This window comes from Haliotis rubra, unplaced genomic scaffold, assembly GCF_003918875.1.
Source record: "Haliotis rubra isolate DU_JTF1 unplaced genomic scaffold, ASM391887v1 Scf149, whole genome shotgun sequence".
NCBI classification, from domain to species: Eukaryota; Metazoa; Mollusca; class Gastropoda; order Lepetellida; family Haliotidae; genus Haliotis; species Haliotis rubra.
The window spans coordinates 1,703,018-1,775,106 of record NW_025765436.1 but is presented as its reverse complement, the minus strand read 5'-3'; the positions used below and the strand labels follow the sequence as shown (position 1 = coordinate 1,775,106).

At 43.7% G+C, this 72,089-nt stretch overlaps 1 protein-coding gene across 1 annotated transcript; it reads left to right on the top strand.

The window, feature by feature from the left end:
- Positions 1–37,892: 37,892 nt before the first annotated feature.
- LOC124270020 (solute carrier organic anion transporter family member 74D-like) lies at positions 37,893–55,178 on the top strand. Its single transcript, XM_046705043.1, has 11 exons — positions 37,893–39,248; positions 40,984–41,089; positions 42,303–42,863; positions 43,691–43,777; positions 46,645–46,806; positions 47,377–47,541; positions 48,633–48,822; positions 49,634–49,754; positions 50,843–50,997; positions 52,867–52,931; positions 53,159–55,178. Exons 2-11 carry the CDS (start codon positions 41,011–41,013, stop codon positions 53,422–53,424), a joined length of 1,851 nt encoding a protein of 616 aa, XP_046560999.1. The 5' UTR covers positions 37,893–39,248; positions 40,984–41,010; the 3' UTR covers positions 53,425–55,178.
- The last annotated feature ends 16,911 nt before the right edge of the window (positions 55,179–72,089 follow it).

The following is a 72,089-nucleotide window of genomic DNA, read 5'->3' as shown; positions in this document are numbered from 1 at the left end:
TGTCCTTACAGAGATATACACACTTTTAAAAACATGCTCTTGGGACATCTTGTTTTACAAATCTCCCGTAATCATTAAAGTAGTTGTTCGTACAATGACATAACATAGTGTGATTTACTTTAGATAGTGTTATTACTATGTGTAATGCACTGTCAGTGTTCCTATGGCATTGTATGCTGTAACCCGACTATCACTACCCGACTATCACTACCCGACTATCACTGCGACCTCGACTATTACTGCCACGCTGAAGACCTGGGTTCGATTCCCTACATGGGTAAAATGTGGGAAGCCCATTTCTGGTGTACCCCGCCGTGATATTGCTGGAATATTGCTAAAAGCGGCGTTATACCATACTCACTCACTCACTCACTCACTCACTACTGCCACAACCAACACCCTGCCCCACTTCTTTCAAACCACCCCCAGCCTCAACCACCGCCACCACCACCACCACCACCACCACCACTACTACTACTACTACTACTACTACCACTGCTGCTGCTGCTGCTACTACTACTACTACGACTACGTAAGAGGCGACTAACGGGGTCGGGTGGTCAGGCTCGCTGACTTGGTTGACACATGTCATCGGCTCCTACTTGCGCAGATTGATGCTCATGCTGTTGATCACTGGATTGTCTGGCCAAGACTCGATTATTTACAGCCATATAGCTGGAATATTGCTGAGTGATTTACAGACCGCCGCCATATAGCTGGAATATTGCTGAGTGCGGCGTAAAACTAACCTCACTCACTCACTCACTGTCAGCACCGCAACTACTAGCACCACAACCACCCTCACCGCCACCACCAACACAACCACTACTGCCACCACCACTACTGCCACCACCACTGCCACCGCCGCTACTGTCAGCACCGCAACTACTAGCACCACCTTCATCCCCACTACAACCACCACCACGACCACAACCACTACTCCTGCCACCACCATCTCTAATAATACCACTTACTTACACCCTATTGTTTTGGAAGATGGAAAGAAACCCCTCATCGGTTACCATAACATCGACTCTATTTGAAAATGTAGACACTGATATATTGTTTACCAAACCCAACAAAGGCCTATTCAGTGCGCTCGACGTCGACATTCCTGCCTCAGGGATTTCTGAATATTTCATGACGAGAGGGTTGAGTGACAGCTGATATCTGTGAGGGACATGAAATCTACACCACGGTCCCTGTATTGAGTGAGCGTTGTTGTCAGTGTCCATCTGCCTGTGTTGTGATAAGGATTGCAATATAACTACAACAAACATAATCAACGACCTGTTATGATTGTGATGGATGTTGTAATTGGCATCCATTCGTGACTGGCCCAGGCACACGTTTAGAAAGGCGTTATAATATCAACGAGTTATTACAAATGACACGCTTACAAAATATAATTCCAATTCGACTCTTAATTAGTAAAATGTTACATTTTAAACAATATACTTGCTTACAGTCAAGCACTGTCACTTGTCTTTATGTTGTTTTTATTGCACAGTAAACATCTCTTTCTAAATTTGAAATTATCGCAAAACATTTCATATTATCTCAAAAACGCATTTGAAACTGATCACGTGTGATTTCACAGTATCTTCGTGCTATTCGTGTTTGACACTTCAATAGCATTGATTGAATTAACCGGACATGTCGGTCAGTGTAATCTGGCGTAACCTTATTGACCACAAGGCCCCCCATCCCTGCATTAAACCCCCATGAAAATGCCTCGACAAAGTCCATATTTAACACGTCCATTGGCACCTGCCTACCGTTAGGCTCATAGACAATAATTGGCCAATTTTAAGTGAAGTCGAAAGTTCAAGCGAACAAAACTCCCTGTAATGCGATACAATCTCATTGTAAAACGTAGTTTGATTTCAGTCACACGATGTCCTATTGTCAACAGACATCCATCAGGTGGGAGATGGGTTGCCATGGTAATAGGACTTGACGCTGAGGATAAAACAGGTCAGACAATCTTGTATCTTTTCATCGCCTTCAACATTGTCAAGACACAACAAACCTGGTTTGTTTACACAGACAGGGATTCAACAGTATTCTTTCATGCATACTTTGCAACCTTTTTCTTGGCAAATTGAGCAAGTGGCTTTGGCCACCGGTAGGGCAAGACATGCTTATCCTTTTACGAGTTAGTGAGTTTAGGTTTACGCCGCTTTTAGCAATCTTCAAGCAATATTATCACGGGGGACACCAGAAATGATTTCATACATTGTACCAATGTGGGGAATCGAACCCGGGTTCTCGGCGTGACGAGCGAAAGCTTAACCCCTTGGCTACCCCGCCGCCCCTATTCCTTTACGAACACCTGTGGCCGTATGCATATGTCGGGCGTAAATTCTAGTCCGGGCGTAAGTAAAATGTGCGCCCGGACGTAACGTTAACCGGTATGCACATAGTAGACGTAGTTAAAGTTACGCCAGTCGTAGCGCTCTATATTTACGCCACCTACCCAGCAGGCGTAAGCCAGGCGTAGCCTTGTAATGGCGGCACTGGATGCCGAGTTTTTTATCAGGCGCACATTTTCAAAAGTTTTTAAAAGTGAACGTTGTGCGAGAATTGCGCTCGCGTGGTCCTGGATCTGCGTACGGCTATAAAATTACACAGAAATGTAGAATATTTAATTTCATATCCGTTGGTATAAATATAAGTGCGACTACCTCGGCGGTTTGAGAAATAGACACTGCTAAATGTTGTCTAAAATTTTGTTACGCGTTAAGAAACTGTCAATTTCTCCGCTTTTTGTCGTGCACCGATAAAAGCACTCTGCTACGATTTTTTTAATTTGGCATCTTTACAGAAAGTGTGAGCGAAGAAAATACAGCCTGATATCTGAACGACATAAGTGTATATGAATTGGGTTTATGTGCTAATGCATAACGTTAGACGCTCAACATTAAAAATGACTCGCAATAAGTGTCAAAAATGGATTTTCTTCTATGACGTCAACTGACGACAGAGAGGTCATACACGTATAAAAGATAAGGGGGCATAACTGAGTTATGCTTAACACTAGGTCAATGTTACTCAGATCACTTGGAGAAAAGTTGTTGTGGATACTTACGCTATATTTTCGTTATGTTGTGTTCACGGTGAACCAACCTATTCCATTACAAAGTTCCCCAATGTGAGCGGATACGTTTTGGTAGTTTCACAATTTATAAGAAAAGATGGCAATGTACTACTTGAGAAAGCAGAATAGCGATTTGGATGGCCCTATCCGATATGTAAGTTAGTTCTTAGATTCCCATATTCTCCTGTTTGTGTAGATGTATATTGACTAATTTTTGCATCATTATTAACGGATTACTACCCATATCTTCAAATGTACTGAAATTACTGATAATAATACAACATTTTAGTTGACGTCATGGCTTGTTATATGCATTTTGCGACGTCGGAAAAAAGACGACATTGGTTTGCTGATTAGTATATATCTTACCTAAATTCCATTAATTGTATGAAGGTCTCGGCTGCTATGTCTGAATTTAACACTCTTTAGACCAAACCTCAAATGAATGATTTTACCAATTAAATAGTGTCCTGAATATATCAACAATTAGACGGTTTGACTGCGTATCTTAATGTGAGCAACACGCGCACCTGTTTGGCATCAATTTAACGTAAATGAAAAATAATATTTCACAACACCCAAATATTTTTGCAATTATGGCTACGTGTGCCAATTTCTTATGTAAATATTATTCAAACAATCAAAATTTCAAAGAATAAAAACGCCTACCCTATATCCAGGTATAATATGGTATTGAACAAGGCTAAATGTATATACTGAAAATAGTTTGATGAAAAAATATCTGAACGATACGCAAAGTATACATCATAATACTGAAAGTGTAATCGGAAGGATAGGGCGATTGGGTTTACACTTGTTCAACCGACCTTCACCTCAAAGAAATTGTTTAACATGTACAAGAATGTTGACGTATGACATCACTACCACCGACCGATTACTTATAATTTGGCGGCCACGCTGACAAAGGTACACAGGATTTTGCGAGGACCCTTCCTTTGATTCAGGGATCGTTTGTACAGAAATATGAGAAATATTTAAGCAGAATGATTCTGACTATATGTGTATTGTTATATGTTTTATCGTTTTCATTGTAAGTAAGGGAAGAAGCCAGAAATGCTGATAAAAACCTTTGTCGTTCTGCGTCAGTCATGGCGTCACGCTGCACGGACACTTCGACAATTTCTTATGAAATATCAAATGATTGCATTGCTTCTTTTTTTAATTTCCCATTTCTTGCTACGATACTCTTTCCATGCATATTCTAAAGCTATTGAGCCATTGCAAGCAATGAATAGACGGCTGCATGTCGGAAAATTTCAGAAAATGCTACGTAGTATAAAATCGGAATTTTTCTTTCTTTACAAGCGCAGCCTTTCGAGCACAGCGTTCGTTTGGACTTTTGACACTCAATATCTTTCGTTTCATTTTATCCAGACAGTTGATATTGGTGACAAAGACCATTAGTAATTTGATTCTAAAATGTATGGGAATTCAGTGATGCATTTGTCGCAGGTAAATGTGATATACATGTCATGTAATTGGCGTCTCATTACCGTCCTCCGCGAAACTTGATTTTGTAAACACTATCAATATGACGGAAAGCGCACTTCGGCGTTCGTGTTTACAAGTGTATTTTCAGAATTATCATTAGTGATTTCATGAAAACCTGATATCAGTGATCATTAATATGCTATTTTTGAAATTCAATACATCTGAGTAGTAATTATCCGATTTGAACATTTGAAAACATACGCAAATAACGCTGTGATTTGTGATTTCGTAATGTGTCAAATATGGCGACATTTATGGTGAAGCCCATTTTGAAAGTCCATGTTATTTCTCCATCAGGATCCATCGGTAAAGTTGGGTTTTCTCGGTTTTCTTTGGCTTTCCATGATTACGGCTGCAAGGGATGTACCGCGAAGTTGTTTCGCGCCTTTTACCAGTGGTTTAAAAACGTTCGAAAATCTAAAAATAGCACACCGCGCCTTGACGTAAATCCGTTAAGCCGGGCGTAGTAACGCCTAGGCTTAACCGACGTTGTGCATGACGTGTAAGAGGAGGGCGCTGCTAAGCCCGACGTAGTGTGTTACGCCTGACGTTAGCTACGCCCAACATGTGCATACGGCCACTGGTGTTCAGGGATCCATTCACATAATTGTCACAGTTATCTTCGCTTTTCAGAAAAAGGAATTTCTTTCTGAGGATAATCAACACTGGGCATTCTTTTACACTGACGTTATATACTTATCGCGAACCGATCTATAACGCGTTATATTATTTTCGTATATGCATCACGAACCAATTCATAACGCTCCATATTCATTCCACAAAGTGAATGCTCACGCAGCCATTATATAAACCACCCTGTCAATGGGTCAGTGTGCATTTTCATTTTCATCCCATTCTCAGCTCCTAGGGAGTATCTCATCCTACCGGGTACCCCTCACTTCTGGGTCTACAGAGGTATTGTTCGGTCATGGTCAGTTGCCATGGCGACACCACACCTGACACATGTGCTTCACTGTGAGACAGGAACGAAGCCCTGGAAACTCCCAGGAACCAAAATGCCGAACGCCCACCCATCCAGTCCCCTCCGTCACCAGCTTTGCTCCACTTCACGTGTAGTTGTTATTAATTTACATGTTATAGCTTCCGGATATATATTATATACAAATTACAAATAATGCACAAAATGTATTTTTCTGTTTTCTCACCTGGCCAGTATAATATATTTTGCATTTTAAGTGGTCTCATACACGATAATATCGACACGTTTTTTTCTTACACACTAAACCGAATGCTGTTTACGCACACACAGGTAGATAGTATGCAACGCTTGCCTGCTTACCATGTCGACAAATTCTGTTTATCGTGTTAAAAACTTAACCAATGTAACAGCTTGCGAGTAAAACATTTAGAAAGTACGAGTGGCAATTAATAGCTGTTCATATATACATACAACTGGGCCTATATATTATTCTGATGGGGACAATCAGTTACGTCACTGTATTTAAGTATAGCCCTGACATGTTGTGAGAATCAGTCTTTCATGGAAAGATAATCATATCCCTATGAAAATTGGAGTGGTATATATTGTTTAAAGTTGGTGTGTTGTGGACAATACTTTGGGAATATAATGCTTTTATTCTCTGCTGTTGATTTACAAAGGCTTCAATCAGGGTATTTTCAGTTAGTCAACATAGCATCAGTTGATCCCCATGTCTGGATACACAAACCCGTGACGATCACAGTTAGTCAACATAGCATCAGTTGATCCCCATGTCTGGATACACAAACCCGTGACGATCACAGTTAGTCAACATAGCATCAGTTGATCCCCATGTCTGGATACACTAACCCGTGACGATCACAGTTAGTCAACATAGCATCAGTTGATCCCCCATGTCTGGATACACAAACCCGTGACGATCACAGTTAGTCAACATAGCATCAGTTGATCCCCATGTCTGGATACACAAACCCGTGACGATCACAGTTAGTCAACATAGCATCAGTTGATCCCCCATGTCTGGATACACAAACCCGTGACGATCACAGTTAGTCAACATAGCATCAGTTGATCCCCCATGTCTGGATACACAAACCCGTGACGATCACAGTTAGTCAACATAGCATCAGTTGATCCCCAATGTCTGGATACACAAACCCGTGACGATCACAGTTAGTCAACATAGCATCAGTTGATCCCCATGTCTGGATACACAAACCCGTGACGATCACAGTTAGTCAACATAGCATCAGTTGATCCCCATGTCTGGATACACTAACCCGTGACGATCACAGTTAGTCAACATAGCATCAGTTGATCCCCATGTCTGGATACACAAACCCGTGACGATCACAGTTAGTCAACATAGCATCAGTTGATCCCCAATGTCTGGATACACAAACCCGTGACGATCACAGTTAGTCAACATAGCATCAGTTGATCCCCATGTCTGGATACACAAACCCGTGACGATCACAGTTAGTCAACATAGCATCAGTTGATCCCCAATGTCTGGATACACAAACCCGTGACGATCACAGTTAGTCAACATAGCATCAGTTGATCCCCATGTCTGGATACACAAACCCGTGACGATCACAGTTAGTCAACATAGCATCAGTTGATCCCCCATGTCTGGATACACAAACCCGTGACGATCACAGTTAGTCAACATAGCATCAGTTGATCCCCATGTCTGGATACACTAACCCGTGACAATCACAGTTAGTCAACATAGCATCAGTTGATCCCCATGTCTGGATACACAAACCCGTGACGATCACAGTTAGTCAACATAGCATCAGTTGATCCCCCATGTCTGGATACACAAACCCGTGACGATCACAGTTAGTCAACATAGCATCAGTTGATCCCCCATGTCTGGATACACAAACCCGTGACGATCACAGTTAGTCAACATAGCATCAGTTGATCCTCCATGTCTGGATACACTAACCCGTGACGATCACAGTTAGTCAACATAGCATCAGTTGATCCTCCATGTCTGGATACACTAACCCGTGACGATCACAGTTAGTCAACATAGCATCAGTTGATCCCCCATGTCTGGATACACAAACCCGTGACGATCACAGTTAGTCAACATAGCATCAGTTGATCCCCATGTCTGGATACACAAACCCGTGACGATCACAGTTAGTCAACATAGCATCAGTTGATCCCCATGTCTGGATACACAAACCCGTGACGATCACAGTTAGTCAACATAGCATCAGTTGATCCTCCATGTCTGGATACACAAACCCGTGACGATCACAGTTAGTCAACATAGCATCAGTTGATCCCCCATGTCTGGATACACAAACCCGTGACGATCACAGTTAGTCAACATAGCATCAGTTGATCCCCAATGTCTGGATACACAAACCCGTGACGATCACAGTTAGTCAACATAGCATCAGTTGATCCCCATGTCTGGATACACAAACCCGTGACGATCACAGTTAGTCAACATAGCATCAGTTGATCCCCATGTCTGGATACACAAACCCGTGACGATCACAGTTAGTCAACATAGCATCAGTTGATCCCCCATGTCTGGATACACAAACCCGTGACGATCACAGTTAGTCAACATAGCATCAGTTGATCCCCATGTCTGGATACACAATCACGTGATGATCACAGTTAGTGAACATAGCATCAGTTGATCCCCATGTCTGGATACACAAACCCGTGACGATCACAGTTAGTCAACATAGCATCAGTTGATCCCCATGTCTGGATACACAAACCCGTGACGATCACAGTTAGTCAACATAGCATCAGTTGATCCCCATGTCTGGATACACAAACCCGTGACGATCACAGTTAGTCAACATAGCATCAGTTGATCCCCATGTCTGGATACACAAACCCGTGACGATCACAGTTAGTCAACATAGCATCAGTTGATCCCCCATGTCTGGATACACTAACCCGTGACGATCACAGTTAGTCAACATAGCATCAGTTGATCCTCCATGTCTGGATACACAAACCCGTGACGATCACAGTTAGTCAACATAGCATCAGTTGATCCCCATGTCTGGATACACAAACCCGTGACGATCACAGTTAGTCAACATAGCATCAGTTGATCCCCATGTCTGGATACACAAACCCGTGACGATCACAGTTAGTCAACATAGCATCAGTTGATCCCCCATGTCTGGATACACAAACCCGTGACGATCACAGTTAGTCAACATAGCATCAGTTGATCCCCATGTCTGGATACACAAACCCGTGACGATCACAGTTAGTCAACATAGCATCAGTTGATCCCCAATGTCTGGATACACAAACCCGTGACGATCACAGTTAGTCAACATAGCATCAGTTGATCCCCATGTGTCTGGATACACAAACCCGTGACGATCACAGTTAGTCAACATAGCATCAGTTGATCCCCATGTCTGGATACACAAACCCGTGACGATCACAGTTAGTCAACATAGCATCAGTTGATCCCCATGTCTGGATACACAAACCCGTGACGATCACAGTTAGTCAACATAGCATCAGTTGATCCCCATGTCTGGATACACAAACCCGTGACGATCACAGTTAGTCAACATAGCATCAGTTGATCCCCATGTCTGGATACACAAACCGTGACGATCACAGTTAGTCAACATAGCATCAGTTGATCCCCCATGTCTGGATACACTAACCCGTGACGATCACAGTTAGTCAACATAGCATCAGTTGATCCCCCATGTCTGGATACACAAACCCGTGACGATCACAGTTAGTCAACATAGCATCAGTTGATCCCCCATGTCTGGATACACAAACCCGTGACGATCACAGTTAGTCAACATAGCATCAGTTGATCCCCATGTCTGGATACACAAACCGTGATCACAGTTAGTCAACATAGCATCAGTTGATCCCCATGTCTGGATACACAAACCCGTGACGATCACAGTTAGTCAACATAGCATCAGTTGATCCCCCATGTCTGGATACACAAACCCGTGACGATCACAGTTAGTCAACATAGCATCAGTTGATCCCCATGTCTGGATACACAAACCCGTGACGATCACAGTTAGTCAACATAGCATCAGTTGATCCCCATGTCTGGATACACAAACCCGTGACGATCACAGTTAGTCAACATAGCATCAGTTGATCCCCATGTCTGGATACACAAACCCGTGACGATCACAGTTAGTCAACATAGCATCAGTTGATCCCCATGTCTGGATACACAAACCCGTGACGATCACAGTTAGTCAACATAGCATCAGTTGATCCCCATGTCTGGATACACAAACCCGTGACGATCACAGTTAGTCAACATAGCATCAGTTGATCCCCATGTCTGGATACACAAACCCGTGACGATCACAGTTAGTCAACATAGCATCAGTTGATCCCCATGTCTGGATACACAAACCCGTGACGATCACAGTTAGTCAACATAGCATCAGTTGATCCCCATGTCTGGATACACAAACCCGTGACGATCACAGTTAGTCAACATAGCATCAGTTGATCCCCATGTCTGGATACACAAACCCGTGACGATCACAGTTAGTCAACATAGCATCAGTTGATCCCCATGTCTGGATACACAAACCGTGACGATCACAGTTAGTCAACATAGCATCAGTTGATCCCCATGTCTGGATACACAAACCCGTGACGATCACAGTTAGTCAACATAGCATCAGTTGATCCCCAATGTCTGGATACACAAACCCGTGACGATCACAGTTAGTCAACATAGCATCAGTTGATCCCCATGTCTGGATACACAAACCCGTGACGATCACAGTTAGTCAACATAGCATCAGTTGATCCCCAATGTCTGGATACACAAACCCGTGACGATCACAGTTAGTCAACATAGCATCAGTTGATCCCCATGTCTGGATACACAAACCCGTGACGATCACAGTTAGTCAACATAGCATCAGTTGATCCCCATGTCTGGATACACAAACCCGTGACGATCACAGTTAGTCAACATAGCATCAGTTGATCCCCATGTCTGGATACACAAACCCGTGACGATCACAGTTAGTCAACATAGCATCAGTTGATCCCCATGTCTGGATACACAAACCCGTGACGATCACAGTTAGTCAACATAGCATCAGTTGATCCCCATGTCTGGATACACAAACCCGTGACGATCACAGTTAGTCAACATAGCATCAGTTGACCCCCATGTCTGGATACACAAACCCGTGACGATCACAGTTAGTCAACATAGCATCAGTTGATCCCCATGTCTGGATACACTAACCCGTGGCGATCACAGTTAGTCAACATAGCATCAGTTGATCCCCATGTCTGGATACACAAACCCGTGACGATCACAGTTAGTCAACATAGCATCAGTTGATCCCCATGTCTGGATACACAAACCCATGACGATCACAGTTAGTCAACATAGCATCAGTTGATCCCCATGTCTGGATACACAAACCCGTGACGATCACAGTTAGTCAACATAGCATCAGTTGATCCCCATGTCTGGATACACAAACCCGTGACGATCACAGTTAGTCAACATAGCATCAGTTGATCCCCATGTCTGGATACACAAACCCGTGACGATCACAGTTAGTCAACATAGCATCAGTTGATCCCCAATGTCTGGATACACAAACCCGTGACGATCACAGTTAGTCAACATAGCATCAGTTGATCCCCATGTCTGGATACACTAACCCGTGACGATCACAGTTAGTCAACATAGCATCAGTTGATCCCCATGTCTGGATACACAAACCCGTGACGATCACAGTTAGTCAACATAGCATCAGTTGATCCCCAATGTCTGGATACACAAACCCGTGACGATCACAGTTAGTCAACATAGCATCAGTTGATCCCCATGTCTGGATACACAAACCCGTGACGATCACAGTTAGTCAACATAGCATCAGTTGATCCCCATGTCTGGATACACAAACCGTGAGCGATCACGGTTAGTCAACATAGCATCAGTTGATCCCCATGTCTGGATACACAAACCCGTGACGATCACAGTTAGTCAACATAGCATCAGTTGATCCCCATGTCTGGATACACAAACCCGTGACGATCACAGTTAGTCAACATAGCATCAGTTGATCCCCATGTCTGGATACACAAACCCGTGACGATCACAGTTAGTCAACATAGCATCAGTTGATCCCCATGTCTGGATACACAAACCCGTGACGATCACAGTTAGTCAACATAGCATCAGTTGATCCCCATGTCTGGATACACAAACCCGTGACGATCACAGTTAGTCAACATAGCATCAGTTGATCCCCATGTCTGGATACACAAACCCGTGACGATCACAGTTAGTCAACATAGCATCAGTTGATCCCCCATGTCTGGATACACAAACCCGTGACGATCACAGTTAGTCAACATAGCATCAGTTGATCCCCATGTCTGGATACACAAACCCGTGACGATCACAGTTAGTCAACATAGCATCAGTTGATCCCCATGTCTGGATACACAAAACCCGTGACGATCACAGTTAGTCAACATAGCATCAGTTGATCCCCATGTCTGGATACACAAACCCGTGACGATCACAGTTAGTCAACATAGCATCAGTTGATCCCCAATGTCTGGATACACAAACCCGTGACGATCACAGTTAGTCAACATAGCATCAGTTGATCCCCAATGTCTGGATACACAAACCCGTGGCATCAGTTGATCCCCGTGATGCTGATGCACAAACCCGACGATCACAGTTAGTCAACATAGCATCAGTTGATCCCCATGTCTGGATACACAAACCCGTGACGATCACAGTTAGTCAACATAGCATCAGTTGATCCCCATGTCTGGATACACAAACCCGTGACGATCACAGTTAGTCAACATAGCATCAGTTGATCCCCATGTCTGGATACACAAACCCGTGACGATCACAGTTAGTCAACATAGCATCAGTTGATCCCCATGTCTGGATACACAAACCCGTGACGATCACAGTTAGTCAACATAGCATCAGTTGATCCCCAATGTCTGGATACACAAACCCGTGACGATCACAGTTAGTCAACATAGCATCAGTTGATCCCCATGTCTGGATACACAAACCCGTGACGATCACAGTTAGTCAACATAGCATCAGTTGATCCCCATGTCTGGATACACAAACCCGTGACGATCACAGTTAGTCAACATAGCATCAGTTGATCCCCATGTCTGGATACACAAACCCGTGACGATCACAGTTAGTCAACATAGCATCAGTTGATCCCCATGTCTGGATACACAAACCCGTGACGATCACAGTTAGTCAACATAGCATCAGTTGATCCCCATGTCTGGATACACAAACCCGTGACGATCACAGTTAGTCAACATAGCATCAGTTGATCCCCATGTCTGGATACACAAACCCGTGACGATCACAGTTAGTCAACATAGCATCAGTTGATCCCCATGTCTGGATACACAAACCCGTGACGATCACAGTTAGTCAACATAGCATCAGTTGATCCCCATGTCTGGATACACAAACCCGTGACGATCACAGTTAGTCAACATAGCATCAGTTGATCCCCATGTCTGGATACACAAACCCGTGACGATCACAGTTAGTCAACATAGCATCAGTTGATCCCCATGTCTGGATACACAAACCCGTGACGATCACAGTTAGTCAACATAGCATCAGTTGATCCCCCATGTCTGGATACACAAACCCGTGACGATCACAGTTAGTCAACATAGCATCAGTTGATCCCCATGTCTGGATACACAAACCCGTGACGATCACAGTTAGTCAACATAGCATCAGTTGATCCCCATGTCTGGATACACAAACCCGTGACGATCACAGTTAGTCAACATAGCATCAGTTGATCCCCATGTCTGGATACACAAACCCGTGACGATCACAGTTAGTCAACATAGCATCAGTTGATCCCCATGTCTGGATACACAAACCCGTGACGATCACAGTTAGTCAACATAGCATCAGTTGATCCCCATGTCTGGATACACAAACCCGTGACGATCACAGTTAGTCAACATAGCATCAGTTGATCCCCATGTCTGGATACACAAACCCGTGACGATCACAGTTAGTCAACATAGCATCAGTTGATCCCCATGTCTGGATACACAAACCCGTGACGATCACAGTTAGTCAACATAGCATCAGTTGATCCCCATGTCTGGATACACAAACCCGTGACGATCACAGTTAAGTTAGTCAACATAGCATCAGTTGATCCCCATGTCTGGATACACAAACCCGTGACGATCACAGTTAGTCAACATAGCATCAGTTGATCCCCAATGTCTGGATACACAAACCCGTGACGATCACAGTTAGTCAACATAGCATCAGTTGATCCCCATGTCTGGATACACAAACCCGTGACGATCACAGTTAGTCAACATAGCATCAGTTGATCCCCATGTCTGGATACACAAACCCGTGACGATCACAGTTAGTCAACATAGCATCAGTTGATCCCCATGTCTGGATACACAAACCCGTGACGATCACAGTTAGTCAACATAGCATCAGTTGATCCCCATGTCTGGATACACAAACCCGTGACGATCACAGTTAGTCAACATAGCATCAGTTGATCCCCATGTCTGGATACACAAACCCGTGACGATCACAGTTAGTCAACATAGCATCAGTTGATCCCCATGTCTGGATACACAAACCCGTGACGATCACAGTTAGTCAACATAGCATCAGTTGATCCCCATGTCTGGATACACAAACCCGTGACGATCACAGTTAGTCAACATAGCATCAGTTGATCCCCCATGTCTGGATACACAAACCCGTGACGATCACAGTAGTCAACATAGCATCAGTTGATCCCCCATGTCTGGATACACAAACCCGTGACGATCACAGTTAGTCAACATAGCATCAGTTGATCCCCAATGTCTGGATACACAAACCCGTGACGATCACAGTTAGAACTGGTCTTTAGCACCCATGCTTAATGAAAGCGGCGACTAACGGGTGGTCAGACTCCCTGACTTGGTTGACCCATGTCATCGTATCCCAGCTGCGTAGACCGATGCTGGTGCTGCTGATCACTAGTTTGTCTGGTCCAGAATCGACTATTTAGAGACCGCCGGCATGTAGCTGGAATATTGCTGCGTTATCACCTGATGAAGGAATTTAGCATTTTACAACAAAAATGATGAATAAATTTTTAATTTACCCAGCAAGAAAATAGATTCACACCAAGTTTGCAGTACAATTATGCATACTAGTTAAAATGACATCCTGTGTAGGTATATGGTTGAAACTATGAGTCAGGGTACTGGTAAAATATGTCGCAAAAATTGTCAACAATCACATCAGTGCCAACATGTCGTTGAATTATATTTTACCACCATATACACCAAGTCAAGACTGTTTTACAACATTTTCATACCGATCGTGATAGTTTATTTTATGTAAAACATTCAGCATATTTTCATAACCATATAAAATCCAGTTCGAACCCTTTCATTTCAGAACATAGTTGAACTTCAAAAAGCAAGGGATATTGTACGGGCGCTTCTTTAAACTTGTCCTCCGTTAGTCACCAGAGGTTTCTGAGGTAGAACAAGCTCATGCTTTAAAAACGTGCAGACTAAAAGGGGGACAGCGTGGTCATAGTGGTTACTCCTTCGTGGAATAGAAGAACGAAATTTTTCAAAACATCCTTAGGTCGGCAAAATCTTTTGATGTTTTGGAATTTCTTTTTTACGAATTATGGAACTGGTTTTATGAAATTATAGCATTTAGATCACTTGGTAATAATTTTTTTTTAAAATGATGTGGATCAAATAGCTTTGCTCCGGAAAATAAATAAATAAATAAATAAAGAAAGAAAGAAAGAAAGAAAGAAAGAAAGAAAGAAAGAAAGAAAGAAAGAAAGAAATAATAAATAAATAAATAAATAAATAAATAAATAAATAAATAAATTAAAAAATTAAAAAATTAAAAAATAAATAAACTGACACAATTCATCGTGTACCAGTTGAGTAGATCGATGCTCATGCTGTTGATCACTTGATTGTCTGGACGATTATTTACAGACCGCCGCCATATACTAGTAACTGGAATGATTCTGAGTGCGGCGTTAAACAACAACCAACCAACTAACATGCACTCACGCTGGGCTTGCAAAGTGACATTATCTGGCAAAACAGAAACAAGCTGTGTACAATAATTGCAAGCGACTTAGGGTCAGCGGGGTCAAGACACGGACAGTGTTTACACGCTGATTACACGAAAAATGGTAGTTTTCAGTTATTTTCCTTTCAATCTGAAAATAAATCTAGATAATGGTATAAAATATTGAAAAACATACAACTGAAGTATGCAAAATAGTAAATAATGAAAATTAAAATTGAAAAAAAAATAATATGACATGAGGTTTGAACTTTGAAACACAGCACACTGAGTTATCTCCCCTTTGTTTACAATAGATTGAAGCATCAATATGGATAGAAAAGGTTCTATCTTTTACCTAGTCTGTCTCACAGTCCCTGAACCACATTAATTTCCCTACTGCCAAGCCCTCTCTGCAGTGCTAAAGCCCGAAATAAAGCAAGTCTAGATTTCCTCAGGTTCTGAATCTCTGGTCTCCCTAGGGCTCCTTTTCAATTTAAATGGGCTTGTTTGTTACCATCAAAATTATATATATATTCAGAGACTAAGCATTAGTCTAATAGTTAGCCTAATAGATAACAGATTAAAAAGACAGCTAATAGCTACAATTAAAAGAGATGATGATGAGGACTGATGTGATTCAGCTCCCATAATTAGCCCAGGTACAGAGGTACATGCACTGCGGTCTTCTGAGACTATGCACCTAGGTGGTAAACGGGACATTCTGTATCAAGATTCAACAGAACTTGAAGAAACATATGCCAGAATGATAGATTAGGACAATATGATAACATTTATATACTCAGCAGCAAAAAAAACCGTCAGTACGAATTCGGAATAAGATCGGCACTGTAATCAAATCATTACAGAAATGGACATAATAAGCCGATCAAAAACATTTTTTGTGTACAATATCTTGACACATCAATGAATAACGCACAATTTCAAGACATTACGTGAACGTTTGCAGTCCATTCAGACCCCTTGACTTCAGTATCTAGTGTGGCCACCACGAGCGGCAATAACTGCAGCACAGCGTCTATGCATGGAGTGCACCAATCGATTGATGAAGGCCATTGGCACCTGGAACCACACTCTGAGAAAGGCCTGGCGTAATAAATCGGCTGTGTTCGGCCTTGGTATGACATTATTCAGTCTCCTCTGAATTTCATCCCAAAGATGTTCAATTGGGTTTAAATCAGGACTAAGGGCTGGCCACTGCATAATGTTGACACCGTTCTGCTGTAGGAAGTCCCGTGTAGTTCTGGCAGTATGGGCCCGGGCGTTATCATGCTGGAAAATGTTGTGCCGGTGACGTGCGAAATGTGGTATGACGTGGGGCCTGGGAGCTTGGTCGATGTAGCGCACCGCTGTGATGCCGCCTCCTCTCCCTGGACCAACTTGGGTTCTGGAACACCACAGGACCCACTCTCTGGTTCAGGCCTATTCCACCCTATACCATGATGCTTGCACCTCCCCATGAGTATCTTTCCATAACACATTGGTCTAAGTAACGCTGGCCGCGTCGTCGCCATATTCTTGTTCTGCCATCTGCAGTTGATACGCAGTAACGACTCTCATCTGTGAACAGAACAGTTCTCCATTGCCTGTATCGCCAGTTTTGGTGTTGTAGGGCAAACTGTAGACGTTCACGCCGATGACGAGGGGTGAGGATAGGTCCACGGTAAGGTCTACGGCAATAGAGGTTCCCGCTGTTAAGACGTCGTCTACTGTATCAGTACTGATTGGTCTTCCGTGTGTTCCCACTGTCTGGCGTGCTGTTTCGGATGCCTGCGTGAAGGGATTCTGTACAAGCTGTCGCACAACATGGCGGTCTTGTCGTGTTGTGGTCACCCTTGGTCTGCCAGTACGGGGGCGATCATTTGTGGTGTTGGTGGCCCGGAAACGTTGCTGCAGCCTGTAGATGGTCCGAACGTTGACCTGGAAGTGATTGGCAACGGCTTGTGCAGTGTGGCCAGCTTCAAGTCTTCCTAGCGCCTGGTTTCCTCTGAGCTGTCGTGAGTCGCGGCATCCTGCTGACGTTGTAATGTGAATGTTTCAACCAGGTTTGGGGGTGCATTTTATAGGGCTGGTCCTTGTGAACAGCACCTGCAGCATGACTTGCATGAAAAACATGGAGAAAACCGTACCATCTCCGAGATCAGGTTGCGTTTTTGAGACCATTTCCTGGGTTCCATTCTGAGTTTGACAAGGAATGTCTTTGCTCAGGTAAAGTTGGAGATGCTGTCAAAAATATACAATCATAACATGAAATGAGTTTACAGTTATCCGTTTCTGCGAAGGAAAATTCCAAACTGACGTTTCTTTTGCTGCTTAGTATATTTTCTTTACTATCAATTGTAAAACAATTTCAAAAGGTGATTAGAGGATAAGCCTGTTCTCTTTTAACTTTAACTGGCAACTACATATTATTATGTGAGCAGAATTGAGTGTACCCAAGCAAATATTTTTAGTATTACTGGCATTCTTTTATCTGATTTGAAATCTCAGCAACTTTTACAAAACGGACTGAAATCTACTTGAAAAAAACTTGAAATTGATTCACATAAACTGGACATTTACCACATATTTTTAATGAAAAACATACCAATCTTTTTCTTAAAATGAGTAAACCATTAACTTCCTTGTAGTGAGTTGGTTTAGTTTTACACCGCACTCAATATTCTAGCTATATGGCGGCGGTCTGTAAATAATCGGGGAAAAATTCAGTGATCAACAGCATGAGCATCGATCCATGCAACGAAGGGATGGGATGAGAACGATGTCAGCGAGCATGACCACCCGATCCCGTTAGTCGCCTCTTACGACAGCCATGGGTTACTAAATATCAATTCTAACCCAAATCTTCACGGGTGCTAGGCTACTTGTTAAAAGCTCTAGTAAGGTTTTGAAAGTACAACCTGTATTGTCCTTTTCACTGCCCGTAATAATTAAATAATATTGGTATTTTTGAAACTGAAATTACTAAAGGACAAAAACTTTAAGTATTTCAAATACTTTAATAGTAGATGTAGCATGCTTGTTGATCAACCTACTTGCAAGTTTGCTCAGGAAACGAAAAGATTTCTGACTGACATAGGGATCACTATATACCATGGGAGTACATGTCGTTGGGAGTAAATCATGTACAATTCGATGTGCCGGTTCGTGAGAAACTATTGCATGTACCGTTGAAACAAATTACCTCACCCAACCACATCTCAAATATTCAAGTTAGCCCGAACACAACCCTTCAAATTATTGAACTTTCTTTACGTACGCAGAATATCTTCTGTTACTGTTAAGTTTTGCTTGGAATAGCATTCTCACCAAGCATGGTCCTCAAAATTAATTCAAATATACAGACTGTGAGACCAAGGGTATCTCTGTCACCCCATTCAAAAGCCCTTGGTGTTAAAGGTCACTATCAGTGTGACACCCCTCACCCCCCTTGGCTCAGCCAAGGCAAAACATTAACGTCAAGTCGCCTTTAGTTATTTTCAAAGGGGTGGGTGTGGGGGTGTTCAAGCACCCTGAAACCGCCCCCACCCGTGGATCCGCCCATGTATCTTGTTCAGTTATGACTGTCTCTAGTCACAGAAGTAGGAACTTAGTGCAACGCTTCCGAAAATGGGTGTACCCAAGGTCAGTTAATTCAATTTGCAACGGATAATGTAGGTCAATCGAAGAACATGGATTAACGCATACCGATAACGTTTCTGCCAATCAGATGACTGTTTGCCAAGGTTACCGAGGTGTTGATGTGCTAAAAGGAATGGGTTCATATGTCCTTTACCAAGCAATTCGTTCAGACTTTGCTGAATCAAATTGCTTGATGTCTTCAACCATTCATGTAGAATATAAAATGAATCACTTGACTGTATCATCCTCAGTATTGAGTTATGTCGCCTTCATGCCTATGATCAACCTGAATCAACCTGGAAAAAAAACAAAAATCTGAATCCCAGACTCAAAACTGCATTTGCTCAACTTACGTGTTTGTGAGCGGTCAGACAAAGAAGTGCAATGTCGGTACACATTTCGACAAGCCACATGTATAAGGCTATCCCGAGTCAAGTGAATCGATCTACACAGATTCATATTCACGGGAAGTCAGCTGGTTGTATTTGAATAATATCTCACATACGACACTGGAAGTGGATTTACTGTGAGACTTTGTCACCCATATGTTGACATGGAAGTTCCATCATGCAGGATCTGGCCCCGTGTTCCATCGTTTCCATGAGGTTACAGCAGAAACATGTTGATGTGGATTTCAATCTTTACCAATAAACACTCTTCTTTTAGTAAACCTGAACCTAGTGCCATGCACAAATTCCTGGAGAGCAAAGGCACCACTTATTTTCTTAATTGAACTCAAAGTACATTTGAGTCTCAATATGAGATTTTAGAAATTATTCTCTGAAAATTTCAACTTTTCAATTTTCTACCCCCAAAGAGGACTTCGTATAGCATTATTTGACCTTTCTAACCCATTTATTAGTAGTACCTTGTGTTCTCTTTGAAAATTGCATATAAAGGTAAATTTGTGTCTCAATATGACATTTAAAAAAATATTCACTGAAAATGTCATTTTTTCATTTTTAGCATCATATTTCAAGGGAGGACTTTTTAGTACTCATTAGTTATAACTTAAACATGATGAAAACACTCAAATCATTTCTGTACCAATTTGTTTTAGGTTTTGTCACATTTTGACTGGACTATTGTGAATCCTTAAGGATTCGTCTCTGTATCGGATAGCACTTGGCCCCCCATATCATGACACTCTCACCACTATATCCGTCGAACAGGGCGACACAGTTCTGGGCAAAACGTTCATTTCGACATGGATAGACATGTACATTTGTACTCGCCTTTACCGAACTTCGATTCAGTTAACTCTACGTCATGCAGATAGATAAAGCGATTTGTAATTGTGAATGTATGAACTCTAAAAAGTCAGTTTCAAATGGTACTTAAAAATACCCTAGACTGTTATTTACAAGACGCATATCATATCATTTTGTAAAATGAAAAGATAGAACAGGTTTTCTCATTAAACTGAGCTTATATTAATTCAATATTTAATATAGTTTGTATCTATACATGTACTCTGTATAACAATCAGCAAACTGTCACCAGTCACAATGACAGTCACGCTTCTTGCACTCTTACAGTCATATCTTGATGATTACGGTACGCACGGCTGATTGTGAGTTAATTATGCACGTGTCGACATAAGGTACGCTGTGAAATGAATGCATTGCTATGTGCCGGAATATGTGGAATATGAAAAACCTCGATATACTGCAAGGATCCACTCTGTCGGGCAGGTTGTCACTCAGTAAGATGAATTACCTCGATATACTGCAGGAATCCACCCACTCGGTCGAGCAGGTTGTCGCTCAGTAAGCAAAATGTGAGTAAAGCATCAAGTTAAATCACAGATTTGTGTCATGGTATATGTTGTACAGTTGATATTAAGTCGTTATTTAAGCCCATGCTATACATCTTAATGTGTGGACGCCGAAGTGATTCCTACATTGATATATTGGTTGCAATGATTGCTCTAGTTGTGTAGTTGACACTGGTTGCACAAGCTGGTCTGGTTGCACTGATTGCTCAGGTTATGTAGTCCACAGTGGTTACACTGCCTCCTCTGGTTGTGTAGCTGACACTGGTTGCACTAGTTGATCTGGTTGTGTAGTTGACACTGGTTGCACTGACTTCTCTGGTTGTGTAGCTGACACTGGTTGCACTGGTTGGTCTGGTTGTGTAGCTGACACTGGTTGCACTGACTTCTCTGGTTGTGTAGCTGACACTGGTTGCACTGTTTGGACTGGTTGTGTAGCTGAAACTGGTTGAACTAACTTCTCTCGTTCTGTAGCTGACGGAGCTGACACTGGTTGGTCTGGTTGTGTAGTTGACACTGGTTGCACTCACCGCTCTGGTTGTGTAGTTGACACTGGTTGCACTGACTGCTCTGGTTGTGTAGGTGACGCTGGTTGTACTGGTTGATCTGGTTGTGTAGTTGACACTGGTTGCACTGGCTGCTCTGGTTGTGTAGCTGACACCGGTTGCACTGGCTGGTCTGGTTGTGTAGTTGACACTGGTTGGTCTGGTTGTGTAGTTGACACTGGTTGCACTGGCTGGTCTGGTTGTGTAGCTGACACTGGTTGCACTGACGTCTCTGGTTGTGTAGTTGACACTGGTTGCACTGGCTGGTGTTGTTGTATAGTTGACGCTGGTTGCACTGGTTGATCTGGTTGTGTAGTTCACACTGGTTGCACTGACTACTCTGGCTGTGTAGTTAACACTGGTTGCACTGTTTGGTCTGGTTGTGTAGCTGAAACTGGTTGAACTAACTTCTCTCGTTGTGTAGCTGACGGAGCTGACACTGGTTGCTCTGGTTGTGTAGTTGACACTGGTTGCACTCACCGCTCTGGTTCTGTAGTTGACACTGGTTGCACTGACTGCTCTGGTTGTGTAGGTGACACTGGTTGTACTGGTTGATCAGGTTGTGTAGTTGACACTGGTTGCACTCACCGCTCTGGCTGTGTAGTTGACACTGGTTGCACTTTATGATCTGGTTGTTTAGTTGAAACTGGTTGCACTGGTTGGTCTGGTTGTGTAGTTGACACTGGTTGCACTGACTTCTCTGGTTGTGTAGCTGACACTGGTTGCACTGGTTGGTCTGGTTTTGTAGTTGACGCTGGTTGCACTCGACGCTCTGGCTGTGTAGTTGACACTGGTTGCACTGTTTGGTATGGTTGCGTAGTTGACACTGGTTGCACTGTTTGGTCTCGTTGTGTAGATGACACTGGTTGCACTAACTTCTCTGGTTGTGTAGCTGACACAGGTTACACTGTTTTGTCTGGGCGTGTAGTTGACACTGGTTGCACTGACTTCTCTGGTTTTGTAGCTGACACTGGTTGCACTGTTTGGTCTGGTTGTGTAGTTGACACTGGTTGCACTGGTTGGTCTGGTTGGTCTGGTTGTGTAGTTGACACTGGTTGCACTGACTTCTCTGGTTGTGTTGCTGACATTGGTTGCACTGTTTGGTCTGGTTGTGTAGCTGACACTGGTTGCACTGGTTGGTCTGGCTGTGTAGTTGACAATGGTTGCATTCATCGCTCTGGTTGTGTAGTTGACACTGGTTGCACTCATCGCTCTGGTTGTGTAGGTGACACTGGTTGGACTGGTTGGTCTTGTTGTGTAGCTGACACTGGTTGCACTGGTTGGTCTGGTTGTGTAGTTGACACTGGTTGCACTGACTGCTCTGGTTGTGTAGCTGACACTGGTTGCACTGACGTCTCTGGTTGTGTAGTTGACACTGGTTGCACTGGCTGGTCTGGTTGTGTAGTTGACACTGGTTGCACTCATCGCTCTGGTTGTGTAGGTGACACTGGTTGCACTGGTTGGTCTTGTTGTGTAGCTGACACTGGTTGCACTGGTTGGTCTGGTTGTGTAGTTGACACTGGTTGCACTGACTGCTCTGGTTGTGTAGCTGACACTGGTTGCACTGACGTCTCTGGTTGTGTAGTTGACACTGGTTGCACTGGCTGGTCTGGTTGTGTAGTTGACACTGGTTAGTCTGGTTGTATAGTTGACACTGGTTGCACTGGCTGGTCTGGTTGTATAGTTGACATTGGTTGCACTGTTTGGTCTGGTTGTGTAGCTGACACTGGTTGTACTGGTTGATCTGGTTGTGTAGTTGACACTGGTTGCACTCACCGCTCTGGTTCTGTAGTTGACACTGGTTGCACTGACTGCTCTGGTTGTGTAGGTGACACTGGTTGTACTGGTTGATCTGGTTGTGTAGTTGACACTGGTTGCACTCACCGCTCTGGCTGTGTAGTTGACACTGGTTGCACTTTATGATCTGGTTGTTTAGTTGAAACAGGTTGCACTGGTTGGTCTGGTTGTGTAGTTGACACTGGTTGCACTGACTTCTCTGGTTGTGTAGCTGACACTGGTTGCAATGGCTGGTCTGGTTGTGTAGTTGACGCTGGTTGCACTGGTTTGTCTGCTTGTGTAGTTGATGCTGGTTGCACTCACCGCTCTGGCTGTGTAGTTGACACTGGTTGCACTGTTTGGTCTTGTTGTGTAGATGACACTGGTTGCACTAACTTCTCTGGTTGTGTAGCTGACACGGGTTGCACTGGCTGGTCTGGTTGTGTAGTTGACGCTGGTTGCACTGGTTGATCTGGTTGAGTAGTATACACAATGGGGCTACGGGACCAGGTCCCTCCCAAGGGCTGAATTTGATTTTTTTGGGAGCCCTTGGGTAGTCCCTAATCCCGTAGTCCCATTGTGTATACTACTACTGAGGTGCATGCAAAATGTGATGAAAATCGGTCGAATAGTTTCTGAAATATTTGACTTTTAAGTGAGCATGGAGTCGGTCGGGAAAAAGGCTCGGGGTGGTTGCTCCTCCTAGCGCTGTGGGCGGACGAGTCGCAGTGCATGTGCGTGTGTCTCTCTCGGCTTGGTGTACGGGTTGCAGAAAAATAGGCATGCAAAACTGATAAAAACTCATAACGAGAAACTATCATCAACTCCTCTCTGATGAATGCCGGTTCGCCGTCTTTGATGTAGACAAGGTCTACGTTGTACGTTTTCATGGACCATATCGGATCTTTGGCGCGTTTTCTGCTGTGTCCCTCGTATTCTCCCGGCTGGTACAAGTACCTAACTCTGATCTGGTCCGGTAATGTGTTCTCTGTTTTATCGCGACGTGCTGCTGCCGACGACGATTGGACAGATTTCATTTTGATGGCTTCGACGGGTCTCTTGCCCACAAGTCTGGTGACTTCGTTGTTGATGACATCCATCACTCGCGGTAAGCGTACGACCCATTCCGTTTTTCTGTTTCCGGGATCCATTAAATCCTGTGAGTATTGGTGCGAGAACAGGCGTTTGGCTAGGGTGCGATTGAATCTCTCAACGATGGCTTGGCTACGGTGAGCTCCCGCTATACCTCGTCTCACTTGAACTTTGTGCTTGGCCAGCAGCTGCGACACAGCTCCCATGAACTCGCGTCTGGGATCGACTTGCAATACGGTAGGCCATGTCAAGCGACATTCAAAGGCTTTGACGACTTAGTTTGAATCTTTCATTGTCAACGGTTTGGCTTCCTTGTAGCAACTGGCGACGTCGACGACGGTCAGGGCGTACTTGTAGGTTTTGCGCCTCACCCTGTCGTGAGGGAGAAACAGGAGGTCAGCTTGGTGGATGCGATTCAGCGTTGAAATGTCGATTTTCTTCTTGGGATGTATCGAGGCGCCGGCAGGTACACTTGCCAGATGGCTTGTTTTAAAAGCCAAGCTTTGGCTTTCCTTTCCGAGACTCAAGCAGCTTTTGTGAGGATGGTGTCTGCGCCTTTCCGGTACCCTCGCGGGCTGTAATAAATTTTCTCCATGATGTATGTACGCATGTGTGCGTAGCGGTCAATTATTTGTCTGGCGCCAGTGCCCAGACGTGTAAGTGGTGACTCCGTCGATGGCGCATCCATCGTTTCGTGTCAATGGGAGACGGCGCATGTCTTGTTGATTCTCAGTCCGTATATCCTGTGTCCGTCGTTTCTCAGCATGTTCATGTGGTGTTTGTAAGTTTTATTCTTGAACAGCGCTTCCTTGAATCTGGCATGCTTGATGTGTTTTTTCACGGCTTTCGCCTTTCGGATTTCACGTCATCGGCTTTCTTGATGGAATCTTGGGTCTCAAGCCGACGTATTCGGCGATCGGCGTGCCTGCGCATTCGTCCTTCATCTTGCCGAGCACTTTTTGTTGACTTGCCTGTGCATAGGGTGATCTTCAGGGCAGTCGCTGGTGTCGCATTACAGGTGCATGTGTTTCTTCATGTCCTCGTACACGTCCTCGGTGCGAATTTCCATCAGCAGGGAATCCGTGGTCGTGTACAGCACTTCGCACCTGTCGCCGTAACTGCTTTTTCAGCTCGCTTGTAGTAAAATGCGTGCATCAAGTGTTTGGATAAGTCGAGGATGATCATCCCCCCGTAAATGGGCTGGTTGAATTTGATGTGGCTTTGTTCGTCGCAGCTGCCAAGTTGTCAGTTTAATATCTTTGCTTCGCTTGAACGCCGGGCTGGCTATGAGTTTCCTGAGTTTTCTTCCTCGGCGATCTGACTAATTTCTACGCTAACGCTTTTTTCAAATTCTCCATTTGTCTTGCTGAACACCGAAGTTGTTCATGAGCTTCGTATGAGGCGTTTTTCAAAGTCGCTAGTGGCTTGTTTTCAGATTCGGTGGTTCAACCGATATCGTAGGCTCCATCCATGGACTTTGATCGAACTGGAGCTTCTGTGTGGTTTTCGTGAGTTTCATTCTCAGCGACAAGTACAGCCGCAGATTGCGATAGTGAACGACATATTATTTTGACGTTGTCACCGTTCCGGCACAGGTTTTTCCGGACGTTAGCCAGATTGTTGTCTCCCCAAGCGTAAGTTTTTGCTGATATTCAGACATCCAGTCCGGGTTCACTGTCAATCGCTCGGGAGCTAGGTTTTGGCTGTTGTGCGCATTCGTGTAGATTCACGGATAGTCCGAAGTCCACTTTGAAAGCACGTGAGCCTTTTGTTCGAATCCGCGCCGAGCGTTATCTACGCTAACCATTCGGCGGGAGACTTATTCAATTCCCCGTGGGGAGATTCTGACTCATGGCCCGCCTGCAGGTACAGGTTGCAACGGCGCCGAAAGAGTATGTGTTTGGTCGGTTTGCCGGGTCGCGACTGGGAATGTATTTGTTGTTGGCTTTACGCATCGCTTGGAGGTCATGGAAATCTCGGGCCTGCGCCTTTTTCCACGAACAAAGCAAGTCGTAATCTGGGTCAGTAGTTTCAGCTCCACACACTGGCTTTTTCAACAAAGCGTCCCAAGAGAGACCGGGCAGGAGAAATAATACCATGCGGATCCAGGCCATACTGTTTGAAGCATGTTTTTCTGAATATCCTCAACACGCCGGCTGTCAGCAGCACGTCCTTGCCTTAAAGCGCATATCGCGGGTAATCTTCCAAATCTCCAAGTATATAGACCAGTTTTGTCCCATTAATGTAAATCGCGCGCTGTGAATCGTCTTGAGAGATATTGAATCAGCTGTTGCTGTAAATCGGCCTATGGGATGCAATTGTGTATCACCTGAACTCTAGACCAAGTTATCCATGTACCGTAGGGTAGACGTCCTTCTTCAGCAGCAGGGTCCTATCTCGCGCCGCATCGATTGGTTATGCCTGTCGTCCTGTCGTTGGCGATTCACCAGACTGTTCTAGAGATCTACAGCAGGAACTGAAACGCTACCCGACAAACTTCGCGACCCGCCTAACCGAGAACAAGATGTGGTTTTTCCATGCTGTTGGGGATTTAATGTTATGCTGTCAGCCGACCTTTCGTGATGGCCTGCATGATCAAGTGAGAATCAGAATCGCTGAAGATTGTAAACACAACGGGGATTTTGATGGTCTCGGGATTGATTTTGAGCTTTGCCGTACGCTGCTAGAGCGGCACTCTTTCAACAAGGCGTCCCAAGAGAGACGGGGCAGGAGAAATACCATGCGGGATCCAGGCCATACTGTTTGAAGCATGTTTTTCTGAATATCTCGAACACGTCGGCCAGCAGCAGCACGTCCGTTTTAAAGTACAGGTCGTGGTAATCGCCCAAATTCTTGCAGACCAGTTTGTCCCACACGTAAATCGCGTGCGCGTAATCGTCTTGAGAGATATTGGAATCAGTCAAGTTGCTGTAAATTTGGTCGATGGGAGGTAATTGTGTATCGTCGAACTTAGACCAAGCGTCCATGTACTCGTAGGGGTAGACGTCCTTCCTCAGCAGCAGGGGTCGATTCTCGGCGTCGGTGTATCGATTGGTGATGTCGAAGTCGTCCGGGTCGTTGGCATTCACCAGACTGTCTAGAGACGACAGCAGGAACTGAATGCTATCGATAAATCTCAGACCGTCTAACGAGAACAAGATGTATTTTTCCATGTTGTTGGGGATGCATGTTATGTTGCCGTCGACCTTCGTGATGGCCTGCATGATCAAGTGAGAATCGTAACCGCGAAGATTGTAAACACAACAGGGATTTTGATGGTCTTGGGATTGATTTTGAGCTTCAAGTTGCACGCGTTGTGAGCGGCACCTCTGTACTTGCCGGTGACATGGCAGTGATCATCATGACAACCCCGTTCAGGGGTTCGTCGCACACGTGGCAAATCTTAGATTTCTTATGAGTTCGCCAGTCGTTTTGGGTCATACGCATGGGGACGATGGTGTACAACTGTTTCCTGATGATTTTCTCTTTGTTCTGCAAACACGTGAGAAATCGTTCGGCCGTGTCGGGACCTCGGTAGACCACAGGAGCGTTCGTTTCCCCGTCGGATCGAACGACCACGTAACCGAACCCGCAGGCTTTGTGTTCTTGCGTTTTATGCGTGAAACTTTTTCCAGGGATGATGGCGCGACAGTGTCGACGGTTTAGATGAGGGCTTCGAAGTCTGCGTAGATGACGCAGGGCACGGGCATTTGATGTTTGTGGTTGAAGAATTTTAGCATGTTTTTCTTTTCGTCGGGCATGTCTATTCGGATGGCCGTCTCTCCCAGGCCTCGGCAATCCTCCCAGTGGGATTCCAGCAGGTCGGCTCGCGTGAAGCCATGCAGGCACCTTTCGCAGAAGTGTTTCTTTTCCTTATGCTTTGATTGATCGTACAACAGTCTGTTGAAATATTTTATCCACGTGTAGTAATACTTGTTGCCTTGCTGGAACATGAATATATTGATCGTCTTGCGGTATTCATTCGTGAGGGAGCTGATCCTGTGCACGATCGTTTTATTCCCTTCGTGTCCGAAGATATTGATGGCTATGTCGTCGTTCTGTTTTTCGATATCGGTGATCTGGGAGATGGGGTCGGGTTCGTCTATGTCGTCCCAGTTGATCACATCGTCTTCAGGATAGCTCGAAAGTCTGTCTGAATGGGCTTTGACCGGAAACATCGTGGATCTGATCGCAACCCTCATGCAATCATCGCCTTTGTCTTTGACGTTGACCATGGCTTGCTTTTTCTTGTAGTACGGTGGCAAGTTTAGGTACGACCCTCCTTTGAACGGTATGTAGTTAGCTATGTCCAGATAGACCGTGTCCATCCTGTCCACGACCCAGCATGAGCCCATGTGCGTGTAGCGTTCCAGGGATTCTCGTATTTTTGCAAACGAGGTGTCGATGGAGGTGTCGATGGACGTGTCGACCAACTCGGGTTGAGTCGTGACTTCTTGCTTGCCTCTGAAGTAAGGCTGGACGTGCTCGGTGGTGCCATCCGTCTGCTGTTTGTCCAGCGACATTTTCACCGTGAGGCTTCCTAGATCGTTCATTCGACGTCCATCCTCCAGCCTCTCAGATACTTACCTACGGCATTTCACGCCAACGCCGCACACTTCGCACGTGTAATTCACAAAACCATTTCATATCGACATCATGTGTATGCCGCAATATTCGGTGGTGCATTTCTTGCCGCAGGTTTCGGTTTTTCCGAGCAGCACGTACGTGCAGTTATACCGGTCTTTCTGTTCAGTGGCAGGCGTGTTAAAACTGTGAGAGGGTGGGTTCGTTGCCGAGAGGTTCGAGTCGTTTGCCGGTGAGCAGGTAGTATTCTCGCATGGCGTTGTCGACGTTCCTGAACGTTTGAACGGCGTGGTTTTCGCACAAGAGTTAGTCCTTGATGAACCGTATTCCCTGCACGCATTTTTGGGTGTACTTGGCTTGCGCAGCTTGCAGTTTCTCCAAGCCTAATTCGTGACGTTTACGTTCCGCTTCTATTTCGACCGCGTTCGACGTTTGTAATTTGGAGAAGAGATAATTGCTGCCTGAAAATGCGAGGGCATTGACTAATGCACAACCAACCATCATGGCGATCGTAGGCATTTCTTTTCTTTTTTTAAAAATATTATAATATTACTTCAAAATATTTTCCGGTATAATTCCTTGTTTCACGAGAATGTCCTTGTTGGCCATCGCCATCCCTAAGTCCATGACGAGCATGCCCATGTCCTGCACGTTGAAATCGAGTTTGATCGTAGGCTGTTTGAGAACCATTTTCGTTAAGCGAAGCGTAAGCTACGGTTAGTCCTGCGACCACGTCGGCGTGATATCCATCGTTGACGAATGTTTTTCCTTCAGATGACATTGTGTGTGTATATATAAAATATATATATTTTTGTTATAACATAACATGCGGGTTTATTTCTAATTGCGATTGCGTCGACTGCTGCTGTTGTGTTGGTGGTGGTGGTTGCTTGTTATTATTATATAGCAGCATAACGACGACTACGACCACGCTTAATCCCGTTGCTGCCATGGCGGCAACAATCCACGGAGTATTATTATTTTTGTGGTGCTTGGCTAAACCACCTTTTCTACCGGCGGCGACTTTTTTAGGATCTTGGTGGTGGTGACTTGTCGTATCGGTGTCGTCGTTGCTTCCTCCTCTGTTGGTGTTGACGTTTTTCCTCCGGGTGCGCACCCATGTTGTATATTATTATCATTATTATTTTCTTCTTCTTTACATTGACAATGCGCCGTGATGATCGCCGCAGTCATCAGAGCTAAAAACATGCCGTATCTGTGGTACAGCACGCAGCTGATGGTGCTCAAAGCATGGTCGATGAATGGATCTTTCTCGAGATCTTCCCCTAGGTAAAGTCGACGTTCCGGCGGAATGGGAAGGAAGTACAACTTGTGTTATGACAGACCCTATGGTTTTGTCATTTCGTCACGGAGTCTGGCTTTGTATCTCGCGTACAGCTTGTTGATTTCTTCGGCTGTCATATTGTGAATTTTATCGGGAGTGTGGTCGCCCCACCACCCAAGTATTGTTTGGCTTTGCCGCTGACCGCCAGCGCCACCAGTCTCTCTCGCTTGTCGTTTTTTATTATTATTATCATTGTCATCCAACATTTGTTTGAGCAGTTCGTCGCACTCCATCTTATAATGTAACAAGCGATGTAACAAGTCTAATAAAATAAAATGCAATGCACGCGAAACACAGCGAGATGAAAGTCAAGTTGCACACAACTACAGTTTCGAATATTGTTTTTGCTTGAGTTATGCTAGAATTTTGCTTAAAAGCTAGCAGACTTTATACACCATGGGTTGGTCGATTTTCAACAAGAGTTTGTCGTGTTTCGTTTCGGCGAGCTGTTTCTTCACTTGTTCTCGTTCTTGTTTGATCGGGATCACGTCTTTTTTTTGCAAGCAGTCCTCGAACGAATCCCTGGCCTTGCCGTGAAACAGGGCGACCCATTGCGTCTGTTCCCGTAAATCTTTCAGCAACGAGTTGAATTTCTGCGTCAGAACCCAAACGCTGTGCTTCGTGTGTTGGCCTGAGAAGGCCAGGTACGACAGCGCGTCTCGTTTTTTAACCATCTCCTTGTTGGTGCTGCAGTCGTCCAGGATGAACAGTTTCGATTCTCCTTTCAGTTTGTAGTGGTAAGCGCGCAACCAGTCCTGCAGACGAATTCCAGGATCGATTTTGTGCACGTCCGGGTCAGTCATCACCCACGGCCTCTCCGTGTACGTCTTGTTCACCCGTAAAGTCGGGCAGAGAATGACGATGCGGTCGAACATGTCAAGATAGTATCCTTCCAGCATGTCCAGCACGAATGCCGTCATGCTGCACCCTGTCTGACCACACACGATGGCGCAGTGGGGATCGCGAGGTAAATCAATAAATGGCTTGCACGAATCTTCCATTTTATATATTGAGTTGTGCGTCCATAATCACGTACAAATATACTTTTAACTTGCCAGCCGGATTTTGAGCTTTCTTGGTGATTTGGATGCTGCCGTTGTCGATAACACGTCTGCTGCCGTGTAGTCTGTCGTCGTCCGTGGAATGTATGTCCAGCCACAGCACGTAAACAACGTACACCAGCTGAACGACGCTGATGATGCAGCAGCAGACATGGACACCTCGTTCATGGGGGACACCGTGGGAAACGAGCTTTTAAAGCAGGCTGTGGACGAGTATTACGATGCTTTAAAGCGCGATAAAAATTACGTCAAACCATTGGGTCGCGACTATCCGAAGTTCAAAATCGACAATGAAGGGACGCTGCGATTGAAAGCTTATACGGAGGTCGAGAAAACCTGTCGACGATAGACAGTCGCCGTGATGGTAGTCCACTAATCCGAGACGAACTAAACCTGTGAGATTACGGCGGTGCACGACCAAAACAACTTCCGCCAAAGGTCGTCTGAGATTTGCAAAACGTAAGGGCCGAACTCGGTGATGGAAAATATATCGGTTTTAGACATTAAAAACGATCCCGGTAGTATAGCATATCTCAGTGCGACGCTGCACATACGGCAATGACGGAGTCTCATGGTCCTGGAACACGCGTTAGAAAATGCGCCAACAGAGCAATCTCCGACCTCGGGAACGAGGACGAATGGACGATAACCCCATTGTTCCGCGGCAGGCTGTTCCTGGACGACGTCAAGAAACACGCAGTACTATCTCATCTTCAACGATGTATTAGTGCCATCCCAAATCGACTGGAATCTCAACATCACGATCGACTCTCCCCACGTTTTCACGGACAACAAAGATCACAACCTGATGAAAGTCGTGAACAACGGAACGCTTCTCGTGGCTTACGTCCCTATGCAAAGATGCAGCGTGATCGTCAGCACGTTGAGGCAAAGAGTAGCCCACATGCTGTCAAGCAAACCCGGGACGCAAAACGTGGGATTACAGATGGTGTCGGAATTTGACAGCGTGGTAGACGTCCTGGAAAATCTGCCAGCAAATTCCACGCTGTACAGTCTAACTCGGCAAACCGCCGTCGGCGCATGACGTCGTCGAAATCGTGAAAGGGATCAAACTCCACTGGGCCAAAAAACAACAATACCAAGTTTGCTCCGTTTACGTGCGGGTGAACGTTCACGCCTACACCAGTCTGCAGGGAGTCACCGTGACCTTTGAAGACACGATATCGCTCACCAAAATTGTCCCCTTCGACAACATACATCTCATGGGTTTAAAGTGCACGTCCGAAGAATTATCCGATAACCAATTGAAAACCATTTCGTAATTTTGTATAAAACAACCGATGAACAACCATTATCCCAACGTAACGCTAGCCGATCTCGGGGACACGCGGGGATTCGATCTGCCCGGCGAGGAAAACACCTTGTACGTCCTGCACTTAAAAGACAACGTATACCAGCGGGTGTCACTAGCAGACTTCAAACAGTCAGACTGGTTTATTAACATGACCCTCACCTCACCCCAGATATCTTTTAAACGCAATGGTTACGTCTCCAAAATAACGAACAACGGGATCCTTCTCACGTCTTTCACTCCAGAGTTTGATGTACACGTTTTACGAATACCAGGTCACACGGGCAACATTCGATTCAAATTTGACTATCAAATCACACACAACGCTCGTAGTAGATGTCTATCTCGCTGACGCTCGTGGGTCAGAACGAACACTTTTGACTGGGTTGATTTTACGCTGATTCACCGGACACAATCACCAACGGTGTCGTACCATCATAAGACCGGGATCGACACCCTTAATAAGCCTCGATGGAGTGCGTCTTATGTACGATAATCTAAACCTTATCAGCCTCAAATACATCGATCGGATATTAACGGAAAACCAATTAAATACTATTTTATAAAAAAAGAGTATATATACAGGATTGGACTGTACCCAGACTTGGATGAAGTAGCAAAAACACTGGAAACCGTAGACGGGTTTCGGTTGCGACAGATATGCTGGTCTGGTTGTGTAGTTGACGCTGGTTGCACTGGTTGATCTGGTTGTGTAGGTGACACTGGTTGGTCTGGTTGTATAGTTAACACTGGTTGCAATGACTTCTCTGGTTGTGTAGTTGACACTGATTGCACTGACTTCTCCGGTTCTGTAGCTGACACTGGTTGCACTGGATGATCAGGTTGTGTAGTTGACACTGGTTGCATTCACCGCTCTGGTTGCGTAGCTGACTCTGATTGCACTGGTTGGTCTGGCTGTGTAGTTGATACTGGTTGCACTGGCTGGTCTGGTTGTGTAGCTGACTCTGATTGCACTTGTTGGTCTGGTTGTGTAGTTGACACTGACTGACTGAGTTTAGTTTAACGCCGCTTTTAGCAATATTCCAGCAACATCACGGCGGGGACACCTGAAATGGGCTTCACACATTGTACCCATTTGGGGATTCGAACCCGGGTCTTCAGCGTGTCGAGCGGACGCTTTAACCACTAGCTACCCCACCGCCCGTAGTGGACACTGGTTGCACTGGTTGGTCTGGATTGTGTAGCTGACACTGGTTGCACTCACTGCTCTTTTTGCGTAGTTGACACTGGTTGCACTGGTTGGTCCGGTTGTGTAGTTGACACTGGTTGCACTGGTTGGTCTGGTTGTGTAGCTGACACTGGTTGCACTGGTTGGTCTGGTTGTGTAGCTGACACTGGTTGCACTGACTGCTCTTTTTGTGTAGCTGACACTGGTTGGTCTGGTTGTGTAGTTGACACTGGTTGCACTGGTTGGTCTGGTTGTGTAGTTGACACAGGTGGCACTGAATACTCTGGTTGTGCAGTTGACACTGGTTGAAGTGATTGGTCTGGTTGTGTAGTTGACACTGGTTGCAGTGATTGGTCCGTTTGTATATTTGACACTGGTTGCACTGGTTGGTCCGGTTGTGTAGTTGACACTGGTTGCACTGGTTGGTCTGGTTGTGTAGCTGACACTGGTTGCACTGGTTGGTCCGGTTGTGTAGTTGACACTGGTTGCACTGGTTGGTCTGGTTGTAGCTGACACTGGTTGCACTGGTTGGTCTGGCTGTGTAGCTGACACTGGTTGCACTGACTGCTCTGTTTGTGTAGCTGACACTGGTTGCATTGACTGCGTATTTGACACTGACTGACTGAGTTTAGTTTTAGTTTTAGCAATATTCCAGCAACATAACGGCGGGGGACACCAGAAATGGGCTTCACACATTGTACCCATTTGGGGATTCGAACCCGGGTCTTCAGCGTGACGAGCGGACGCTTTCACCACTAGGCTACCCCAACGCCCGTAGTTGACACTGGTTGCACTGGTTGATCTGGTTGTGTAGTTGACACTGGTTGCACTCACCGCTCTGGCTGTGTACTTGACGCTGGTTGCACTGGTTGATCTGGTTGTTTAGTTGACACTGGTCGGTTGCACTCACCACTCTGGTTGCGTAGTTGAGGCTGGTTGCACTCGCCGCTCTGGTTGTGTAGTTAACACTGGTTGCACTGGTTGGTCTGGCTGTGTAGTTGACACTGGTTGCACTGGTTGGTCTGGTTGTGTAGCTGACACTGGTTGCACTGACTGCTCTGGTTGCGTAGTTGAGGCTGGTTGCACTCACCGCTCTGGTTGTGTAGTTGACACTGGTTGCACAGGTTGGTCTGGCTGTGTAGTTGACACTGGTTGCACTGGCTGGTCTGGTTGTGTAGCTGACACTGGTTGCACTGACTGCTCTGGTTGTGTTGTTGACACTGGTTGCAATGATTGATCTGATTGTGTAGCTGACACTGGTTGCACTGGTTGGTCTGGTTGTGTAGTTGAGGCTGGTTGCACTCACCGCTCTGGTTGTGTAGTTGACACTGGTTGCACTGGTTGGTCTGGTTGTGTAGTTGACACTGGTTACACTGACTTCTCTGGTTGTGTAGCTGACACTGGTTGCAATGATTGGTATGGTTGTGTACTTGATACTGGTTACTCTGGTTGGTCCGGTTATGTAGTTGACACTGGTTGCACTGACCGCTCTGGTTGTGTAGTTGACACTGGTTGCACTGACTGGTCTGGTTGTGTAGCTGACACTGGTTGCACTGGCACTGGCTGCACTCTGGTCTGGTGTAGTTGACACTGGCTGCACACTGGTTTGCACATTTGCACTCACCGCTCTGGTTGGTCTGGTTGTGTAGCTGCTAGCAGTTATTGCTCTGGGCTGTTGACACTGGTTGCATTGACTGCGTAGACAGTGACACTGGCAATATTTGCACCTGAAATGGGCTTCACACATTCGTCTGGTGTTGTGTAGTTGACACTGGTTGCACTGACTGCTCTGGTTGTGTAGCTGACACTGGTTGCACTGGTTGGTCTGGTTGTTTAGTTGACACTGGTTGCACTGGCTGCTCTGGTTGTGTAGCTGACACTGGTTGCACTGGTTGGTCTGGTTGTGTAGTTGACACTGGTTGCACTGGTTGGTCTGTCTGTGTAGCTGTAGTTGACACTGGTTGCACTGGCTGCTCTGGTTGTGTAGCTGACACTGGCTGCACGGGTTGGTCTGGCTTGCACTGGCTGCTCTGGTTGTGTAGCTGACACTGGTTGCACTGGTTGGTCTAGTTGTTTAGTTGACACTGGTTGCACTGGCTGCTCTGGTTGTGTAGCTGACACTGGTTGCACTGGTTGGTCTGGTTGTGTAGTTGACACTGGTTGCACTGGTTGATGTCTGGATGTGTAGCTGACACTGGTTGCACTGCCTGCTCTGGTTGCGTAGTTGAGGCTGGTTGCACTGACCGCTCTGGTTGTGTAGCTGACACTGGTTGCACTGGTTGGTCTGGTTGTGTAGCTGACACTGGTTGCACTGGTTGGTCTGGATGTGTAGCTGACACTGGTTGCACTGCCTGCTCTGGTTGCGTAGTTGAGGCTGGTTGCACTGGCCGCTCTGGTTGTGTAGCTGACACTGGTTGCACTGGTTGGTCTGGTTGTGTAGCTGACACTGGTTGCACTGGTTGGTCCGGATGTGTAGCTGACACTGGTTGCACTGCCTGCTCTGGTTGCGTAGTTGAGGCTGGTTGCACTCACCGCTCTGGTTGTGTAGCTGACACTGGTTGCACTGGTTGGTCTGGTTGTGTAGCTGACACTGGTTGCACTGGTTGGTCTGGTTGTGTAGTTGACACTGTTTGCACTCGCCGCTCTGGTTGTGTAGTTGGCACTGGTTGCACTGGTTGGTCTGGTTGTGTGGTTGACACTGGTTGCACTCACCGCTCTGGTTGTGTAGTTGACACTATTTGCACTCACCGCTCTGGTTGGTCTGGTTGTGTAGCTGACACTGGTAGCAGTTATTGCTCTGGTTGTGTAGTCCACACTATTTGCACTGACAGCTCTGGTTGTGTAGTCTACACTAGTTGCACCGATTGCTGGCGGTGCTGTTTACACTGGATCTACTTGGCCGAGTGTAACATTGTTTTGAGATTTGCCCCACTTGGACTACGGGACCATGCGTGTTGAGTACAGTAGGTCATTTTATAGAGCGGTATCCGAAAACGCCCAAACAATTCCACGTGTCCTGTGAAGAAAACGTGTGTTGAATAGTTCTCACAGTTGTTGTTGCATGCCAATTAAAGCAATATTATTATAGCAATGACTTTGTGGCGTCCGGTGTGGCGATTGATATTATCGACGACCTATTTTCTTTTGGAGACAAGATATTTTATAAGCTCCAGGTGCAAAATTTGACACGTGATTGGCTTAAATATGTTCAAAATCATCCATTAAAAACATATTAGGACCCATAAATATTTTTTACAACAGTCTTTCCAACATTCATGCCACACATTTCCCTCGCTGTACTCCCACTTACAATAAGGCATCACATTGTATGAGCTGAATATAAATTGTGGCAATGTGCATTAATTATAAAACCAGATCCATTTATATGCGAGTACTGCTGTGTAATGCAGAATGTATTACATGTCTCTACAGATGAACAGCTGTTGATCAGAAACTGGGTTTCTCTCAAATCAGGATTAACTGTTACTGCTGGCGAGAGCGAAGGGGCGTGTATACTTTTCCTGGAGCAAGCCTAGAGTGATCTGAACCACTTACGCCTGGCTTGTGCTTACTCTGTGATGTTTTATATGTAAGCACAGTTTTTGAACCGAGACGATTTCCTGACGAGGATGTTCTTCCTGTTCATGAGATAATCGGACAGGAGTTCCCATTCAACAACACATGTCAAAGAGTGTGCACTATTTTTATCATGTATTACTGGTTCTTCCGACTCTGAGTTTTGTTGCAAGGTAGGACGTGCCAGGACGGACGTACTGGCCCCTTGCCCTGTGATTGAAGTGGCTCTGACAGTAACTGTACAGCGCCAGTCATTCCTCTGTTTTGATGTGATGTGCTTCCCGTGTAACGGAATATCACGTGGACATGTGAATCGTGATGCAGTGTTATGAATTTGGAGTTACATTCGTCACAGGGGTAACAGTAAAATCTAACTGCAGTGAACCGTTATATCCGCCAACAGATACAACAGTTATAAACACTTATAACGATTGTTACCGCCAACGGATTCAACAGCAAACAGTTATAGCCGCCAACAGACACAACAGTGAACCGTTATAACATCAACAGATACAACATTGACCCGTTATAACGTCAACGGATACAACAGTGAACCGTTATAAGGTCAACAGACACAACAGTGAACCGTTATAACGTCAGCAGATACAACATTGACCCGTTATAACGTCAACGGATAGAACAGTGAACCGTTATAACGTCAACAGATACAACAGTGGACCGTTGTAACGTCAACGGATACAACAGTGAACCGTTATAACGTCAACAGACACAACGTCAACAGATACAACAGTGAACCGTTATAACGTCAACAGATATAACAGGGGCAGTTATAACCCTTAACAGCCATTACAGGAAACAACAGTCATAGTGACAGTGTCGGTTATAACATTTGATAGTTGCACGAAAGATCAGTGACAGTTATAAGCGTGAACTTCTATCACTCTGAACAGCCTAAACAGGAAACGTCTATTAATGTGAAGAACTATTACAACGAGCAGGCATTACAGCGATAACTTACAGGTATAACTGCAGATAAGAACTGTTACCCTCAACAGTTACACCAGTAAAAATATAAAACAATGGATGACTAATGCTGAGGGCTGTCATAGCAGTGAACAGCAATCAGAGTGAACAGTCATGACAATAAATAACGAACAGCTACTACGCTGAACTGCCACTACGGTGAAGAGCTACTACCCTGAACAGCCACCACGGTGAAGAGCTACTACGCTTAACAGCCACTGCAGTGAAGAGCTACTACCCTGAACTGCCACTGCGGTAAAGAGCTACTACCCTGAACTGCCACTGCGGTGAAGAGCTACTACCCTGAACAGCCACTGCGGTGAAGAGCTACTACGTATACGCTGAACAGCCACTACGGTGAAGAGCTACTACGCATACGCTGAACAGCCACTACAGTGAAGAGTTTCTACGCATACGCTGAACAGCCACTACAGTGAAGAGCTACTACGCATACGCTGAACAGCCACTACAGTGAAGAGCTACTACGCATACGCTGAACAGCCACTACAGTGAAGAGCTACTACGCATACGCTGAACAGCCATTACGGAGAAGAGCTACTACGCTAAACAGCCACTACGCTGAAGAGCTACTACAGAAGACGATTATATCATCGTGAACAGCAGTAACAGTGAACTTTGATTACATCGAACAAGTGTTACTGTTAACAGGTAAACAACAGTTGTTATATTTAAAACTTCACTAACGTATTTCTGTGAAGAAGTATGCACATTCAGGCATGTGACAAACATACGTTCTATCTAAATATCTGAATAGTCTCGTTATATATATTAAGATTTGAATAATTACGCCACTTTGCACAAGGGGGCGGTGGGGTAGCCAAGTGGTTAAAGCGTTCGCTCGTCACGCTGATGACCCGGGTTCGATTCCCCACATTGGTACAAATGATATTGCTGAAATATTGCTAAAAGCGGCGTAAAACTAAACTTACTTGCTCACCCTTTGTACAAGTATGGACGTCTAAAACGACCGTGGTGATTTCTCAAATAATGTCCATTAATATCAGTCATATTGAATACACTGAACCAAATTAGCCCGACTGTGTTTAAATGAGGACGTATAGTATGACAAGAAATTATTGAGAATTTTAGGAATATATTTAATTGGGTTTCTAGTATAAACAACCCTGACTATCTATCAAGTGCTTGGTTTCATTCAAGAGAGACAACACCGTTAATCCTTTTTCATTAGTTTGTGAAGAGTTATCCCCCTTTGTTTACTTGCTAGCAGACGACATTTTCAGTGATCCTCAGTATGGATGATTTAGAGAAGAGGAAGTTGATTTTAGAGTATTATAACAAGGACATCAGATCAGCTAAAGTGATTTCAAGTAGAACAGGCATCCCTTTGTCCACTGTTTATCGTGTTTTGAAAAATATTGCAAATGGATATGGCATTGAGCACCAGGGAGGCGCAGGTAGGCCCAGAAAATTGACTGTCGGTGACAGGAGGCGGCTTGGTATTCTTGTTTCTAAAAACAAACGAAGGAGTTTAGAAAACTTAAGGCTGGATATGATTGATAGAGGAACTGTGGCTGTCTGTAAAGAGACAATTAGAACTGAGCTGCATGCAATGGGTTGGCAGAAAAGTCGAGGAATTCCATCACCGATCATGAAACCTGAACAAAAGGAGCGAAGGTTGAACTGGTGCTTACAGCATAGAAACTTTAACTGGGACAATGTGATTTTCTCAGATGAAAGTTCTGTGTGGCTGTTTCCTAATACACTGAAATTCTGGTCCAAACAAACTGAAAAATCTTTGTATCAGCGCCCAAAGTACAGTCCGAAATTTAACGTGTGGGGTGGCATATCTGTGTTAGGAGCAACGCCCCTCTGTGTATTTGAAGGGAATATGAACAGTGAGCGGTACACAGATATTCTCGAGGGACATTTACTTCCATCTGCTCACGTGTTCTATGGAAATTTTTGGATTTTCCAGCAGGACAACGACCCAAAACATCGTTCAAAGCATTCACAGGCCTGGTTTCGGACCCAAAATATGACATTATTAGATTGGCCAAGCTATAGCCCTGACCTAAATCCAATAGAAAATGTTTGGGGACATATGAAGGAAAGTGTCAATTAGAAAAATCTGACAAATATTGCGCAAATGAAAGAAGAAGTGGTCCGATATTGGGACAGCATGGACCACGACTTTCTAACTTCTTTGATCAGTAGTATGCCCCGCCGCATTGAAGCCTGCATTGCAGCCCATGGTGACTTGACAAAATACTAACTGTTCACCTGTCTTTGAATCTTGAGTTATGTTCTGCTAATATTCACATTTAATACGTGAGTAATGAGTGAAAAAAAATTCTCAATAATTTCTGGTTGTACTGTATTTGCATATACAATTATGATTAACAGACTCCGTCTATTTCTCCAGGGTAAACTGGAAAGGCTGTGAGGCAGGATGGATTTTGACATGTTTTCGGGCGCGCTGTTTCCTGGTTTTTTCCCAGTCATGGCATCGACAAATCTAAGCATTCAAGGTACAGTACTCAGATAGTTCGTCTTTCAAATACATGTATATCCGACAATACCGTTGGAACAACTACGGTAATTTACGATCACAATATACACAGAATAATAGAGATTATTAGCTGCATATCGTGTTTCCGATCGGAAATATCACAGGAAAATATATATGTGTGAGTGACTGTTGAACACGCGCTATTGTTAATTCGCGGATATTGAAAACTGTATTTTCAAATATCTAATTTCAATCAATGATGTGCAACAGAAAAAAACAAACATGTTCTTGGGAATTGATTTATATGAACTTTGGATATCAGGAAAACAACTATATTGTATTCGAGAATGTTGTTTATTCAGAATAGTGTTTTGCAATCCAGTGGTCAAACATGAGGGGAATATAATCAGATAATGTTGTAAATTATGTGTAAGACATCAATTAAAATTAAGTAAATTTACTTCAATTTTTTTAAAACAGTGAGCTGCCCATTCATATTATCGTGTCAAATGTTTATACTCTGAAGCACCAACACATAGTTAACTGGATTTGTTCGGAGCCATGGTTGACAGTTAAGGAATTACGTAGCCTCTGAAATAGAGCGGAGAGAAAACTAAGCCTTGCAAGGGACCATGCAGGCAGGTCTCGATCGTGTCCTGTAGGCAACTTTCGAGTTCGGCTGCTGTGCTTGTAGGACTGCTTCTAGTTATATCAGCCAGGGCTATGTTGCACAAAGCGATCTTAGAGTTAAGATGCTTGTAACTCCCGTTTAACAATCCTGTACTGTACTTCAAACATCCGGAGCAATGAATGAACAGGACATAAATGTAATCTGTTTTACAAAAACGATGCCGTGTTTAATGCCTTTAGCTGCAGCCTGAAGTATTTCGTAATCGTTTATGCCTGTCACAATGTAGGTTAAAATGGCCGCCATAGCGGCGTGACATAATCATTGGTCATCTTGTGTCTTAATGGTCCGTTGAGTTTGATGTTTTCTCGGAGTGTGATTTAACATGAACTAATCATTATAACATGGTAGAGACTTGGCATTCCTGGCACTGTCGATGTACAAAAACACATTAGTTACTGAAAAACCAAAGACAATGCGACCATATACCAGTCTAGGTCTCCATACTATCCTGCAGCAGGCATGTGCACAGACGAAACAATTAAGCCATGGACTCTAGTATGGCGTAGTAACGAAACGTAATTGAGACATGTCTGTCTTTCAGCGAGGACTGCAACAATATCTCGCCATCCCCGACGACGCCATCCACTGCTTCTGTTTGTCTTGGTATTTGCCGTCGTCTGTCTCATCTGTGAGATACTGAGAGGCTATATTATTTCCCAGGCACTTACCCTAGAACAATACTTCAATACCCAGCTCATCGTTTTTGAGGACATTGGCTACCTTGCTACCATTTTGTTTTTTGGAGTCTATGGTTGCGCTGGAATTTCAAATATTCCACGTTTCATTGGAACAAGCGTTGTCATCTACGGTAGCTTTGGGTCTTTGTTCGGTGCTTTTTACTTACTCCTCCCTGTAATTGGCGACAACGTCGTCCACGACACGACATTTCACAAAGCAAGCATGTGTTTACCTGACCAGCCTTACAACAGAACGTGTAATCAAGATGGCCGCCTGCCCGGAACCGGAAGTAGTGTGGGGGTTGTTGTCGTCTTCGCCGTGATGATGATGGTGCAGGGCGCATTTCAGCCGGTCAGGTTTATTCTCGGTTCCCCTTTCATTGAACATGATGCACCAAACAAGACCCAGGCTACTTTATATAACGGTAAGGTACATCATAACATAGGTATTGTTACTGTTGTCAATCGTTGTTTAGCAGGACACACCCAAAATTATTATTCGCTCCTTGTATGTTTTAAAAGATAACCATCATAGCATATCTATAAAATTCACTAATGACGAAGGTAATATTGGGTTTTGACAATCGTGTCTAGTTGAACTTTGTTGATAATGCAAAATATTCGTTATAAAAGACTCCGCGTAACAGCTTGTAACTAATTTATGACACGGTGTAATGGCATGGAATGTTTGCCAATTATATTTGTTCCGTGTGGGGGAATTTGACGACCTAAATTGAAATGGTGGCATTACTTTCGCTTACTTACTGTATTTGGTGTATTCCTGTACAGTTAACTATACTACTCACACTTTACTAAGGATCGCCAAATTTACTTAAACATAGATTTATATTTTCAAAATGTATTCATTTAAAATTGGGTAAATAATGATATGGTAACCCCTCTTTAGGCAAAAAGTCACTTTCATCTAACCTTATGCACCTGATTCATGTGTAACCATAAACATGGTTTTCATTGCACCAATCAACCATTTTCCAAATCATAGAACGAGTCATTGACAAGTACACAACACCTGTCAATAGCAGATATGGGATCCACAAGATGAAATAACATACTGAAACCCAGGATGGATCCATGCTTACAATAGGCTTAGATATTTAAACCAAATTCGACCCCACATCATAGTTTTCTGTTGAATCAATGGTTTTGATCCATATATGATCCTCAGCAAAGTGTGAATAGTATATTATTGTGCATGCGTGGGAGTATTCTCAACATTGATTGTCCTTTGTAGGGCTATTGCTTGTGGTGAATTTCTTCGGACGTCCATTGGCCTATGTCTGTGCAACACTGTGCAACACCACGTCGACGGACAATGCAGGTACACATAGGGAATACTGTAGCAACCAGAACGAGGAATTATCATATCATTAAAATCAGACGGTTAACTCCAGTATAATACTGATTAGCTTTCAGGCATGCACTGGGTTCTGGAGCGAATCAGAGGTCATTTTGCTGAAACAATTCCGCGCTTCGTATCTTACCACTTCGATTCTTTCCACAGTGCGTAATATACTTCCCATCAAAAGTCACTAGTGTAAATATAGCCACTTACTTCAGGCAACTGTCCTAAACTAAATTTTGCAAAATATTCCATGCTGTTTAAAGGTACTGTTTACACATGAACTGATGTATTGTAAAACAAATTCGCAACGTTGAAAAGATTATTGTCATGAGTTCAATAAATGTTAAAAATCAGTGAAAATTTGCAAATTCTTAAAACTTTACACCAAAACGTAGCTGTTCACATGCACGATATTTGCATATGCTTTTCAGCAATTTGATGCATGATCCTCGTGCAATTCATCTGCATAATATTTGCAGTTGGTTCCCCCAAGTTAGTTGAGAAATCAATCTTCGATGTAACCATGTATATACCACAAAAGAAACGTCGCTTTTCAAAACCAAAAGCAAAATTTTGTTCTTGCAAGGTGGTGTATTTATTATGATTGTACTGTTTTGTTAACATGTTTTTCAATCCAAATTGACAGTTATTACCAACACCAATGTGTTTTCTGATTAAAAAGCATATCGACCAAACGCACCGAAAAGGGCAGACATGGTATTTAAGGTTCCGTATGACATTCGTGAAAATGAAAATGCAGGTGCATGTCGTGACAAACCTACCAATGAAAGCGAGTCTCAAACTCGCCAGAAATCATTTTTGTTTTGACACAATTGCCATGGCACAACTTACGAGTGATCAGAAGAACCACGTCTTGGGACGATTGCAAGTTGTCCAGACTGCACGGAGAGTAGCCAATCATTTAAATGTTCATGTTAGGACAATCTACCGACTGCAGGAGTGGTATCAGGTCACTAACAGCATCCAAGACCGTCCATGCAGTGAGCGACATTCAGTAACATCGCAACGTCAAGACCGACAGATAGTGCGCCACCATCTGCACGATCGCTTCCCCAGAGCGACGGAAACAGCACGCCATACTATGGGGACTAACAACAGACCCATCAGTGCCGGAACAGTGCGTCGACGTTTGCTCGGAAGAAACCTCTCCTGTCACAGACCCTATCGTAGTCCTGTCCTCGCCGATCATCACCGCCAAAACCGACTGCAATGGGCAACTAAGCATCGAAATTGGCGTTATCGACAATGGAGAACTGTGCTTTTATCTCATGAAAGCCGATATTGTGTTTCGACAGTCGATGGCAGAGTGAGAGTATGGCAATTAGCGTTTTCTTGAAAGAGACTCGTGGGGTGGTCCAAGCATCATAGTGTGGGGTGCAGTCAGTCTGAACCAGTTAGTTGAGACCTTGGTGTTCCAGAATCTTGGTCCAGGATGAGGAAATGACGTGACAGCTGCTCGCTATATTGATTAAGTCATAAGACCCCACGTTGCACCACATTTTGGACGTTACAGAAATCACATCTTCCAGCAAGACAACGGTCGTGCCCACACTGCCAGAGCAACATTGGACTTCCTAAGACAACATGGTATCCAAACCCTACAATAGCCCGCACCCAGTCCGGATTGAAGTCCAATAGAACACCTTTAGGACGAGATTCAAAGAAGACTGAATGGCCTCAAACCAAGGCCGACAACTGCGGCTGGACTCGGTCAGGCATTTCGCTGAGTATGGACTCAAGTGCCTGTGACCTTCATCAACCGGCTAATTCATTCCATGTACAGACGATGCAACGCTTTCATCGATGCCCATGGAGGCCACACACGATACTGACTTTGGGGTATCTTAATGGTACCATTTTGGGTGATTTTGTTTGTGTGAACTCTAAATGTGATTCCTGAAACTGTGTTAACCATAATTATCAAGTTTGACCTCACTAATCCGTTTTGATTGTCAATTAGAGTGAATTAAAGTGTGTGCTTTAAGGAAACCGCTATCAGTGCGACATTTCTTTTGTGGTTCAGTATATATAAATAACATATAGTGAGTGTTTTAAGAGAGTCTAAACTTTTGATGGGAAGTATATGATAGCGAGGAACATTCGGAACTTCCTGATAATGTTCATTTTCGAGATACAGAAATGAGGTATGGTTGTTTGCCTCGAGGCTAACTAGCTTTTTAGAATATTTACCTGACACGAATTTCCATGGAGGTGTCCGCAGATGTTCTCAAAGAGAAGCCTTGTGTCGGAATTACTGATTTCATGTTACTGAGATTAAGGGCCTGAATGCCATAAGATAAGACCAATGCAAACCGAATACATTTGTTAAACGTTTTTCTGTCCTTACAAGCAGCAGAATATATCCAGTTTCTTTTACAGTAGGCGTAATTCAAAAATTCACACATCGATCGTTTGTGCAATTTTAACAAAATACGTAAATGCACTGTCGATCACTTGCTGTTCTGGTCCATCGATCATTTGATTGTCTGGCAGGACTATTGCTGTCTTGCGTCAAGCAATAAATAATTACTTTTTTATGTGCAAACTGTTAGAATGGCGGGTGTAAACGATAGGGTTTGGCATGCTTACCAGCGCGAACACCTTGTACCATCATTTATTCTTCTGTTATTCAGATTATGGAATCGGTCTGAAGACTTGTTATTCCTTTGCATTGGTGTGTCTATTTAACGAGTAAAGATAAATCCTTATACATAAGTTCTTGACGTAATAAATAACGTCATTTTCATTTTGACGCTCTACAAGCCAAGCCAAACGAGCCGTTCAAATACGTTCTCTTGGAGTTCCGTTGTTTTTTCTTGCAGAGGAATCCAAACGTCTTGCCGACCCGTCTTGGGTAGGGGCGTGGTGGATTGGGACACTGACGGTGATATTTGCCGCACCCCTTTGCATCAGCACCTGGGGCAGGAAGCCGCTGCCGGGACACCCCTGTACGGCAGGACTTTCACTTTGGGAGAAGCTCAAAGGTGAGGGAGTTGCAGAGATTTATGGGAGATACTATGAATCCTTGAAGGGATATTCTCGCCCTTGGTAATAAAGAAAAGTCAAAATAAAACAGATCGCGACTATTGTACAAATAGTCACAAAGTCGCATTATTGTAATTTGTAGTTTGATCAATTCTGGCACTTATTTGCGCGTTTGTGTGCCAACGCAACAATGTTCCTTCCAGGATGCCACAGAAAAGAGATGAAAATTATTTTTAGATTTATTAGTTTGCATGTTATGAATAATTGTAAAATGAAGGAATGGTATGCTGCAAACCGATTGGTCTTATAAAAAAGCTTACATTTGTCCCATTAATCTGTTTTCCCATGCCCATAAACACTAGTACATATCTGTCCTATGATCTCTCTACCTGTGACCCTTGATCTGTCTACCTGTCTACCTCTGCCTATTGATCTATGTATCTACCTTGTCCGATCTCTCTACCTCTGTCCCTCGTCTATCCCTGCCTATTGATCTCCTACCTACCTTGCACGATCTCCCTCTGTGTCCCTTGTAGTATGCAATGTGATATGTCTCTTTCGGTTGACAGATCTACCTAGATGTGTCATTCTGCTGTTAAGCAACTGTGTCTTTGTGACCATGCTCGGGGGCATCAGTTGTGCCGCCATGTTCCTGATGCGATCTATGGATTATGAAGTTCAGTACATCCAGGTCCAGTTCTATATGTCGGCACAACCGGCCTATCTCATCACAGGTGAGTACCACATATAGTGGATAGTTTTCTTCTGAATATGCACACATTAACAAACAGCAACCCACTTCAGGAGTTGCACAGCAAAAGGATGTGAAGAGTTGCCTTCTTTACACCCCTCTCGTGGGTTCGAATCCCAGGTGTCCTGTGACATTCCAGATCTGTGATAACTATACTCGTGCTATGTTATTTTGTTGATATGTTTGAGTAGTCTTAATACACTTCCAGTGCCACCTGCTAAAACTGAATGTTTTTCTGCACATTTACTCTTCTAAAAATTGGCAAAGTGTTTTTTCAGATGTATACATATATATAATCAACACATCATAATGAATTGTTCAAATTTGGCCCAAGTTATTGTCACCGACCGAGGGTTATTTTGGCACACGTGAAACAATCGAATGTCACGGTGGAGGTCATCTACCCTCAATATCTTGTATGGCCCCCATGAAGTCCATAACTTCCTGGCATCGTCGTCCCATGGAATGAATCAAATTACGAATTGTCACCCGGGGAATGTTCACCCATTCTTCCTGTAGTGCCAACTGTTGAAGATTTCTATAGCTGTTGCTGACGTGATCACAGAGCATCCCATAAATGTTTGATGGGGTTTAGATCTGGAGACCTTGGTTCCTCAAAAAGGCCGTTGGTTGGTCATGCGTGAGGTCGGGCGTTACGTTACGTTTGCTTGTTGCATCATGGGAAGGTCGTGTTGCCGAATAATTCCATATGTGTGCCGTTGTGCCGTTAAATTACCCCGGACGTGTACTTTGTCTTTTCTACCGGTATGGGAGATGACAGCCCACATCATTAGGCCTTCGCCAACAAATCTCTCCACTTCCTGTATGCAGTCTCGAGCGTAAGATACGACTAACGGTCAGGTTCGCTGGCTTAGTTGATGCATGTCAGTGTGTCCCAATTGCGTAAATCGATGCTCATGATGTAAATCACGGGGTCGTCTGGTCCAGACTTTATTATTTTTAAACCACCGTTATATAGCTGTAATATATTGCTGAGTGCGGCGTTAAATAGCACTCAGAAATACATTCCAACTAACTATATATGTTGTTGAATTGTTTTAATTCCCTTTCCAGCGGTCAAGCTCCTATTTGTGTTGTTTGTGGGTGCAATTGCTGGCGCTGTAATCCCGGCACTTCTCAGATTGAACAACAAGGGTTGTCTGAAATTTGCAACTGTTGCCATGACAACAGCGCTGTTAACATTCGCGCTTCAACTATTGCTTGGTTGTGACAACCCGGATATCATGGGGCTTGGTGAGCAGAGGTAACGATCCAAAAATACATTTAGATGCGAGCATAAATTTATTATGAATTCGTCAACGTTTTTAATTTATGTTGAGATCTGTCAGACAAGAGACGACAGAATGCCACATGGTACGTGTCCTCTCTCAAGACACAAAACAGCCTGGTACCAATCACACATACGTGCTAGAGATATTTGCAGACCGATTTTCAAATTGAATAAATATTACGCGGTATGTTTAGGATGCATGTAACGGTAAGCTTCGACAATCTTCGGGATGAAAATGTTTCTTGTAAATATATTTTTTATACAGCCATGGTTGACATGGCAACTCGTACCTCTGTGGTGCCTTTTTACAAGCTAACATATACTTATTGATATGACTGACCAACACAGCCGAAACTGATGAAATCTCTAACGAGTTACACAATCAGTCGACCCGTGAACGTCCGGGTTAGAATTGGTCTTCAGTAACCCATGCTTGTCGTAACCGGCGACTAACGGGATCGGGTGGTGAGACTCGCTGACTTGGTTGACACATGTCATCGTGTCCCAGTTGCGTAGATCGATGCTCATGGTGATGATCACTGGATTGTCTCCAGATCTGTACAGTCCACCGCCATATAGCTGGAATATTGCTGAGTGCGGCGTTAAACAACAACCAATACAATCCGTCACCAACTAGATTCATAGCGACAGTCGGTTGACTGACTGCATAAATCATTCATCAATAATAACAATGTGATCCAATAGCCGAGCAACACAATCTATTAAAGACCTTCAAGGCCATTCGGAAATATTTTGTAGTTAATGGTGATTTGTATCAATATAGGCTCCGAAGTCCTTCCGCGGATTGTACGTGTGACGTCACTGAATACTCTCCCCTGTGTGGCGGGGATGGTCGAAGCTACATCTCCCCTTGTGATGCAGGCTGCACCAATCAAACAGGCACAGTATGTACATATGTACATGAACTTTTTTCTCTTGGTCGGTATATATACTGTCTGACAAAAAGAAAGCATACACTTGAAAATTGGATTGTATGAAGAATTATTAATTACAAGCGTTATCAAAACGTTAATAGCCTGAAAAGTTGCTGCAAAACACACGATATCCGTATGAAAATATCACTGTAGGAAAACTAAATCTTCTTTGTTTCATTTTCAACATCAGACATGGGAGTATACTTACCTTTGCCCGGCTATTTGTTTTACTATTTTAAATGAAGAGTTACTTTATTTAATGTTCATATAGTACCTCAATAAAATCAAGGTTGAAAGTGAAAATACGAGTCATTATTCATTAAACCAGAGCTGACATGAAACAGAAGTATGAACTATTGTCTATGTTGCCGATGATTATATATCAGATAATATTTTCTGCTGCGTAGATCATAATATCATAAATTACTACGTAAATTTCGATGTCTTTGTTATTTTGATGTAAGTATCTTCTACGTGCATGTATATAGAAGATGAAATTAATTTTGTTTAGTGTTGCACAGATATAGTTCCATAGACTTACATTACAGTGGTTAAGACGTGGGAATATAATCTACCTTTCTACCCACCCACCTACCGTACTTAAACCTACCAACCACCAACCTACCTACCTACCCAACCTGCCTGCCTACCTACCTGCCTGCCTGCCTGCCTGACCTGCCTACCTACCTGCCTGCCTGCCTGCCTGCCTGCCTGCCTGCCTGCCTACCCACCCCACTAATCAACCTACCTACCTACCCACCCACCCACCAATCTACCTATCTACATACCTACCTACCCACCTACATATTGTATTTTGGAATCTAGTAGGTATTCCCTGCTGATTACGATTAGACAAGAGTAACGCAAGGTCTGACTGATTTCATCTGTGAAATACACAATGCCATTTTAGAAAGTGGTCAAATGTAACATATGTTATATTTGGGATTACACTTTCTGATTTCATCTGCATTAAAGTTTCTTACACTTGCCATTCGGTTTTTCTTGTCGGGTTTGAGATATTCGTTATATCAGTTTAGTGACGTGTATTCTCTTCTCAGACGTACACTGGATGTGTTGGCATCCCCGGGGGTGAAGGCGTGGCTGGTGTCTGCCCCAGGGAGTGCCCCTACCTGTGGTACTACATAGTAGCGGATGTGGTGTCCGGAATTTGTGCAATGGCGTCCAGTGTTGCAGTCGTACAGACGATAATCAGGTGAGAGCAAGTCAACAAAGCCCTTAAAGAAACAAAATAGGAGTTCACATATTTTTAACTGAAAATAGAAAGGGTGAGATAATTTTAACTTGTTTGGAGTTTTTGTTGTTGTTGTCAATGATGATGATGAAAGCCTCAGGCTGAAATATCTCAGCTATACCTGATAATCAGAGACTGATGACTGACCTGATAATTCGTAAATATTGGAGACAAACCAAACCCAGTGATATTATGAGCCAATCGTAGGCTACACCGCCAAAATATTGGAGACAAACCAAAGAGTGATATTATGAGCATCGTTGACCTGACCTGGAAGTTCCGAACACCTGGTGCATATACTGGATACCATAAACATCCATGCAGGGAAATGAAGCATGTTGAAACTACAGCACTGTGGCGCGGTGGGCGAGCTGGCTAAGGCGCCAGGCTAGTGATCCAGCGAGGTTGAGGTGTCGGGATCGAGCCCACCTGTGACCGGGTGTAAAACCTTGGAGTCAACTTTGTGTGCAGACTCTTTCAGTGTTGTCACAACCCTAGTGTACAGTACACAACCCTGTGCACTTAAAAGAACCCACGAATCCGTTGGTATTTGACCAGATGGTGGCCACATGAATACGTGCAAACACCTAGTTGCGGGTACAGCAACATGCAGTGAACATGGACAAAGTACTGTGACTATGTGTCCCAGTCCACCCAGCTGTGAATGGGTACCTCGTTAGGATGAGAAAACCACAATAACTCGGTGCGCCTAGTGGCTGCAAGAGTTGTATACTCCCCAGGGAGTTGAGATTGATAATGCGATGTGCTGTTGAGATTGACATCCAATGATCGAGGGAAAAATACCAGCGCCTTGAGCATGCACCAGTGCGTAGATATGTGCGCTATATAAATATCCTATAATAATAATCATTGGAGCTTGTACAATGTTGCACAAATCACCGAGCGTGATCCACTCTCGCTCCATCTTGTATTACAACCAGAAACAGTTACAAGGACTATATACTAACCCGGAATCCAGACGACTGTGTATGGTCAGGTGTGTGTTCACGCACTTCCACGAACATTCACACTCATGTTGAGGGTGCGTGACACATGTCCTTGACCCTTTAAAATCCATCCGTACATTGAAGGTGCGTGTCACACTGTCCTTGACCCTTTAGTTTCCATCTGGATGTTGAGGGTGCGTGACACACTGTCCTTGACCCTTTAGTTTCCATCTGGATGTTGAGGGTGCGTGACACACTGTCCTTGACCCTTTAGTTTCCATGAGGATGTTGAGGGTGCGTGACACACTGTCCTTGACCCTTTAGTTTCCATCTGGATGATGAGGGGTGCGTGACACACTGTCCTTGACCCTTTAGTTTCCATCAGGATTTTGAGGGTGCGTGACACACTGTCCTTGACCCTTTAGTTTCCATCTGGATGTTGAGGGGGTGCGTGACACACTGTCCTTGACCCTTTAGTTTCCATCTGGATGTTGAGGGTGCGTGACACACTGTCCTTGACCCTTTAGTTTCCATCTGGATGTTGAGGGTGCGTGACACACTGTCCTTGACCCTTTAGTTTCCATCTGGATGTTGAGGGTGCGTGACACACTGTCCTTGACCCTTTAGTTTCCATCTGGATGTTGAGGGTGCGTGACACACTGTCCTTGACCCTTTAGTTTCCATCTGGATGTTGAAGGTGCGTGACACACTGTCCTTGACCCTTTAGTTTCCATCTGGATGTTGAAGATGCGTGACACACTGTCTTTGACCCTTCACGTGGAAGGTGCGTGACATACAGTGTTTTGCGCTTTACTTACCGTATGTACATGAAGGTGCGTCACACATTATCCTTGACCTTTTAGTTTCCCTCCGTACATTTCAGGAGCATGACTGCAACGAGGAGAACAATGGCCCTTGCTCTAACGGGCTTTTTCTGTTGTCTAGTCGGTAGGTTGACGATGATGCAATTTATTAAATTCACTTTAAAAATTCACTTTAAAAATTTATCATTGCTATAAGATGTTCTGCATTTTAAAAACGTCACAAAGTAACGAAATAATTTCGTCATCGTTTTTCTGTTAATGACCGTTTGAATGCTGTTTCGTAATATCTAAAAAAATACATTTTATGGAATTCGAATTGTGTGTACTCATGCCTTTCTTTCCTAATTCCAGCATGGCTTTCCTCTACAGTCATCTATAGACCAGCGATTGCCAGCTCCTGCAGAATCAGAGATCTGTCATGCGGTCAAACTGGCGCATGCGCATTGTATGACCTGCCGTCACTAAGGACAAATGAAAAAGGAATAGGCCTATGTTTGCAAGGTAGCGCTCTGCTTATGTTCATCATCGCTTATCTGCTGCACAGGTCAGATGTTGTCCATAGTCCAGAAAAAGATCCAAGGGATGAAGACCGGGATGCTGAACCAGTTGACCTTTGAACCCACTCTACCATCTGACGTTCTTCGCGCACGCATGATAAGGTTTAATGTCATCACAAAGATGATAGGCTGAAACGACCATAACCTAGTGTGACTGATCTTTGCGTCTTCCATGACTCCTCCGACGCTTTGAATTCTTAAATGTTATCATACGGATACTTTGGATGAAACTGAATTTTTAAAAATACATGCTTGTGAGTGTATTTGACTACCAAGAAAATAGTATTTGATTTTCCGGTTGTGTATATTGGAGCTATATGGAGGCGTTTTTTACCCAACGTACCCCCACCTCAACAAAAACACCACCACTACACCCCACCCACACCCCCACCCTACCTTCCCAAACCCACACACCACCATCGACGTCTTACGAACGATGTCGAGCGGAGGTTTTGGAGTAGTTTCTAGTTGTTGTATATCACATTTACTCCAGAGTTCTATTACATTATATGTGCGCTACAAGAATGGAACAAGAGCTTGGAAAATATTTATGTACATATTTTAAGAGTAGACATGTTTGCCTGAACGACCCTTCTCCTTTCCATTTGCCTATATGTATCAGTGTGCTATAACACTTATTGTCGTATGTCACTCGATTATAATGACCCATGTGCATGTTGTATTTAATTCGGGGCTGTGGGGTAGCCCATGCAGTGGTTAAAGCGTTCGCTCGTCACGCCGAAGACCCTTGTCCGATTCCCCACATGGGTGCAATGTGTAAAGCGCATTTCTAGTGTCCCTCGCCGTGATGTTGCTGGAATATTGCTAATAGGGGCGTGAAACCATCCTCACTCGTCACTGCAATTAATTCATCTAAAAAAACTCGTTTTTATATATTTTACAGACGCTTCGATCACCCAGCGTCTAGAGTTATGCCCCTTTGACTGACTTTGAAGTATATTTTTACCTGTTGCCTTTCATGTTCCCGTTATGTGAAACGAATTTGTTTTTATGCAATTGTTGTCAGTTAGGTTATCATTTTGTTTATACTTGAGTCTTTCTTGGGTAGCCCACGACTTTATGCTAAATTCAAACACCATTTATCAATATTCTTGAGACTATTATACCGGGATAATCATGTACATGGTTGTGACTTGAAACTCAACATGTGAAACACTGTTTATGTTGTTCTTATCCACATACTGACAGAATAAAGAAAGTACACTGGCAATGTGTCACATTGACCCACACCTGACTCCTGGCTAGTCAAAATGTCCGAAAGATGGAACGGTCTAAGGATTCCGATTTACTGCGTGAGTTCACATCGGGGTGATTGAAACGCTGAGCCTTTAACAGGCATTGAAGTCAAGCACCAGATATATTTGATGAACAAGATCACAAACTCTGTAGACCTAAGTTACCCGAGTCTTTAAACTGAATTTTTAACGGAGCGCTCAGCTCTTCATTGAAAACTCGGTATTTTCAGCTCTATTCCACCATGGCGAATTTTCACTGTTCATGCGCGATATTGAGTCTAATATAATTGATGTTTTTAAGTGAGCTGCCACTTGGACATGTAAAAATCCATAATAGCCTTTCTATTTTTAATTCAATCCACTATTTCATCAAACCACCCCTGTGTTGTTACCGATAGAGTGTCTGCCTGGAGGGCGGAAGGTCGAGGTCGAACCCTAACCGCGTCATATAGAAAGATGACACTTCTTGTTACCCTGCCTGGCGTTCGGGATGAAGGGGATCAAAGTAACGGTCTTTTTAATGGTCTGGGTATTCAAATTAAAGCAGCATAATAATTATTCTTGTGTTGTCTCATTGTAAAAACATTTATTCATCAGGATAGTTTAAATTTCAGACACAACATATATATTTGTATTTTGTGATACCCACTGAAAGGTGCCTCTTACAGTTACCTGAGTCGGGGGGGGCGTTGGCAGCTTTATTCCTGACATTTGCTTCTTAAATCACGGAATTTGAAAATCTACACAGAGGGGGAATATACCTACTGTGGCCACTAGGGTTACAGTGTGAATAATGACTGTTCTGCAGATATTTTTCAATACATTAACTTGTTAAACACTGATGACCGTATAGAGCCCGATCATCTACCACTAGAACTGACATGCAAATTCCCAAACATGAACAACCAAAGTGGTAAGTTAACATTTGGTCGTATTAAAGAAAAAATCGTTTGGAATTAATCCCCTTGTGAAACGTTTTTGACCAGCTTGAAGGAAAGGTTGGTGTCTTGTAATCAGCAACTACTGAGTAATCTGAAGTTTAACACTGATATCGCTATAGAGGATTTCGTGCAGGTTATCTTAGATACATTAATACATAATCATCATACTAATGCACCTCTAAGTGACGAATGTAAGATGGCTAGACGAGACGCTCCCAAAGCATTGAGAACATTTAGACGTTTTCGTACTGACTCTACTAGAAATATCTAATGCAAATAGAGAAACAATACAAATCCTGCTGTAGGAAATATAATCTGACAGATGTAAACTTAGGCTAAAAACTCTCAGCTGTACTATTCGTTTTTCCTCTTGGTTTTGGAAACAAATGGGTTCTTTTAAAATGCAGCCAAACGCAAAAGATAATATCTCAAAGGCTTAATGGTTTGTTCATTTTAAGAGCGTTTTTTCAAATGATACTTTTTAAACACTTGCAGTGACGTGTTCACGATATTCCAAATGTTTCCCCCTCGTGTTATACTCACGCTGACAACATATTCCAGAAACATCAATATCCCAAGATGAAATTCTGGACGCCGTAATGCACCTAAAAGTGGCAAAACTCCTGGTCCTGACCATATTGTGGTTGAAATAATAAAATCTGCCAAAATGATGCCTTTTCTACATAAATGTTTCAACAAGATGTTAGATCCTGGTATGTTCCCCAGTTGTTGGTAATCATCCCAATACATAAGATAGGCGTTCAGTGGAATATCCCTTAATGAGTATCCTTGGAAAGATTTAATAGCCGGATTACGAATTGGGCTAATATGCGAGTCTAATGCGACACAAGATTACCGAAACTCAAGCTGGTTTCAGAAAAAATATTCGACGTCAGACCATATCTTCACATTATTTTGCAATAATACAAAAGGTATGACTTGTACAGAACTATTAAGAGTCTTCTTCAACCAGAAAAATACTTGTCTCTATTAACAGCCAAATCCCTTAGACGTCAATTTATTCAACTTATCCTTGGATTGTTAGATCTAGATAAATGAAGGAAGAAAAATGTCCACTGAAAGATCGAAGAGTTTATGCCCATGATGTCATTCTGCTATTGAAAATGAAATTCATTTTTACTTTTGTATGTCCACTTTATTGTGACTTAAGAAACAAGTATATACCAGAAGGATATATGTTAAATTACCCTGTATCTGCTTTTATTTCTCTTCTCTCTTCATACGATGAAGCTGTTATATTAAAACTGACCATATATGTTAAAATGCCATGTGAACAAACTTAAAACCTACGTACACGTAACCCATTTGTATATGGGCTGGAGGCATTACATGCAATAAATATTATATTTGTTTGATTGACGTCACCACCTGTCCATCGAGGGGGGTAAGTTGTCGGATGGACAATGGCGGGGCGGTTAAGTCACTGCCATCCAGCTACACCCTACTGTCACTGTCTGTAGGACGAACTGTGTAGGGTAAGGTAGAACTGGGTATAGCAGGGTAGTGGTGGAGTAGAGATTTGTCCTTACTGTCGCTATCTAGTATCTAGCCGGTTCGGGGAGGTGGGGTGGGGGGAGGTTGTACGGGGTGGGCTAGATGCCCTTCTGTCATCGTATCAGCCGAGGTAAACATACCGGTTCGGGTGGATGGTGAGAGGTGCATGGTTCTGATGTTCAATATTTCAACATTAAACCTGCATCACAATTTGTCAGTCTCTCAATGTAATGTTAATGAAAAGACATAGTAAAAGAGAATTCGATATAACCGTCCGGCGTGACCCAGTAGAGTCCCGGCAACCAGGAGTACTCTCAAGGAGGTCATGACACCTCGCTTCCGTATTTTGACAATATCTAATGTATGATGGTGATATATAAAACTCTAAGAGACAGGGATTACACAGAGAAGGTGTCACAATCCTTTGTCAACATTGTTGTCCAGACCAGGTGAGACAGAAACACTCGTGCGTTGTCTTCGGTCCCAGAAGGATCGCGGGATTGAGAGGACTTCGGGATCGTACATACGTTCATAAACTTTCGGATGTGTTTTTCAGTTATATATTATTTCACAGAATAAAACGAAATGTTCTAGGCATTTGCCATATATAGAAGGTAAATGGAAGGAATGGGTTTTATAAATATGTGTACAGGAAAGGTTTGCATTGCATGATACGTCTGCGATTTTTCAGTTTTTAGTTTTCTTTGGGTATCTTAGGACGGAACTGAACAGCTGCAGCTTAGAGTGATGGGGTGGAGTGAGGTGAGGGTCAGGTGAGGTGAGGTGAGGTGAGGTGAGACGTCAGTATCTGAGGGCGGAACTGACAGCTGCAGCTTAGAGTGATGGGGTGGAGTGAGGTGAGGGTCAGGTGAGGTGAGGGTGAGGTGAGACGTCAGTATCTGAGGGCGGAACTGAACAGCTGCAGCTTAGAGTGATGGGGTGGAGTGAGGTGAGGGTGAGGTGAGGTGAGGGCGGAACTGAACAACTTAGAGTGATGGGGTGAGAGGTGAGGGTCAGGTGAGGTGAGGTGAGGACGCAGAATCTGAACAACTGAACAACTTAGAGTGATGGGGTGGGTGAGGTGAGGGGGTGGGGTGAGGGAGGTGAGACGTCAGTATCTGAGGGCGGGGAGGGCGGCAGCTGCAGCTTAGAGTGAGGGGTGATGGGGTGGAGTGAGGTGAGGGTGAGGGTGAGGGTGAGGTGAGGTGAGGTGAGACGTCAGTATCTGAGGGCGGAACTGAACAACTTAGAGTGATGGGGTGGAGTGAGGTGAGGGTCAGGTGAGGTGAGGTGAGGTGAGACGTCAGTATCTGAGGGCGGAACTGAACAGCTTAGAGTGAGGGGGGTGGAGTGAGGTGAGGGGTGAGGTGAGGTGAGGTGAGGTGAGAGACGTCAGTATCTGAGGGCGGAACTGAACAACTTAGAGTGATGGGGTGGAGGAGGGTGAGGGTGAGGTGGTGAGGTGAGGTGAGACGTCAGGTATCTGAGGGGCGGAACTGAACAACTTAGGAGTGATAGGGTGGAGTGGGGTGAGGGTGAGGTGAGGTGAGGTGAGGTGAGACGTCAGTATCTGAGGGCGGAACTGAACAACTTAGAGTGATGGGTGGAGGGTGGGTGAGGAGGTGGGGTGAGGTGAAGGTGAGGTGAGACGTCAGTATCTGAGGGGCGGAACTGAACAGCTGAGGTAGAGTGATGGGGGTGGAACAGCTGGTGAGTGATCAGGTGAGGTGAGGTGAGGTGAGGTGAGGTGAGACGTCAGTATCTGAGGGGCGGAACTGAACAACTTAGAGTGATGGGGTGGAGTGAGGTGAGGTCAGGTGAGAGGTGAGGTGAGGTGAGGTGAGACGTCAGTATCTGAGGGCGGAACTGAACAGCTGCAGCAGAGTGATGAGGGTGGAGTGAGGTGAGGGTGAGGTGAGGTGAGGTGGAGGTGAGACGTCAGTATCTGAGGGCGGAACTGAACAGCTGCAGCTTAGAGTGATGGGGTGGAGTGAGGTGAGGGGTGAGGTGAGGTGAGGTGAGGTGGAGACGTCAGTATCTGAGGGCGGAACTGAACAGCTGCAGCAGAGTGATGGGGTGGAGTGAGGTGAGGGGTGAGGTGAGAGTGAGGTGACGGTATCTGAGGGCGGAAGGAACAGCTGCAGCTTAGAGTGATGGGGTGGAGTGAGGTGAGGGTGAGGTGAGGTGAGGTGAGGTGAAGTGAGACGTCAGTATCTGAGGGCGGAACTGAACAACTTAGAGTGATGGGGTGGAGTGAGGTGAGGGTGAGCTGAGCTGGGTTTCGACGGCGCTATCTTAGGACGGAACTGAACGACTTAGGGCGGTGGGGTAGAGTGAGGTGAGGGTGAGGTGAGGTTTCGACGGCGTGTTTAAGATGACTGCATCACAGAACGACGTGAAAGCATGTATTTGTGTGTCCGAGTGTATAAGCCAGGACCAGACGAAACGACTTTAATCTGTTCACAAATACTGCAGTGTAGCAAGAGTAGATGTGTCTCTGTGGATGGTGAAAATCAACAATAGTAATGGCTCAGCGCAATTTGACGAACCCTCTGAAGTGTCCAAATCAAGGCTGACCCTAACCAAGGGCAAGAGGAAATGCATGGCCTCCGGACAATGGCTATTTTGAGTCGTGCTAAAGTTTGTTTCCAAAGCCGTTCTGTCTCTGGCAGTTATGTTCAAAACCAGATTCCTGCCACGATCAGTCATAGCATTGATAATTTCATTATCTCTATCTTACTGTTAGAGTATAGCCAGTAGGTCACTGAACAGGATTATATTTCGTGGTATAAGTGAGTGTGTAGCTTCTCTGACTGTTTGTCACTGTCACTCCCTAAGAAGATACAAAGAAGATGAGAATATCATAACGGCTTTAGATAGACACGTTTTGGACTTTTAAACAATTGTCCGTATACCATCCATGTTCCAACCATCATACTCACTACCTGTCTTGTAAATATACTGAGAAGAAAAACAAAGTATACATTTTAGTTAATTTGATTAATTTTACTTTGAATGTTTGATGTTCAGTTGCAAGCATCCCAATTTTGAACTGTAATGGCGATTAGCCAGAACTGAAAGACTACCTTTACAAGGACGTTTCTGGTAAATATAATTTGATTTAGAACTTTTCAGTTAAAACGTAGTGCACATGATACACAAGGGCTGGTGAGTATCTTGGACACCTTTTCTTTGGAAATCTTTGAGGGAGAAATTTACATTCAAACAGTGTAGAGGTCATGTGTCTGCTAATTCATTTTGTTCTCCAGTTTTCGAACAAATTGCCCACAGCATATTACAGCACTCACAGACATGAATGGAGACAATATACATTTCAACGTATGACTCGTATTTTAGGAATCCTAGAAGAGACACTTTCGCGTTTTCGCCCTTAAGATATAATGTGTGAAAATGAACCAAAATTGGACAATATAACAATGTCCCTTCTGGGATTCCATACGTATTACTGTATCTTATATTTCCGATTCAGCATGACTGAGCACACCACAAAGAATTTACCACCAGACCGCATCAACCAATCGATGAATTATTCACAGTCATATATTTTATATATATGCATCCTCGTGAAGCCGAGTTGATGGATGCATCTCCTTTAGTTAAATACGTCCCATGTAACCAAACACCTTAGCACTGGGTCTCCGACGAGAGACAAATGCATTAAATATCCACCACCCAACCATCATAAATATTATCCATGCGCCCCCTGGTGTGTGGGATATGAACTACCGGTTTATTTGAGCCATTGGTCAACACACTTTAAAATGGCGGCTAATCTCGGGCCATCTTGACGGGGATTTATGGCATTATTTAAGGCCGAGTGCTCCCCCTCGTATCAAGTCGAAATACTCTCGTGTATTGGGTTAATCTACTGCTGGGCATGCTAGGGCTCTGCTTGTGGATGTCACTGCCTGGGCTTTCAACGCTCTAGACAATGCGTTCAATGGAATTCTCCACATACCTAGTTGAACCTGTCGATTTATTTTGTACGTATGGCGAATGTTTTAGAACGCGGCCATGCGAAGATTACGAAACTCGAATATGGTATGCTTGAAGTAAGATATCTCTAAACTGTGGATTGGGTGGGATATGTCTGCTCAATATGAATATAACTTGGATTAGCGACAAGGGAAGATTACGAAACAGTTCACACACCGAAAGTGAAAGTCTCTGAAATGAGTATCAGGCGGTCATAATGTATGCCGTACATGGTTATTTCTAGAATGGTCAGGCTCGCTGTCTTGGTTGACACATGTCATCGTCTCCTAATTGCGTAGACCAATGCTCATGATGTTGATCACTGGATTGTCTGGTCAAAACGATTATTTACAAACCGTCGCCTTATAGCTATACTATTGCTATATTGTTGTTAAGCAACAATCAACGACAACAGGGGGAGACTAAGAAACTGCACCATTTATCACACGCTTTCATGTGTCTGAAAGGGGGATGGGGTAGCCTAGTGGTTAAAGCGTTCTCTCTCGTCACGACAGGGCTGAGATATTGCCGATGTGACGTTAGATATTAACTCACTCACTCACTCACTAAAGCGTTCTCTCGTCACGCCGAAGACTCGGATTCGATTCCCCACAAGGGTACAGTGTGTGAAGCCCATTTCTGGTGTCCTCCACCGTGATATATTGCTAAAAGCGGCGTAAAACTAAACTCACTCACCCACTCATGTCTCTGAAATGGGATTGGGGTAGTAATGCAGGCTTTACATGGCTATTTCTGGATGACTGACAACATAAGAAGGCTACGAAACACGTCTATCTATCACACACTTTCAAGTCTCTGAATCGAGTTTGGGGTCATGATAATACTTAATGTCTGCGGCATGTGAATATTACAAGGGAAGATCATTTCTCAGGTGTAACCTGCTACAATTCCTGGCGGTCAACCCACACCACAAACCTGGGATCCAGGCTGTGAGGAATACAACACGATGTACCTGTAAACAACGGCGTTAAACACCATCCCCCCAAGGTGATGCAGACAAGGTGGAGTATGGGGGAGATGATATTACGCAAGAGTTGTGATGTTTGGCAGAGTTGGAGTTCTGATACATGATAGTTACGTTACATAACGGGAGATGATAAGTAATTGCTGCCATCGCGATGTAGCGAGGTTGTACTAGGGTGGCCCCTCGCATAGGTAAGAGTGCAATGAGATGGTTGTAGGGAAGGCTTGGTGTTATAGGACAGGATAAGTGTTGTAGGAACTACATAGGGCTGTAGAAAACTGCTAAATGCTGTAGGAATTGTAAAGCGGACACATAGTTTACTTAGTTTTGTTGGAAAATCTTGGAAAATGTCTTTGAAGTTATATAAAAATGCTTAGTTTGTAGGGAATGTCTGGTGTTGTAAGATGTGCTAATTGTTGTAATGCTTCACGTACCAATAAACGTCTGATGTAAAATGTGTGTTTTGTGGAAAATGCTGAGTGTTGAGACAACTGTTTTTAAGTTTTAGTGGTGCTGAAGGCAATATCTGGTATTTATAAAACGCTAAGTTTTGTTTTAAAGATATGTTAAGTGCTGTAAGGAATGCATACAGTATGTTGTAGGAATGTCAGCTATCTGGAAAATACTTAGTGTTGTAGGAACTGTTTGGTGTTGTAGGAATGTCAGCTATTTGGAAAATGCTTAGTGTTGTTACTAACTGCTTGTTGTTGTAGGAATGTCTGCTATTTGGAAATGCTTAGTGTTGTAGTAACTGTTTGGTGTTGTAGGGAATGCTAAGAAAATGCTTAGTGTTGTAGGAACTGTTTGGCTTGTGTTGGAATGTCAGCTAATTGGAAAATGCTTAGTGTTGTAGGAACTGTTTTGTTGTAGGAATGTCAGCTATTTGGAAAATGCTTAGTAGGACCTGTTTGGTGTTGTAGGAATGTCAGCTATTTGGAAAATGCTAGTGTTTAGGAACTGAAAGTTTTTGGGAATGTTGTAGAAAATGCTTAGTGTTGTAGGAACTTGTTGTTGTAGGAGTTGTTTGCGAAATGTGCTTAGTATACTAACGTTGTCTGCTATTTCTAAAGTTCGTAACGTTTTAGCACATGTTTAGTGTTGACCAGTTCTTAACTGTTCGGTGCTGTAGGAATGTCAGCTATCGTTGGAAAATGCTTAGTGATTGTAGGAACTAACTAGAAAGTTCGTAACGTTGTGTGATATGCTTTTGTTGCAGGAATTGTTCATTGTTGTGCGAAATGTCTGACGCAGAACCAATGTTGTAGCACATGCTGGTGAACTAGAAAGTTCGTAACGTTGTAGCACATGCGTGTTGATCTATACAAGTTTTTTGTATGTTGTAGCACATGCGTGGTGATCTACAAGTTCTTAATGTCGTAGCACATGCTGGTAAACTAGAAAGTTCGTAACGTTGTAGCACATGCTGGTGATCTAGACAGTTCTTAATCTTGTAGCACATATGCTGGTAAACTAGAAAGTTCGTAACGTTGTAGCACATGCTGGTGAGAAGTTCTTTCGTTGTTGTAGCACATGCTGGTGAACTAGAAAGTTCGTAACGTTGTATAACATGCGCGGTGATTAATGTTGTAGCACATGCTGGTGATCCTAGAAAGTTCTTAATCTTGTAGCACATGCTGGTGATCTAGAAAGTAATGTTGTAGCAATGCTGGTGATCTAATGCAGCACATGTGGTGATCTAGAAAGGTCGTTGATTCTTAGCACATGCTGGTGATCTAGAAGTTCTTAATCTAGACATGCTGGTAAACTAGAAAGTTCGTAACGTTGTAGCACGCTGGTGATCACATGCTTAATGCTTTGTGAGTGATCTTAATCGGTACATGCTGGTGATCTAAAAGTTCTTAATCTTGTAGCACATGCTGGTAAACTAGAAAGTTCGTAACGTTGTAGCACATGCTGGTGATCTAGACAGTTCTTAATCTTGTAGCATATGCTGGTAAACTAGAAAGTTCGTAACGTTGTAGCACATGCGTGGTGATCTATACAGGTTTCTTTAATGTTGTAGCACATGCTGGTGATCTAGACAGTTCTTAATCTTGTAGCACATGCTGGTAAACTAGAAAGTTCGTAACGTTGTAGCACATGCGTGGTGATCTATACAGGTTTTTTATGTGTTGTAGCACATGCGTGGTGATCTAGAAAGTGCTTAGCGTCGTAGCACATGCTGGTAATCTAGAAAGTGTATGGTGCTGAAGGAATTGCTAGATGTTGTATTATAAGCTTAACATAGACATAATAAATGTTGTGTGTGTGTGACATGCTGTATACAACACGAAGCTGGACCGTGCTGTGTGTGGTCAGTCTCTATCACTTGCATCTAACTGACGGGGTCGTCGTATACAATTCCAGGAATCAGGAACGACAGCTGACGTTACCTCCGCATCATATCTACTGACTCCGGTAAGCAATAGCAACGTACAGTAAGCGGTAACCATCTCAACAACATATCCATTTAAGATATGTCAAAACATTGGAAACATTCCATTATTTTAATATTTTTAATAAATTCAACTTTATTGGGATTCGAAAACGAAATAGCTGCAGTACATATAATCCAAATACTTTCAGTTGCATTTATTGGAACAGTAAAAGTACAGGTTTATTCGATTCGAAATTGATTTGCGACTTTACTATAGCTACCCCTTGCATAGCTACGACCCACAGCACAACTGCTCGGAGCCCTGGGCTTAAAATAACCACTCCCCTGATAAGCGAACACAAACATTTGAATTAATTACATATCTAATGCTTGAATATCACCCGATCAGTTATAGGCAACTGTGTCTCGAGCAAGAGTTCGCTCAATTTGTTCAACTTGATAAACAAGTAGTAATAAATATCCGACGAAATCGACAAAATACCACCTTCGAGGTTCGGTAATTGTTGCATAATAATACATGTTGGCGCTTTGATAAAGTTATTTGAACACTGATAAAGTTCTCACGAATAATTTGGTTTTATCAATCTTGTGCATGATAAATAGCTTCATAATATATTGCTTTGAGAAAGGTGCAAATATCGGTACAGTAGAACCTATTGCTGATAATGAGAAAGTTGCTGTGATGTATTAATGTCTTGTACTTTTTTATAATAAAATTAAAATAATACAACTACAACTTAAATGAAAATATGTAGATTTCAGTACGTGTCAGTGTGAGGTTGTCATTTGAAATTAAGACTTTAAAGCTCTTTTGGAGACTTGAGTATTGAAACAGATTTACAGTTGAATTTCCTGTTAAACAGTCTACTTACGTTTTTATTTTGTGATTTGTTTGGGAACAATGTTAAAATGCACATTGTTGCAACTAGGATCGATAAAGAGGTGACAGTTATCATTTTCAATTACAAACTCATTTATTCATTTTAGCATGAATGGCTAGTTTGAATGTATACAGTATATTTGGACTATTATCAACTTAAGAATGTGACAGTGTGCTGTAACGGTATTTAAAAACAAACATGGAATTGTTGCATTTCGTTACGGTTACCGTTAACCTATGATTTATGGCGGGCAGTCAAGGCATTATTGGTGCGCAACTGTAGGTTTTACTTTCTAAATAAACATCTCAGGAATAAGGAATCTATGGAATGAAGAATCGAATTAAATGGAGGAATGTGCATATTAATTCTTTATCAAGACAATACTTATATTTACTACAGTAACTATTCTTTAACCACTTCATTATCAATTATTCATATAGATTATTGATTATCGATATGGCTATATTCTTCATTTTATCACCGACGTATGATACAAAGCTATCATATGTTCTCGTTGACACGATACTCTTTTTGAAGACCAGTTATGTAAATACACATGTTTATTGTCAGTCGTAAACGTTAACCTGACAAGACCATTTCCCAACCCAGGTGACTCTCCATTTAGTTTATTATCTGTTTACTCAATAAACACTAGGCCTGAACACTCAGAAATAACCAACCCCTAAAATACGATCCTTTAATTTGTCCCTAGTTGCTAATGTACAAGTGAGAGAGCGTAAATCAAACAACATAGGTGAAATCGGTGTCTATAACCAGTGACATCGTGACAGACAGGTGTACATTTCAAGTATCAGTCTTATCACGAACCTATTGTGAAGCGGTGTGAAGATGGGCCCTTTAGGAGTGACTTCGGTTCTGTTTATCACCTTATTGCTTATTTCATATACAGCATGGCACTGGCATCGATATGACGGTACATACGTCAATCAACCGTAAAATTGACAAGGGGGCGTGGCCCCTTCACGTGGACGACGGTGAAATTTACAAGGCTACTCTGTCAAATAAATCTCTCCTACCTATTCCATGTTATCGGCAGCTTTTAACCAACAAAGGGCATTTCTTTCACTTTTCAAACTCTTTGGGGCTTGATTAATGAGCCCGATAAGATTATATTCAGTCAAAATAAAAGATTTGACCTCGATCACATGTGGCCCAGTGGCGACGGCAACAATGACCTTTAAATCAGGCCGCCAGTTGCAGTCCCTGTGGGGCTCCGCGGGGCGTGTGTTTACTGAATGGAATGGCCAGGTTACTGCCTTATACATAAACAACGTAGAAAGGAGATTCTGATATATTTCCTTTTCCAAGAAAACGAAAGGGCAGATGTGAAGAGACTGAGATGGATAGTTATCAAGAAATTCTCGTGCTTATTTTTAATGGTTGAACTTTGCGACTGTACATAATGGCTAGCTGATACCCTACTGAGCTGAAGGCAAGAGTTATTTAAAGGAGACACGTGTGGCCCAGGGCCCGGTTACACAAAGCGATCTTTGCGCTGAGACGATCCAATCACACATAGATTTACGACAATCGCCGTGCTTTCCCATACTTTAACACAGACTTGCGACAATTGTCGTGCTTCACATCCTATAACATAGCCTTACGACCTTTGTAACACTTTTCTACACTTTGTAACACTTTAGATTTACGACTACACTACTTTACACACAGACTTACGACAATTGTCGTGCTTCACATCCTATAACATAGCCTTACGACATTTGTTTGTAACACTTTTCTACACTATACGACATTTGTAACACTTTTCTACACTATAACATAGACTTACGTAATTTTGTCGTGCTTCACATCCTATAACATAGCCTTACGACATTTGTAACACTTTTCTACACTATAACATAGACTTACGTTTTTTGTCGTGCTTCACATCCTATAACATAGACTTACGACAGTTGTAGCAGTTTCTTATTCTTTGACATTGATTTACGACATCTGTAACACTTTCTCATTCTTTAATACAGACTTACGGCAATAATGGCGCTTAGATATCCTTTTGGAACGGGGTCCTTGTCGTGTTCTATGTGTAGATTTCGATGATCGTAAGCCTATGTTAAAGATTAGGAGTTACTGGTTATCCCTCAGTGACTCTTGCATAGTTGATAACGGGATAAAAGCCCACATTCCACTTGAAATGTGATGTTTGGTCTGTCTGCACCATACATGGCTCTGTGATTTCACCACAGTGGTGATTGGAGTTTCCTCCCATATACAGCCAGTGTACCCTCCCACGTGAACACGACATGCCGTGGTGTAAGTGAAAACACCGTTCACAACGTTAAGTGTTCGTCAACTCATTTCAGTGGCTGCCAACTCTTTCATAAGTACCTAGAATGTGCCAATACCATTTGAGACCTCTTGCTGGTGTGAAGAACTACTTTTTGTGTGCGACAATCAAAGAATGCATCTGCAAATGTATCTCAGAGACTTGCCAAAGTCGAAGTTGTCGTCATCCTAATGTAACAGGGGAGGTATACGACATTCCTTGAACGCTGGAGGTCGCTGCATCTTTTTCCATGCTCAGCCTTACACTTGCAATTTCGCTATGATCCAAGCACGAGGTTGCAATAGTCATGAAGTTGTCGCCTTTACTGATGAAGGAGAAGAGGTAGCTATGAATGACACACTTGATGAAGGGGGAAGAGGTAGATCTGTATATGGCACACCTGATGAAGGGGGAAGAGGTAGATCTGTATGACACACTTGATGAAGGGGGAAGAGGTAGATCTGTATGTGACACACCTGATGAAGGGGGAAGAGGTAGATCTGTATATGGCACACCCGATGAAGGGGGAAGAGGTAGATCTGATATGACACACCCGATGAAGGGGGAAGAGGTAGATCTGTATGACACACCTGATGAAGGAGAAGAGGTAGATCATGAATGACACACCTGATGAAGGGGGAAGAGGTAGATCTGTATATGGCACACCCGATGAAGGGGGAAGAGGTAGATCTGTATGACACACCTGATGAAGGGGGAAGAGGTAGATCTGTATGACACACCTGATGAAGGGGGAAGAGGTAGATCTGTATGACACACCTGATGAAGGGGAAGAGGTAGATCTGTATGACACACCTGATGAAGGGGGAAGAGGTAGATCTGTATGACACACCCGATGAAGGGGAAGAGGTAGACACATGTATGACACACCTGATGTATATGGGACCCTGATGAGGTTGATATGTATATGGCACACCTGATGAAGGGGGAAGAGGCAGATCTGAATGAAACACCTGATGAAGGGGGTAGAGGCAGATCTGAATGACACGCCAATTGAAGGGTGAAGAGGTAGCTTTGAATGACTGACCTGATCGGGGGGAAGAGGTAGCCCTGAATGACATATCCAACGAAGAAGGAAGACGTATCTCTGAATGACATACCCAACGAAGGAGGAAGAGGTAGATCTGAATGACACATCTAATGAAGAAGGAAAGAGGTAGATCTGAATGACACACCCAATGAAGGAAGAAGACGTAGCTCTGAATGACACACCTGATGAAGGGGAAGAGGCAGATCTGAATGAAAGAGGTACCTGATGAAGGGGGTAGAGGCAGATCTGAATGACACGCCAATTGAAGGGTGAAGAGGTAGCTTTGAATGACTGACCTGATCGGGGGGAAGAGGTAGCCCTGAATGACATATCCAACGAAGAAGGAAGACGTATCTCTGAATGACATACCCAACGAAGGAGGAAGAGGTAGCTCTGAATGACACATCTAATGAAGGGGGGAGAGGTAGCTCGGAATGACACACCCAATGAAGGAAGAAGACGTAGCTCTGAATGACATACCCAAAGAAGGAGGAAGAGGTAGCTCTGAATGACACATCTAATGAAGGGGGGAGAGGTAGCTCGGAATGAACAAGACAAAGCCCTTAATGACACAATGATAGGAAGAAGAGGTATCTCTGAATGACACACGATAAGGGGGAAAATATATGAACGATAAAGGGGAAGAGGTGACCTGTAAGACACTCACGATAAGGGGGAAAGACCTGTAATGACACACACGATAAGGGGGGAAGAGGTGACCTGTAATGACACTCACGATAAAGGGGGAAGAGGTGGCGCTTAATGAACCCGATGAAGGGGAAAGAGATAGCCCTGAATGACACACTTGATGAAGGGGAAAGAAATAGCCTATGTTTGTGGTGCTTACTTAATCAAGAAGAACCTTGGGTTGTAATTCATGATCAACGATTTTGGTAACCGCAAGCAACGTAACCCTTCAACACGAACTGTGGTGCCTCACACGTCTTGGCCATCTGACAATTAATGTACCCGCCATTCAACGAAAAAATGTTCCAACTTTTTGGTCTCAGTTAAAGGTTACGAGACTAGGTCCTGACTACAAGCTTTCGCTATACACATAGCACGTCTACAGAGTCATAAAACATCACACATCTGCAGTATGTGACAAAACTACAATACCACGAGACATTCGTCCTAAAGGAGCAGTTTTTTATGAAAGCGACAAAAATTCTTTCCCGAATTATAAAAACGCTCTTCTAAAAGTAGTCCTTTGAACGGTTCTGACTCTGTGATGAGTATGTGGTTATGGATTACAATACTGATCACAAATAACGATGATACCACACCATGGCATGTACTTGACAGTCATAATGTTACGGAACATTACGTACAGGAACGTGGACACGTAACCACTTAGAATCATGGAGTCATCACTCACAAAAACACAGGCACAAACTCAGGACGTCATGCATAACTATTGTAAAAACGCCTGATAGCTGCCTGTGCCAAATGTGTTTTACATCTGCACAACGCTGCAATGTTAACACTACATGTGACAATAGACAATCTGGAAACTTAGCAACAACGCAACGGTTTGGGTACATCCTTACAGTAAAGTAATGCGTTATCCTTAAAGTAACGTCATTTGTCATCATCAAAGTTACCGTAACGTCATTTGTTATCGTTATGTATCATATTTACTTGTAGGCGGTAAAACATAATTTGTTATCGATACCATTTGTTATCGTTGAAATAACGTCAATGGTTTTCGTTAAACTAAAGTCATTTGTTGTCGTTAAAATGACATACTGTGCTAACGTCATAAGACACGTTGACACAATTCATACCACGATGCTGTTTCGAGTGACGGCATACTTTCACGTAAGTTTGTAAATATAGAATGGCGTTATTTTTGTGTTACTAAATGTGGTGCTTTAACAATACGTTAATGCAACAAGTGGTGTTTAATTAATAGCACATTACGTTGCTTTATGGTAGAACATCACGTTTCTTTACTGATAAGAAATGTGGTTATAGATTTCTAGTAACGTTACTTACAAATGTTACTGTTACGTTAACTAGGAAGGTTATCATTGCAACCAGAGTCGCTGGGGTAGCCTAGTGGTTAATGTGTCGCTCGTCACGCTGAAGACCTGGGTTCGATTCCCCACATTTGTACAATGTAAGAAGCCCATTTCTGGTGTCACCCGTGATATTGGAATATTGCTAAAAGCGGCGTAAAACCATACTCACTCACCATGACCTTCAAACATTACGTGACTTACAAAATATTGTTCTAAGGCTAGTGATCCAGCGAGCTTGAGGTGTCGGGATCGAGCCCACCTGTGACCGGGTGTAAAGACCTTTGAGTCATCTTTTTGTGCAGACTCTTTCAGTGTTGTCACAGCCCCTAGTGTTCAGTACACAACCCTGTGCACTTAAACGAACCCACGAATCCGTTGGTAAATGACCAGATAGTGGCCACATGAATACGCTTTATAAATATCCTTATTATTATACGTGCAAACACCCAGTTGCGGGTACAGCAACGTGCAGTAAATGGGGACAAAGTATTGTGACTATCATGAATGGGGACCTCGTAAGGATCGGACACCTAGTGGCTGCAAGAGTCGTATACTCCCCAGGGAGTTGAGATTGATAATACGATGTGCTGTTGAGATTGACATCCAATGATCGAGGGGAAAAACTGCGCCTTGAGCATGTACCAGTTGCGTGGATATGTGCGCTATATAAATATCCTATGATAATAATAATTTATGTCGCGCGTAATATGCCCAGTCGGTTCGCCAGACCTTAGAGTATATATCCAAAAGGACTCTTAACTCTAATCTGGAATGATTGGACAAGTCTAGACTCTCCCAGGTTGAGGACAGGGAGAATCACCGGGACCTATTTTCTGATCCCCACTGATATGATCATCTGCTGGGGAGAAGGGGACCAGATCTAATGGTTCTAATGATTGGTGTGACGACATTGTCATCGAAGATGTCATGGGTCAAATTCGAAATGTTCATTTTTCAGCCAACATCAAACCACCTCTGTCGATCGGAGGCATGCCTCCGATTAATCGACTCATGGCGTCGTGACTCCCGTTTTTTTCACTAACTTGTTAGAGCAGGGCCGTGTTCAGTGAGAGTAGTGGGTGGATTTTGACGTTGACGTACACGTCTGTCGATGACGTCGCTAACGGGGAAAGGTCAGTACTGAGTGCTGGCAATGGTATAGCATGTATGTTTTGTTGTCGGAGGTATTGGGTCACCCTCCTAGCACGTGCATTACCATCTTTAAGATGAAATTTTGTTCAACACGTTGTGCAAATGTCACCAACAGCAGTGTTATAATGTTCTCACGATAATATTGACCTGTGACTGTATGAAGCGCGCAGTTTGGCCAGTCATTGTGACCACCCTACATATTTATGGACCCACCAAAACGAATA

Coding starts and splice junctions, on each gene's coding strand:
- LOC124270020 (XM_046705043.1), top strand. CDS start 41,011: ATGGATTTTGACATGTTTTCGGGCGCGCTGTTTCCTGGTTTTTTCCCA. Junction 46,807..47,376: donor ACTTTGGGAGAAGCTCAAAG/GTGAGGGAGTTG, acceptor TTCGGTTGACAG/ATCTACCTAGATGTGTCATT. Junction 49,755..50,842: donor GCACCAATCAAACAGGCACA/GTATGTACATAT, acceptor TTCTCTTCTCAG/ACGTACACTGGATGTGTTGG.